Source organism: Poecilia mexicana, unplaced genomic scaffold, assembly GCF_051168715.1.
Source record: "Poecilia mexicana isolate PSO_F unplaced genomic scaffold, ASM5116871v1 scaffold_8, whole genome shotgun sequence".
NCBI lineage: Eukaryota > Metazoa > Chordata > Actinopteri > Cyprinodontiformes > Poeciliidae > Poecilia > Poecilia mexicana.
The window spans coordinates 6,568,566-6,630,226 of NW_028263377.1; the positions used below are offsets into that span (position 1 = coordinate 6,568,566).

Consider the following 61,661-nt stretch of genomic DNA (forward strand, 5'->3'; position numbering starts at 1 on the left):
TTCTAAAGTTTTGGGGTCCACCCAAGCGTTTTGCACAGCTAAATGGTTGCCATGGAGATTAAAGGATTCCTCAAACATCCATGAAAGAATCAAAGCAAAACTCCAAGTATGTTTTTGATAAGGGAATAACAATATAACATGTAAAGCTCAGAAAAAGTCGGTTTCACTTAACGCCACTACCCCTTTAAAGTGTGAATAAACGTATTAATATGTGATTTTAATTGTGTTTGTAATTTAACGAAAGCACCACAATTGCAAAATTGTGATTTCTTTTTCAATATTAGCAGAATATCAACAAAGTTTTGAGCACATCTGTAATGCAGCTACTGTGGTCGACTGGCCAGCAAACCTTCCTAAACCTTTGAGTAATGTACAGAAGATGAGAGACAACAAAGCCAAAAAAAAACATTTCAAATATCAATTTGTCTGGAATGATTATAAACAATATGAGCTTCCTGTTTTGAATTAAATCACTTAACTAGATTAACTTTTGATGATATTCTGATTCACTGAGATGAACCGATTAAAAAAACCCAAACATCTTACATCATGGTAATACTCCAGCATGCTTTTCAGGACCTTCTTCAAGTTGCTGACCTAGAAAAACAGAAACAGGAGATGGCACTGTGATTTTTTTTAGTTTTAGTCAAAGACAACAAAAACAAAAAGGATGTTCTGCAGCTCTTCAAACGTTACTTTAAGGCGCCAGTTGGCCTCGCTCTCCTCCTTGATCCTGCCAAGCCACGTCTCATTAAACCAAGAGGGGTCTCTGTTAACGAGAACGCAGAGCTGCAGTCACAGTATATCTCTCTGGACATCATAATCCACAGGAAGCAGCAGCAGCAACACAGCCTTTGTTCTTTTAAACACTGTAGCATTCAAGTAAAGATGCTCATTAAAGCTACATGACATGCTAATAATGAGAAGGGGAGAAAAAAAAGTCAAAGTGTCCTAAAGTGGAACAACAGCTTTGATGTTAGAACATTTTTAAGCTAGCTGCTCAGACGTAGACCAAAAAAAACTTTTTCCTACAAGCCGAGGTCTTGATTCAAATGCATACGTGAATGCCAAGTGAAACGGAGACAGCTCCAAAAGCAGGACGCGGACTATAGCACAGGGCATTCTGGGTAAATACAACTAAAACAAACACAATATTCTAATTCTAGCAGGAGAAATGGCTCGTTGTCTTTTACCAACAACTAAAGAGAAGTCCTACAATCAGTAAAATATGACGCCTCTACATTTTAGTTTGCATTTCGTCAAGAAGGAAGTTGTGCTCAGTGTCTTCTTCAGAGAATTATGCGTCACATCCTTGAGCAGATCTTGGTGCAGCGCCACCGCAGGTGAGGAGGGGAACAGGTTTTTCAAAAGGTCTGGCTCGTTTGACACAATGTGGTGTGAAAGAGAACCACACCAGCTGAAAATGTAACAAATGTTGCAACTTTGGTTCCCAATTGAACCGAATCTACTGGACTATCTAGGGGTGAAAACACCTTTAATGATTTTGCCGTTAAAATGAGACAAAAACAAAACAAAAAGATAAAAACAACAATCTGTATCGGCTAAAATCGAAATCAAGCTTTTAAAATATCAGTGATCGAACAGAAATTGGTGCACTCTTAATTAGAACCATTTTTTACCCAGGCTTGAATAATTATACAAGTGTAAATGTATGTAAAAGAAATTCCATCACACACTGGGCCAATATTATATGGACATGTTTCAAATATACACATATGATAGTCATTAAAAACATTCTGATAAAGTTCTGATTGAATATTTGACCTTTAATGAGAAATGGTAGACCTCATTTAGAATGGTTGGTTTTCTGGATTTGGTCCAACCTAATTAAAGCTTATTCCATAAATCTTCCATAGGAATGAGGGAAGCTGAACATTTGAACTCCTGATTGTATCAAAGTTTCAATAATCTAGCTTTTAATTTGAGCAGAAGTTTAAGAATTCAGAGACAGTCATCCATTTGTACTGACAAAGAAGAGGACGCAAACTTCTCAGCAGAACTGTAAATTAGTTGGTTTTTTAAAAAGATTTGATTTAAGTTCTTCCTTTACACGAATCAGAAGAGCATAAAGTCTATAAGTACGTAATGCTTACATTCTGTGGAGTACGTGAGCAATGGCCACTCCACTCGTTAGATCGTGCTTGTTATCACATGACGGGACCTGAAATGTCTGCAACTGAGAATAAAAACATTAAAATGTTAACATGAGTCGCTTTATATAAACTTAACCATACAGCTGCAAACCAGCTGCTTTGAAATTACTACAAAGTCATTTGGGTCCTACAAAATATGAACCAAATCAAACTGTGTATTTTGTTTCAAATACACAGTTTGAAACAAAATTCAGCCAGAAATTACCAGAAAAAAAAGTATTTTAATCTTTGGGCACATTTGATTACTTTATAACAAACAGAGGCAGAAAGAAAGACAAAACAGAACAGTTTGCAAAAGCACTAAGAGGTATGAATCTCAAATCCCCAAATACTCAAACATATTTCTCTTTAAAGCTTAAATATATCAAATTTTATATTAGAACTTCAGTCTGCAACAGAGGTTCAACAAAACAGTAGTTCTTAATGAAAGTAACTCAAACCGGTTCCTTTACATTCATTTTTAATAAAAGATTTTAAAACTCGACTGCAGACTTGCTATTAATACGAAGCCTGGCATTAATAGCAATACCAGACTTAGTATTAATAGTCGATTTAGTCAATTAATACCAACTTGTGCTCAGTGTGTCACGTTACTCTTTGGGGAAGAGCCAAACAACAAGTGGGTTTTCTCTGAGCTTTAAAGGAAAGTTTAGCATGTTGGAAGCTTACGCCAAGTCGTTTGGGTTTGTTTGTCTAGCAGCTAACTTTGCTTTGGTAAGCAGACCTCCAAGACCATATTGCTCAGTTTGTTTACAGCTCGTTAGCTTGACTGAAGAGCACTTAACACCGTTTCCAAGAACTAGTAACTACTTGTATGTTATCACAGAGAGTAAAACAGAACGTTCTGTTTTACCACAGGAATTTATTTACGTGAATTTGCCGAACACCTGCTGTCACCTGTTAGCCCCGGGGCAGGTTAGCCTCGCTCGGAAACCTCGCTAACTTCAGACTTACCCAGGTCAACAGCGAGTCGCACAGCTTTGCTTTATCCAGACTCATGCTGCCGAGTGGCGTGAAGCGACAGGCCGACTGGACCTTCGCCGGTTCTGTTGCTCAGGAGTTTGTTTCTCCGGTCCTGACACCTTCCACGTCAGGCCTCTGAGCGCTGCCTCCCGTCCGCTTCGCGTTTCACTCCCTCCCTCTGTTATCCACGCGAGCTTCCGTATGAGGACCGTTCCCATGGAAACGGCTTGTGCTACGGGGTCAGCGTGTCTGGTCTCAGTAAATGATGGTAATTTGAGAGTGATGCCGTCGGTTCAGTCAGGTTTGAACGCACTAAAAATGAGGTGGATTTAAATGTTATGTCTTATTTTTACCTGCTTAATTTACCGAGATGTTGTCAATTGAAATATATATAGAGAAAAAAAATCTAATGAAAACGAAAAATAAATAGGAGCTTTCATTAAGACATTTCGGGTTTACTCTATTTTAAAAATGTATTCATACCCCTGAACTTTTCTACATTTTGTCTTAATTTGCAATATTATGATGAAGTAGCCTATCGCTACTCTTGAGTAAAATTACTGGCTACTTTATCAAATAATATTTAGGCCCCTAAATCCCTAAATAAAATTTAATAGACGTTTAGAATGTTACAATCCACTGCAGGAAATGGCTGAAGAGAGAGGAGATGCACAAAATACTGAAAAAACAACCACATTTCTATTCAGTCAGCAAAAACGAAATTTCAAGAAAATCTGGATGAGATGGGGATGTTAAAAGACAAAAACATACTCTTTTCATATTCAGATACACGTTCTTATTGCCAAATCCAAAGTGTTTAATTCTTTCCATGTTTTTTTAATTCCCTTAAAGCACCACTGGATGGCTCTAGTCGACAGTGGGTTTATACAGCTGCATGTTGCACATCTATCTATCTATCTATCTATCTATCTATCTATCTATCTATCTATCTATCTATCTATCTATCTATCTATCTATCTATCTATCTATCTATCTATCTATCTATCTATCTATATATCTATCTATCTATCTATCTATCTATCTATCTATCTATCTATCACATTCAGGATGATGTACAGAGTTTTTTTCTTTTCTTTTTTTTTTTTTTTTTTTTACCAAACTTGACATTTTAGTTTCCCCAGTTGGGCGGTTAGCTGCATCTGTTTCCCCAGTTTTCCTGCTGTCCCTGCGTGAGAACTGATCCCCACAGCATGATGCTACCTCCACCTGTCCTGTGTGTTCCTCGGTCTTCATGATGCTGTTTGAGGCTGAATTCACAATGAGGTTTAATAACACTCTGGTGAAAGCTGCATGCTAAATTAGTCACTCTCTTTTCATTGTGGGATTATCACAATTTGGACTCTGAATACACATCTGACACACAATTTTATTTTTTTATTTTTTTGAAAAACAAATAAAAAAGGAAACATGCATCATTTTCCGTCCACTTCACTCTCTTCTGCTACATTGTGTGGGTCTATTCCAGAAAGTTCTGATGTAATACACATTAAAGCTTGTGGCTTTTGGAAGGAGCATGTGTTATAGATAAACTTAAAATGTTTTCATTTTGAAATTCCTGACTGTTTCACAACACTTTGTGATTTCCAGCGTGGCAGACTTTTCACAGGTTTCTGTCAGATTCCTCCCCTCCTGTAATACTAACATGCCGTTCCACACGTACACCCTTTCCACTCCGGTCTCTGTGTCTCACGGTCCACTCCTGCCTCCTTCCTGCAGTCTGAAGTTCCTGTCACAAATCAAACTGCAGTAGCCAATCTTGCTGAAACTCTGCCCACTTCTTTCCTGTTTGCTTTTGCCAAACCCAAAAACCGCAGGTTTGCGCCAAGTCCACCGTGTGATGTGAACACCTGCATGAGGTGAACTGTCGACCTTGCTTCCTGTCCTTCGCCATCCAAACCGGTCGGGTCAGTTTGTGGCCTCAGATCTGGCTTTACCATATTTGTGTGGCCAGAGTTCCTGTTTTTCCAGAAGGTTCTGTAACCCGAGGAATGCAAAGGTTTACCCGATGCGTTTCACCGGATCCAGCTGCAGTGTCTTCAATCTGTCTCTCTAGGTTTGGTGTACTAAAAATGCCCCAAAATTCTTTGGTTTTATTGTTTGCACACGTTTGGTTATTTTCAGCCAACGACATGTTGGCTGAGTCTCTCACAAACACACACACGCACGCACGCACGCACGCACGCACGCACGCACGCACGCACGCACGCACGCACGCACACACACACATGTTTTTGTTGCTATCTTTGTGGGGACTTTCCATTAACTTCCATTCATTTCTACAGCCTAAACCTTACCTTTACCCTTTTCCTAACCCTAACCATCACATACCTAACCCTAACCCTAACCAAAACTCAATTCATACCTTAGTCCTAACTCTGACCCCTGACCCAAAAACAGGGTTTCCCCTTGTGGGGACCAGGCTCCGGTCCCCACACGGAGCAATTGGTCCCCACAACGTAGTATATGTCAGGAAAATCGTCCCCACAAGGTATTACAAACAAACGCACACACACACACACACACACACACACACACACACACACACACACACACACACACACACACACACACACACACACACACACACACACACACACACACACACACAAAAGTGGGGTCCAGAAAGAGCAGTGTCAAAAGAGTGACGGTTCTCAAGTTGGAGCACCCTGAAGGAAGTGAGGTTCATGATTCCAGGTGGGGGTGGAGGAGTGCAGTGGAGAACTTAGTCACTCACTAAGGAGCAGGTCAAGGCTGACTAAGTCCTAAGTGGCGGGAGGTGTGGGAGGGCCACTGGCAAGGCAGAGGCTCACTATTTTTGGCCGGCTACCCCTTCCTCCGGTCTAATTCCTCTTTTCACCCGTTCTCTCTTTCCTTATTCTCCAGATGCGTTTCCTTCCTGAAAGTCGAAAAGCTGCACTTCTCCTCTTTTCCAACCCCTCTCTGACGCACTTGCTTCCCTCTGGGGGGGAACCAGAAGGGTGGAGGTAGCAGGGCCGGCAGCTAAGATTGAGCAATTATTTCTTATTTCGAAGTTTGCGGTTTTGTAGTGTGGGGGGAAAAAATGAGGATGGTTCCGCTTTTCTTTTTCTTCTTCTAAAGAAAAAAAAAAGAAGAAATCAATTCTTTAAGAGCAAGCTGCAAAGAATCGTTTTTCACATCATGATAATGACACCTAAGCCACTTGTTTAAGAGATCAATATCTCTCAGTGTGTAGAACGAGGGGTGAGTGTTATGAACTCAAAGCTTTGTCACAATATTTTGTGATGCTGTTTTGATAACGGTAAAGATGATGATAAGAACTATTTATTGCTTTTATTTTTTTAGGTTACTGTATTTGAGACTACATTGCACAACAACAACCACAACCTGGCAAACACAAGTACTAGTCTTGAATAACATAAAGAAGTGTGATTTTTATCACTAATCTGTTCACAATATCTGTATTTTATCACATTTTCAAATTCATTGATATTTATTAATGATTAGTGAATAAACATCAGAGAAAATAGTGAAAATAATCTCGACAGTGCAGGTAGTTTTTTGGGGGAGATGTAAACAGCACTTGATTTGTTGTGACAATAACAAATCAAATTTTTTTATCATGATAAGAAATGTATCACGATACGATAAATGGTATCGTATCAAGGTTCTCCCAGCAAGATGTCGTCTGCTAAGTAGAAACAACAGCTTCTAAATGTAAAAAATGTGGCTTTTGTGTCTGTTAATCAATTTCTCTGATGATTTTGACCATAGGTTATGGATCAATATCCTGCTAACTGACCCCGACAGTGACTCGTTCTCAGTTTACCGGTAGAGGAAAGTCTCACAGCACCCGGCACTTTATCAAAGTCCCATCGACCTTTGGGACGGAAATGCTGGTGGCATCACAGGTCCTCCACCGTGCTTCAAAGTGGTGCTTTCCAACATATTCATATTTAGTTTCACACCAAACCCAAGTGGAGCAACGGTTACCTTAAAGTTCAGCCAGATTAGTCTCATCTGACCAAAGCACCTGGTTATAGTCCCAGGAACATTTAGTAACTCCTGGTTTATTGCTCAATAACATGACAGGAAATTGAGGAGTTGCAGCAAATAACCTTGGACTTGAAGTCAAACCTATGATGACTGTGTTACGGAAAACGTTCTTGGAACATGGAGCGCCTGGTTTGCCCACTAAGCCTCTTGTGCTCCGGAAACTCCACATACTTACACTTGTGTTGGTGGGACAGAAAAGATTCTTTGGCATCGCCCACAAATAGCTGGTTGCCGTTAATAAAGTGACTAATGGTTGTTGAGGAGACTTTGGTGATTCGTTAAGTCCACTCTTTTCTAGTACCGCCGTATAGGTTTCCAGAGAGAATCTTCATACTGCAAGGCAACAGTAGCTGCGTTTCCACTGATCATATATTTGCAATATTGAAAAATACATTTGCTAAATGGAAACACTCCAATTCCAAAAATATAAAATTTTGTACGCTAAATTCAAGTGATTATTATTATTTTTTTTTTTTGTTTGGCTGTGTTGAAATTGGTTTATTTCCACAAAATTAAAATGGAAACACTTTTTCCCCGCATCACACGAGTCACATGATCAACAACCAGATGTTGCCACGAAGCAGAAGACGACAGGAGGCAGCTGAAGCACGATAGCGCCGCAAGTTTCTTAATGACTTATCGCGTGAACATTTTAGTTGCTTTTCTTATTTGATGGAAACACAGCAATTGTGAAATTGTGTTTTTTGTGTGTTTGTTTTACATTAGCAGAATAGCGACAAAGAAACAAAGCTAGCTCTGCGCCATGCAGACCCTCAGTTGGCTTGCAGAAAATGTCTAATAGTTATAGCTTTGGTGACCCCTGGTGGTCACTCTTTACTAGTTCTGAGCTTTGGAGCGTTTGTTTCCCTGTGTGTGTGGCTAAGGATAAACTGGGTCTTCCCCCAGATAAGACTCTGTGTCATGTCATATTCTGTATAAACCCAGTCAAACATAATTTTTTTTTCAATAAATGTATTGAAATTAAAGGATAAAGTTTGAGATGATGCTGTTGCAATTAAATATTAAGTTATTTTAAAGCTTTTTCCATATTTTTACCAAGGTTGCAGATAAATGCACCTTACACCTTAAGAAATGCACCTTACAACAGAAAATTCCCATAAATTTTACATTATTTTCTTCATTAAATGTGCGAACAAACACTTAAGTTACTGTATTTGGAAAATTTCATTTTAAAGTATGTTCAGTTGTGTGTCCAGAAGCACCTGTTTGCGAACTATATAAACATTTTTAAATAGAAGCAAAACTCTTGAAGGTTTTTTAAGATAAGTCTTATACTAAAAGCGTTATTAGAGTAGTGGTTCACATGACCCCTAACGTGTTTTTGCAGATCCTTACGGCCTGTTCGGGATCCTCGGCTCATCCTTAGACCATTGTTATAAGCATGGCTGATCCCAGACACTTGGAGCTGGAATGTGTTGGCATGCAATTTGTTTCCCAGGTGTCACTGGGAAAAAAAAAAGGAAAAACAACAAACCCACAGAACAGAGATGGATAGACCACAAAAATAAGCAAGGGCACGCAGCAGGAGGTGAGAAACACCCAGCAGTCTGACTCTAGAGCTCCTTTTCCAGACATGAGGTCACGCATGCAACTACGCTCTGTTCGAACATGCAAAACAAGACGCAAAAAAAAAAAAAAAGCAGGAGATTTACGACCGTTCCTGCTTTATCAGCTGTGTTCCTCCTCCCACTCAAACCAAAGATTTATGTCTCCAGTGACAACCGTGCCTCTTGCTAACCTGGCAGGGAGTGTACGTGTAATAATCCGCGCATGCAAACAGCTACTTGGCTGTTAATCCATTAACAGGGTGTTTACTTTGTTAAAAAAAAAAAAAAAAAAAAAAAACAGTTCTGGAGTCTCACTCGCGTTAGACATGACGGCGTGCGTTAGAGTAGGAATGTGCAACCAGTTAGCTGCTTTGTGACTCCCAGTTGTTGTGTCTGTGCCTCTAGAGCTACAACATGAGCAACGCCAAATAACCTAGATACCCACAAGAGGCCAGGAGGAGGAGAGATCAGCTGTGTTGTGTCAGCAGATGTCACGCGTTAACAGTTTGTAAAAAATAAAAAATAAAAAAATCAGTGTGTTCTCACTCTCACTCAGGGTTTCGGTTTACCCCCTCTGTTTGTGTTTTTGATAAACCCCTCTCTCAGTATCGCTTTCTGTTTCAGGACCTCACCCCTCTCTCTCTGTCTAACTCACCAAAACAGGCAGCACATGGCCAGCACGAGTGAGTCACAGCAGACGGGTAAAAAGTGTTCTCAGGGAGAGTCCCTCAATGTCTCCCCTGGAGTGTATCAGGTGTACAGGTCCTCTGGGGAACGCGAGGCTTGGTTCCAATGTCGGCAAACCAGTAGAAAGTCGATGCCCTGTCAGACATTAGAGGTTCTGGAGATTCAAAAATGGACACAGCAGATAAAAGAGGCTGATAGAATTTTCACTAATAAAAATGGAGAACCAGTTTACTTCATTTTTATCTGGGTACATTTTACCTGCTTGCCTCAGCACAGTCTTGTGGTTCCAGAACTATCTTTTTGGGCTCCATCTTGGAAAAGAGGTCAACAGTTTTGGACAGGCAGCAGCTGAGATGGCCAAATTCTTCAATAGGAACTCCGCTAGCCTTTCTGTTGCGTGACGTTACTAACTTGATTTTTGTTGGGGTAGCAACTTTCATATAGAACATGCTACGGCACACTGTGTAGACGTTGTGTGTATCTGTCTCCAGTTGAAATAATCCCTAAGCTTTGCAGTGATATGGGAGTGAGCCATAGCTGACTGCTTCACCAGACATGCCGAACATCTTTCTAATTTTCTCAAGGTCACAGTAGGAACCGCAAGAAAATGGCCTTTCATCTTGTTATCCATTACCAACCACTGATCTGATGTGTGCTCAATTTTAGACTTGGATAAATAATTGTTGCAATAGGTTAGCTATGCTAATGCTAAACCAGTTAGTTGGTTTTTTGACTCTCAACTGAACTTAGCTTTGCAAACCTACTGGCGTAGGTTTTTCTGCTAACCTACTGCCATGGCTGGTTAGCATGGCAGTAGGTTAGCTATGCTAAACTCAGTTGGGATTTATATTAGCCATGCTAAGCTACTGCAAGAAAAACAAGCACAAAAAACTCTTAAAGAGAGCAACAAAACTCAGCTCCAATCAGTTTACTTGCATCTAATGTACTAGGTTAACGCAGATGCTAAACTAGCTTAAGCTATAATTAAAATCTTTCTTAACCACAAATCTTCCGACAGTTCATTTTTGTAGCTGAATTAATTTCTATTACAATGGATCCTTGCCAATTTGCAGTTCAGTATTCCCGGATTCACCTATCCGACATTCCTCAGTAGATCAAAACCTTATGTCGGAAACCTTACCCGGCCTTAAAATAGACATTTACAGTCCGTTGTTTTGTTTTCATGGCAGAATCTTAACAAGCACTTGTGGCTTGAAAATGACTTGATAATAGTTTTTCAGAAAGGTTCTTAAAGCACAGCATTTGTCTGCACTTTTTTTTTCCTCCCCTAAATTGATTTACTTAAACTGCTGGAGCTGTCAAGACATTCAGAGGCAAACAGCTTGTCATGGATGTGTCATCAGGAGTTGAATTAAGGAAGCCACACATTTCAGTGTGTTTATCCTTTAAGGAGAAGCTTTTAACTTTCACAGCGGCTACATGAAAACACCTACAGTGGCATGAAATTAAGCGGGGCTTTTTTTTGTTTGTTTTTTTGGTTTAATTTTTTCACTTTTTTTCTCCCTCTCAACAAAGTCCTGGGTGGCCTCTGATGGAGGATTGTGGATGTTGTGGAGTGGGGGCTGATTCAGCAGGATAAGAGTAGTCAGATTAAATAAGGAGGCTGGGCAGAACGGTTGTAAACCTGTCACTCATGTTTGTTCATTAAAAGATTATAATGAGTCACAGATGCAGCTTGACATTATGCTTCATACAATTATTTTTAAAAGATTTTTCAACAACTTTATTCATAATGTAATTATTTTTTGTAACTGTCTCAATTCTACGTGTTGTTTACTGTAAGAAAATGTAGCTATATGACTAATACATGTTATCTACCAGCACGACTCTCCTTTGATTGATCTGGTTTATGATTTGTTCTCATTCCCCCCCAGCCCCCCTCCCCAGGAGATCTAAGCATTTCTATTAACATTTAGCTCCATAATTTACAAAAGCATTTTTTTTGTCACAGCAAGGAAAAAGTAAAGGGAGAAAATGTCACCTAACATAGGACAAATCGATGAGCAGACCTTAAGCCATGCAGTAAACACACCTGCAGGTACAAGACTGCAGTATCTTTGTTTTTGATTATCTCCATAGCAACTTTTCCGAATCTAACCGGATGGCCTAATATCTCTGTCCAGACAACAAAATGATGAGTTTGTTGCAAAACGCCTCTCCTTTATGCTGTGGTGAAGCTTTGACTAGACCTTAATAAACCAAAATGCTATTTTTGTCCTCAGAAATAAAAAAACAATACATGTCTATAGGAAGTTTGCTGTTATTATATTTCTATTTCTACAGTGGATTGATACATTTAGGATGTTGATATTTGTGTAAAATGAAATAATAATAATCTGGAAAAAAGCAAAACTTTCCATTTTAATCTAAACATCTGTTGGTTCTTTATCATTTTTTAGCTAAAGTTATTACAAACCTTGGACTACAAACTGGTGGAAACCATCAGTCAAAGAGTTGGTCGCCATGGTGACTGAAAGTGAGCGGGAGAACAAGACTTTGCAGACCATGAAGTTTTGAGTCCCACTTGCTTGTCAAACTTTAACTGCAAGCTGTCATTTTCCCTCAGGAACAAACCACAAACATGCCAATAATGTGGCTACTGTTTACAGAGTTAGCATGACTCTAGATTACACCTAATTAAAAAAAAAAAAAAAAAAAAGAAAAATACTAAATAAAACAAGTCTTTAGTAAAATCTGATAGCTGCTAGTTTTGGTACTGGTGAGAATTAAACACAGAACTAAATATAGCATTTTGTGTAAGAAAATAAATAAATAAAAACAATGTGAAAAGCAAACAGCTTTTGCTTCTCACTTTTGCATGTGACTCCTTGCTTACAGACACTTTGATGCGTGCAAGTGCGTGTTTGTTTATCTTAAGGCCACAAAGGGAGCTGATCGGATCGCTGTCATCAGGTATGTGTTAGACAACACCTGCTGATATAAACTCCTAACGAGAGGCTAAAAGGCTCTCGAACACAGTGTCACTTAGTGGTTATGAATCCAATAATTACCGCTGAGGGCTAATAACAGGTTGGAGGAGCACATTTAAGCCCGCTCCGCCCAGCACATGTTCGCAAACGCACCTTTCAAACACACACACACACACACACACCCGCACACACACACACACACGCACACACACACACACACACACACACACACACACACACACACACACACACACACACACTGTCAGCAGGAACAATAGCAGAGCGCAGCCAGTCATATAACCTCCACCTTGTGTGCTTGTTTTTTTTTTTTTTTAAATCGAGTGCACACACAGGCCCACGCCCTGCTTTCAGTATGCTCCAGTATGTCCTGTATGCACGCTGCATGTGCAGAACACGGTGGCCTGGTCCTGCAGGTTAACAGGCAGGACTGAAAAATGACAGGGTGTGGGATTTTTTTTGCAAGACTGGGCCTGCAGGAGGTTCTGTTTTCCCTGCAAAGCCGGCAGTCAAAGCCAGAAATGAAGAGAGATGTGGTTCCCGGTGTGTGTACGCGTGTGTAGGTGTGTGTGCGTGCGTGTGAGTGCGTGTGCATGTGTGTGTGTGTGTGTGTGTGTGTGTGTGTGTGTGTGGTTGCAGGTCAAATTTGCGTATACTTAACTGTCAGAGCGGTTGAAACCAAATGTTCACATGTAAAATGAGATGTTTCCTCTTCTATGTCGCTAAGATTTGCCAAAACTACTTATTATTCTGCCATTTCCTAAACATCAAAGTAATAAAAGACAGATTTTGTTACGTTCTGCCTTCAAACCCAACAGTTTACACACACTAAGTACACACACTAAAAGTGTAAGTCATTAGACTGCTAGGATAATGATGATGTCATGGCTTTGCAAGCTTCTAAAAAGATTAATTTACAAAGTTAGAGTTGACTAGACACACACGTGGATCTATTTTAAGATGGTATACCTCAAACTTTTTTGCGTGGCATCATGGGAAAAGAAATCAGGTAGGATATCAGGAAAACACTGTGGACCTCCATTTGTTTCATTCTTTGGCTCCATTCTCCAAATGTTGGTTGAAGCAGCTAGCAAAGAGCTAGCAACTGTAGACAAACTCCTAAAAAGCCATTCAGCAAGGAAGAAGTCATCGCTCCAAAAGCGACATAAGCTGTAGTTTCCAAGCTTCAGTCTCACATAGCAGCCTTTCCCCACTCAGCTCCTTCAGACTAGCCAGCAGCAATTAGCAAACACCTGGTGGAACTGAGCAATCTGCTGAACTCATTATAAGCTATTGTCATAAGTTGTGGTGGTTGGTGGTGAGGAGAGACGCAGGTAGACTCAAGATGTTGATGAAAACAATGAATTTAATGAAAATGCTCAACAGTCCAAATTACAGGCAGCAAGGCAGAGCGGAACACAGAGGCTCAGGACCGGTAGCAACCGACAAAAACGAGCAAATGCCGACACAGGACTTCACAGTACTACTGTGCCGGCAGACGAACTAACAGACATTAGACAAGGACCCGACAAGAGACAGAAACAACAGGTGGATATAAATACACACGGGGTAATCAAGGGAATGAGACACACCTGGGAACAATCAAGGGCTAACATGACAACACAGAGACTCAGGGGAACAGGACTAAACACAGAAAATCTCAAAATAACTATACAGAAAAACACGGATCATGACAGCTATAAGCTATTCTCAGTACAAGGCTGGTAAAACTTTGAAGGTTAAATAGAGCAGCCATGTTGTGATGACTTCCTGAAGGCGGAGTTTCAGAAAGAGCAGGAGCTTCTTAAAGAGACAGAGGCCCAATTTCAAGGCTTTAAGTTACTTTTAAGTCATATTTGACATTTACAACATTTTTGTAAAAGCCAAACGTAACAGTTACTTGATTGTGCTATAAAATGTCAATATGTTGCTGGAAAACACATAATACCGCCCCTTTAAGTGCAGGAGGGTTTGGTCCGCTTCATAAAATTGATGCCGTCACAAGAAAAGAAGATTATGTGAAAATATTAAAAGGAGCATCTGAAATCACCAGCCAGGAAATTAATGCTTGGACAAACTCAGCTCAATGTATTGGAGTGGCTATCGAAAAACCCTGATCTCAGCTTCATTGACAGTTATTGCCAGACCTGAAAAGGTGTGTGAGCAAACTCAGCTCCACCGGTTCTGTCAAAAGGAATGGGGCAAAAGTCCAGCATATAGTGAGAATCTTATTGTTTTGTCTTTTTTTTTCTTCTTTTGCAGTCCATGTATCTGGAATCAGGAAAAGTTGCCACTGCAATTAAGCGCTGCAGTAACATTCCCAACAGCTTCGGTTTAGGCCGGAGGAGTGGGAAACGCTCCAGTCAGCGTCCCGGCACCGCATTGCCTACTCCTTCTAGCTGCAAAGCCACAAATCTTGACCGTTTGATGGGCGTGTGCGTCCAGGTCCTTTCTAGGCAGCATGTGCCAAGAAATGTGAACCACACCTTCAGTCTTACACAACTTCCCCGGCCCTCTCAGCGCGCACGCGCTCCGCAAACACAGCCGAGCGTTTCGGTCTCGGCGCTCTGCTGCCAGCCCGCTTTTAATTGGCGCCCATCCCTAACGGCCTTAATTACACAGCCGGGCTTCTGAGGGCGCAGAGTGGGCTGTCAACAAGCGAAGCCCTGACCCTTTATGCCGAGTGACAGTTTGCTTGACTCAGCATCACGCGGGCAGTGTTTACTGGATCTGTCCGCCGCAATCAACACTCCTACATCTGGCCTTGCAGTGAGCGGCCTGCTGTTCGCCCTTATCGCAGCACAGAGGGGAGAGCGGACCGGCTGATGGGAAACAGAGAACGAAGGGAGGCTTTTGTCTGTCCTCATCCACATCAGAATGTGCTCATTTAGACAAACTCAGCAGAAATTTCACAGAGACACACAGAAGACTTTAAAAAAAAAGTTTTTATAACTCTTGAATTTTCTACAACTAGAGACGCAGTGATCCAGTATTAATATCTGTACCTGAAAAAAAAATAAAAATCCAGATCGGGTATCTATTCAGATCTATTCAATCTGATTCTATGCTTCTATGCTTTGCACTCTGAGTGAAGTCATTCTTTATTTATTTGACATGTAGAATTTCTAATTTCACTTTCTGAATCATTTGAAAGACAGTTTGTTTTTACATATTTCACCAAGGTTAATAAATTAAATGTCATTTTTTTAATTATTCGTTTTACATTGGCTGTTGTACTCCTAATTGCACTGACTGAATAACTGAAAGTTGTTTTTACATATTTGACCGAGCTTGTGAAGCTATTGGTATACTTAAATGTGCTGTACTGATGCAGCGCTAAATAAATTAGCATTTCAGTACATTTATGTCTGCGCTTAGCCTTCAAAGTGAATTCAACGCTGTTTCTCCATATCAGATCGGTATCAGACGATACTAAACCTCAGATATCTGTATCAATATCAGAAGTGGTAAAAGCAGATCGGCGGATCAGCGAGTTTGAAAAGTCAAAAGTCTTCAACTTTTGAAGTTCAGAAATTGTTTAGAAATGTTAAGAAAAAAATTTGCAAAAAAATTTCTGCAATTAATATCAACATTTCTAGCAAACATTTTGTCAAGCAAATTTTCGACTTTTTAAACTCAAAAATTTTTGAGTTTTCTGGCAGAAAGTTACTCCTTTTTCTCTATCTACAGACTCCATAATAATAACTGAACGTTGCCACTGGCGCTAACCACAAAGAAGAAAACAGGAAGTAGTCCTGAGTGAGGCATGTCTCTTATAACATGGTGAGAACAAACTTATTTATGAGCGATTTTAATTGCACTTCTTATTTAATGGAAATGCCGCAATTACAAAATATATTTTTACATACACATCAGCAAAATATTAACAAAATTCTGTGTATATTTGTAATAGAAATTGAAGTTATTCCCTCTTCTATTATGCTAAATCTGAAATATTTGCAGGCATAAATTCAAATATTTTAAGGACACATTTTAATGACAAAAAAAACCCAGTAAGGAAATATTTAAATGTGAATATATGATATGGCATTTAGCATGGAATAAAAGCGACCTCCTACTGGATGACTGTATCTCACTCTTAATTTGCACAATCAGCACAAAGTTTGAGAGAAGCCCCTGAGTTGAAGCTGATCCCTTCAGACAAGCCCTCAAAAGAAAGTGAGGTGGATGCAGGCGCAGCAACTGCCTCCAAACAACCAAACACAGACACAGACACAGACGGGCCGATGACTTCAGTGGGACAAAGCTGCTGACCCCACATGACGTCTCACTTCTTCCACATCCGTCATCCAGGGTGAACTTGAACTTCAGTGTCTCTGATCTGTGCAGTGAGGAGAAGTTCTCCGAGAAGTCCTCTGAAGTGTCGACGATATTTCTTGGTAAACACGGTAAAATTAAAAAAAAAATAAAATAGGTAATGCTATGCGGTTGTCGCATACCTGTCTACAAAGAGCGACAGGAGCTGTGGTTTTGGGAGATAATTACAGGAGAGGGAATAAAAGGTTGCCTTCGAGAGGCGCTTGAAAACGGCGCTGTCATGGAGGATTAGAGCCTCGTTGAAGCGGTGACTCTCGTGACCTTTCAACTCCTTCTGTGTGGGGTCAGCACGGATTCAGGATGGTCTCACTCCCGCTCTCAGCTGCAGAGTTTGTCTGCAGGTAAAGTCAGCTGTCGTCCTGATTCAACCTGGCTTTGATGTACCAAGTTTTTAACTGGAGTCTAAATTTGTACACGTTAAAATGGTCTTCAGTGGGTGCTGTGGTGGCGCAGGGGCTTGGCACAACCCATGTATTGAGGCCTTAGTGTTCATGCCGGTGGTCACAGGTTCGAATCCCAGCCTGGTGACATTTGCTGCATGTCTTCCCCCTCTCTCATAACCCTCCTTCCTGTCAAACTACTTTCAAATAAAGGCCACTAGAGCCAACAAAACCTTTAAAAAATAAAATGGTCTTCAGTGCAAATTCACACTAAATTTTACTTTGTATATGCACCATTATGCGAGACGCACGGCATGGTTTCATACCTAAAAGTAAGAACAGGCCCGCCTAAAATACGAAACGCAAACGACATCAGACAGACAGATGCCAGAGGCTGCAGTCATCATGGGAGGCGCTGCCCTTTGACTAGATGCGAAAAAAGAACATTAGGAAAGTGGGGGGAAAAAAAATCAAAAGCCTCGACACAAACAGCAACAGACACACAACACTATAACAACATCGTACATGTGGGATGGGGCTTCCAGCACAGGCCGCCCAAGCTAGTAGTGATCTGCCGCCTGGCGCGTCACATCTAACCAGGTGGCTGGATGACGCTGCTAACTGTCAGCTAGTATCCTAACAACTAGGATCCACCGACTTTGTTTGGCGTCAGGCTCAAAGCGCAGACAGTTGCCTCGCACGTAACAATCCGACGAAATGATTCGATTTAAACGCGGAACATTTTGGTCCTGTTACCACGTAACGGATCGCAGAGCTCACCATCGGACGTGACAAGGCAATCAGAAGACCTCTGAGTCAGGACCTGAGACTTTCTAGGATCTATCATTATATTACTGAGCAACAAAAAGAAAAAAAAAAAAGAAAAAACACATAAAATTTAATTAAGCTAACATTAACCACCCGAGCCGATTTATTAGTGTGACTCATCATTGTTTGTGTAGGTTTAAATATCGAGGTCGAAATTAGACCTTGTTGAAGCACTGCTATAATTTTCAGCCCACGTGTTTTTACCCCCTGTAATTTCTCTCTATTTTGTTGGATCCGGGGATTCTGAGAAGTTACTATAAGCCATTAACATGATGCAGAGGTGAGGATATGAAGGTCCTGATTTTTTATTTATTTATTTATTTTTTCAGTTTTATTTAACAAAATCAGACTTCCATTATGAATTCAGGGCACCTCTTGAATTCCATACATAATTCCATGCATTACTACAACCAAAGCAGCACTTGTGTCACAATCTCCAGGCTTGCAATTAAAAACCGGCCCCAGTGTTGCTTCTGCCTGTCTTTAAAATGTTGCTGAAAGTGTGCAGTTATGCTACATATGCCCACATAATGTTTGGGTGATGCTCTGTGGTAGTGTTGTATCACAGCATATTTTACCTTTAATTTCTTTGCTCCCTTCAGAGGATGCAGACAGAAAGCAGGTAAACAATCCATTAAAAACGGAGGAGGACATATTGGCAAACGGCCAGGAATCCTCAGCAGGCAGGTTTGCTTTCTAGGAACGGTTGCACTGTGACCCACTTTGTGTTTGGTGCGAGGTGTTTCAGGTCGCTTGACTCAAGTCCAAGTGAAGTATAAAAGACAAGCCCCAGGTTTTTTTTGTGTGATTTCAATCAAATAGAGTTTAATGTCATCACATCTGCATCTCAAGTTTTTTACTCGACTCCATGTCAAACGAATCAAGTGTAACCAGCACAAGTTATGTGTAGTGTTGGTTTCTTTGTGTTGGCCTGTTCAGTATAAAATATACTGAAGTTGATGGTTGCAGCAACATGTAAAAAAATTAGACATTCTGCAAGTTGCTGTGAAACTTTTCATTAAATTTCCTTCGATGTTTTAGTATTATGTACTTTTTAGCCACATAGTGCCATTTTATTGCATAATCAAGTAACTATGTTACCTTAAATTGTTATAAAAATGATATTTATGTATCAAATATGACTTAATAGAAAATGGACTTCTTAATTTTATGCCTTGAAATTGGGCCTCTGTCTCTTTAAGAAGCTCCTGCTCTTTCTGAAACTCCGCCTTCAGGAAGTCATCACAACGTGACTCCTGTATTAAGCCTTTAACGATTTTACCAGCGTTGCACTGAGAAGCAGCTTGTATAATGAGCTCAGCTGATGTTCAGGTCCACCAGGTATTTGCTAATTGTTGTTGGCTAGTCTGAAGGAGCTAAATGAGGGAGAGCAGGGCTGCTCTGTGAGGCGGTGCTAGGTCCAACCAGGTGTTTTGCACAGCTGAATGGTTGCCACGAGAGATTAGGGGATTTCTCAAACATGCATGAAAGAGCCAAAACAACACTCCAGGTATGTTTTTATAAAGCTCAAAAAAGTCAATTTTACATAATACTGGCCCTTTAAGTGAGATAATACCAGAGAGGTGTTTTCAATCAATCACCTATGAACTAATCTCAACCAGACCAGTATACTGATATCTTAACCGTCTTATTTATGCTGCACAACAAATGTTCATCTGTTGCACAAGCAATTTCCCATCAATTTACACCCTCTCCCCGTTTTCCCTCCTCTTTCCCCACCAAGGCTTATAGACGTCCAACTGTCTGACTGACATAATTAGTCCCGTTCGGCAGCTCGGCCCCTATGGAGGAGGATGAAACGATTCCTGAGTCAAACATTAACCCTGGCCCTGACCCTGCAGCCTGTCAAGAAGATGAACGTCTACGACAGGAGTGGAGTGGGAGAGGATGGGGGTGGCGAGGGTAGGGGGGGTAAAAAAAACAACACAGCATTCAATTTCCAGTAAGCCAGGAAGGTGGAGGAGGGAGGGGGGATTTTGGGAAGTTTGGTGACTCATCACTTTTTCTTTTCTACCAGCTCTCGGCATCAAACGCCGGAGCTGGAATACCTCCACGGTGGATCTCAATGGCCCCCTCAATGGCCCTGCAGCCGGGGTCACAGCTGTCTGCGCCGGCTGTGACCCCGACATGCTGCTGGGAGACGTGTCGCTTCAATACCTGAGCAGATAAGACAACGGTAAAAAAACAAAACAAAACAACAACAAAAAGAAGCATGCAACGACTTGAACCCCGCCTGCTCACTCACACCCTTCACTTCGCCACTCAGGTTCGTTCTTGCAGGTGTGACTGTTTTTTTTTTTTTTCTTTTTCGGGTCGAACGGGAGTGAGTCAATGGATGCATGCGCAAGGAGTTCAGAACTCACCCGCTGCATCTCGTGCCACAACAACATGCTGACGAACGCCTCGTAAAGTGATGACGCGACTCGAATGCAGGAGCTTTTACAGCAGTTTTCTCGGGGGGAAGCGAGCGACCCATAATGGAAAGTGCTTAAATTCTCATTGAGCAGACCACAGGCTGTATAGTTTGACTTTTATTTCTCCTATTTTTGTGCCAGCTTCTTTTGGTGTGACTGTATTACACTCTGCTGCACTGACTGATTTGTGGTCAGGTACTTTCCCCCAGCAGCCCCTCTCCACCCCCACACAGACCTCCTATTAGGGGCCTCTGGGAGCTTTTCTCCCCGCTGCTTCATCTGTCCCTCTCAAACACACACTCAGGATATTTATCACTCTTTAATGACAGACTCCACAAAGGGGTGATGTCACCAACCGCGGCATAACAAGGTCCAACAACAGGGCAGCCAGTCCCACACTTCTCCCAGCTGGACCGCAGCAAACCACAAGCGACTGATGGACCTCGGTCTCACTGGGCCCCTCTGTGCCAGCGTGGATATTTGGCACAAGGGGCCTTAATGCTGCTGGTGACTAACACTGAGTAATCAAAACAGTCGTAGAAACTTAGCTGCTTTCACAATGATGCTCGCCGCCGTTGAAATGTCTTTCAGCACTCGGCTGCGCCATCGACAGCAGCTGCGGGACGTAATCTGTGTGTGTTGTGTCAGAGCAGGAGGACAAATCAAAACGCAGCAGATGTGAGTGTTCAGGACAGAAAGGCAGCATTTTATCACACTTGTTCAATTCAATCCAAATATAATCAAAGACAGCACATTACACGCATATGTAGGTCTGTCACAATAACACATTTTGCTGGATGACAAATTGTCCCAGAAGTTATTGTGATGAACGATATTATTGATGTCTTCAGACCATTTTCAAGTAACTTAATGGTAATGGCATGATAATACAAGAACACATTCTCAAAGATAAATAAACTTTAAATTCTATTGAATGCTTAACTCCGGAAGACATTTTAACTACCCAAAATAAATAAACAAAACCAAAGGGAATTGCAAATAAAATGAAATATGAAGACTCTAAACAAAACGGTCCTTCAAGAGAAGGGACTAGTTGAGCCCAAAGCACCAGACTAAAGACTTTTGTCATCCGGTTTTTGGTAGAAAGAAAGAGAATCGAGAAAAACAATAAATTGTGCGAAAGGAAATTATTGAGCTTGTTTTAATTCACCTGAGAATTAAAATCTCTAAGATCTGTTACCATTTTTATTGCTAACAATATGAGGGCCTCTGAATGAGAAGGAACATACAACGTATGCTTGTTGACCTGCACAGTGTTTGTCGATCAGCAGTCTAACTCAGTATCAGTTGGTCACCCGACTGATAATTGAAGAAGTGAGGGTTTAAATGCAATTAAAAATACACTCATCATTGTTATTGACACACTGACTTAGTGACTGCAGTCACATGGAAATATAGGGTTTTGCATCATCATCTTAAAAATACAGTACTAAGATAATTTATCACTTCATAATCTGAGCTAGTGGGAGCATACAGACACTGAATAAACAGTAAACTGAGAACGGAGCCTTGATGAACCCCACGTTTAAGTGTAGTTTACTTAGATCAGTAGTCGCCATATTGCGATGACTAAATCTTGCGCTACAAGATTTTGTTACGACCCTGCTGACTGCTTATCACGCAGTACGAGACTCAACTTCAAACTATCACTTTATTGATTTGTGTGTGTGTGTGTGTGTGTGTTTGTGTGTTGGGGGTGAAGGGTGTATTTATTCACACAAATACCTCCAAATATGGAGCAATTTATTGTCACAAAGGTTAAATTCACATTTATTTTTAGCGTATAATACTCTAATAGAGTTTCTTATACCACAAAGCTAATTCATCCAGTGAGCCAGCATCGGGTTGAAACCATAAATCCAATCCTTCCCCTACAACAAACATTCTTCCAATAAATGTAAACAGCTCCGGCTCCTCTGAATGCTTGCCTTCTGCGTATAAACACACATATTTCACTAATACACTCATCAAAAGCCTTCCGTTCGAAACTCCCCGAGCAGGCCCTGATGAAAACCAGCGTCTATACCGCTGCTCTAAGACCTTGTTGGTTGTTTTGATTTCAAACGGGTGCCTCGCGAGTTGACTCACTGGAGCCCGCCGGATTTCCACTTCCGCTTTGGCCCGCTCATCTGAGAACAACCGGCGGACGAGCAAGGAGATGGAGCGAGTGGCGGGGGGAAAAAAGGAGTAAATGGTGGGAGGAAGAGATGTGGAGAGATCTGGAAGCCATTAAAAAAGGCTGGCAGCTGCAGCCTCGAGTGGCTGATTCAGAGGATTTGAGAAAGGAGGAAAACGAGAAGGAGGGTTAGCCACATGATTGCTGTAATGATTTTAATATCTCTGCATGTGAAGGTCATTATAGATTCTTGTGATTTACCAGCAGGGAAGGAGAAGTGTGTAAAAAAAAAAAACTAGAGACTTTTACTAAAGACATTCTTCCTCCAACAACTTCTAAGACTGCCTGCGTTTCCTCCGGGGAGTTGTAACGTCTTATCTGCTTCATCATCCATGAGCCCCCAATCAGCTATCTTATTTTATTACTTCCTTCCTGTCTGGATGGTGTTGCGAAACCACCCAAACCTACACACACACACACACACACACACACGCACACACACACACACACACACCCAAAAAAGAAGACATTGAGACACAATGTTAATATTAACCTTCAAATATAGCTTCTTGTGTCGAACTGGTTGATCTCGTAACAGATTAGAAAACCTCACACTGTGCTGTTGAAAACATTTTCTGCCTTATAGTTTCCCCTCTTTGAATAAAGATAGATTTTGCATTTACAAATCATGCTTTCATTTATTAATGTAAAAAAAAAAACAGTTAACAACTGTTGATTTTATTATTTAAAGATAAATTCTCGGAATTTAGTTGTAAAATAGCGTGTCCTGTCCCAGAAGAAGTAAGATGCCATTGGAAAATGGACAAATAATACACCAAAAAAACTGAAAAACAACTGAATGTTTCTTTATTTTTGGCTCTAGTGGCTTTTATTTGAAAGTGCTAAGACAGGAAAGTAGGTAAAGAGAGAGGGAAGACATACAGGCTGGGAATCGAACCTGTGACTGCTACATTAAGAACTAAGGCCTCCTTATGAGGGTCGTGTTTAACTCCTGCGCCACCACAGCAACCCTGGCACTTCCTTTAAATCAAGGCTAAAACCTCGTCTGTTTAGAGTCACTATTGATTAGTAGTAACAGGAACATTGAGAACATTGATCAATATTTGATGTATTGGTGATTTTGATGCTGAAATCTGAGAAAAAATTATTTTTTTTGCTTGTTTCATAATTGGTGACTGTATGATGTTTTTAAAATGTAAAGCACTTTGAACTGCTTTAATAATGGAAAGTGCTATACAAATAAACCTAACTTTTTTTTTTAAATGATCTGCATTTGCATGTATATCAACAGTGAACATTTTAGAAAAAAGTAATCTGACTTAGATAAACCTCACAGATCCCACTGATTAAAACTGATTAGTCAAAATCAGTGATTTAATTTAACATAAATCTGCAAAATTAAGATTAAGTCTTTTATTACAGTCTTGGTCTAATCTCTGGAGCTTCCATGTGAGTCAGGTGTTACATTATTGCCTGGAAAAGATGGTATGGAGATTCCACAGGAGTTATTCCAACTCAGCTATATCCTGTTCACACAGAGCCTGGAAGTTCAAGACAGGGACAAAACTCTGTTGTTTTTTTTACTTGACTCATCGCAGCGAATCACGTAGCGGCACCTTACGACTCATCAGCGACTCAAATTCATGTTCTCACAGACGTAGTACGTAGTGTGTGTGTGTGTGTCATCAATAAGAGTGTTTGTATAATCACTGTTTACATACACTGTTTTGCAATAAAGTATATTAGTGTTTATGTTAACTTCATGTTAAAAATTTTCACTTTTATTTTCTTTGGACGACACCAGCTTCGTTTCCACTGACCGTATAATTGCGTGATTTGATATTTCGGAAATAAATTCGCTCAATGGAATCACGGCAGTTTCGGAAAAAGAAAAAAAAAATCTCTTTTGTCGGTAAAAAGATTTGGCGCCAGGATGAGTCGAGAACCGGATGTTTCCGCTGACACAAACCACGAAGACGAAGACGACAGGAAGAGTTAGGAGGAGGATGGCTCCGTGGCTTGTTTTTTAATAACTTATTGCGTGAACAAACTTATTCACATCTGATTTAAAATGCGTTTCTTATTCAGTGGAAACTTCAATTTAAAAAATGTGCAGGTTTTACATACTTTTTCTTTTAAAGGTTAGGGTAGTTTAAAAAAACCCTCTAATTTTGTGATATAAAGTTTTTGCACAAGGATGAGGTGATTTTTTTATTTTTTAGCCGTATTGAAATTGATGTATTTTGCAAAACTGCAATAGAAAAAACTTTTTTTTCTATTGCATGACCAACATCATCAACAAACGGATGTTACCACCGGCGCAAACCACGAAGAAGAAGACGACAGGAAGTGGCAGGAGGATGATGGCACTGTGTGTTTTTTAATGATTTACTGTGTGAACAATAAATCATTAAAGTCATTAACAATAAGTTGTGGCAGAAACTTATTCACCTGTGACTTTAATTGCAATTCTTATTTTAACAGAAACGCCACAATTGCGAGACTGTATTTTTTTTGTGTAAATATGGACAAAGTTCTGCACACATTTGTAAAGGAAACATGTCCAGCGACTGCAAAAAAAAAAAAAAAAAATACAGAAACCTATAAATTATGCAGCAACTTTCTCTTACTCAGGGCAGCTACATAATTCACATCCATCCTCAGATGACTGTATTACACAAGCTTGGTAAACCACTTCATTCACGGTGGGTTTTTCCCTTTGACTCTATCTAGATTTGATGTCTGCACTCTGCTGTTCCACCTTCTGCATGGCTGGCTTTCATTTCCTTTCACTGGCTGTACTCCTGTCTCCCTCTGACTCCTCTGGTGGTCCGGCGTTATCACAGCGGTGGCCTGACAGCTGTGTGGTCTTCTGGGTCAATTATGAACAACACACAGACACTGACTTTGGTCAGCAAGCGCTGGGAAAAAAGAGAGAGGAGTTTTCTTTCTTCTGGCTTGAGACGCGACGGCATGTTGGCCAAGACAAACTGAAATGCTTGAAAGGCCACACGCAGCTCACAACTACAACGCTGTTAGGGCTGCAGCGTGTTGGAAGGATAAACAACAACTCATTACTTACAATATTGTCACCTTCTGAAAATAATGGCCTTTTTCTTTCTTTTTTGGCAAAAGTGATTTTAGAAAAATAAAAATCATCCATTTTTATTGACAGGAAAGAGAAAAAGAAGCAAAAAAAGTCACTTTTGGCAAAAAAAAGGACTTTTCGGTCAATTACAATGCTGTAATATTAACATACTCGTATTAATGTGTTCATGTCAGCTATTCAATTCAGTAATCGAAACCGCTTTACACAGTCATCACACACAAAAAGACAAATATTTAAATAACTTCTTTATCATTTCGTTTCATCTCTTCCAAATTAACTTTCTCAGAACTTTCGACTAAACAACAGAAACCGAAATATTTTGCTGTGGCCTGTAAAATCAAAAGGTCTCTGCTAACGAAGCCAGCTGCTCACAGACCGCTGTACTCAGTGGAAAGTTCGGTGGAGAGAAAATAGCAAGAAGAAAAACAACACAATCCCAGCCACTTCAGCAGCAGTGTCAAACTCGTGTTCATCATCAAGATCATCAAAGTTTTAGTTGTGGCAGAAAATACAGACAAAACTGTTTATGTTATGGCTTCCTTTGTGTTGGATTTGTACTTCTTAAAGTGAAATCATGTCTAAGATCTTATCGCACTTTTGTCATTTGGCCCAAAAACCAATAAAAACTGATTTGATTTGAGTGACAAAGGAATATTTAAGCACACGGTTGTTCACTTGAAGTTCTATTTCGGTCGTCAAATCGTGGTTTTGATCAAATTTTCTCTCTTCAAGAGAACAGGAAGTGAGTTAGACAAACATCCTGGTGTCGGTTGAATTTTGAGGAAAGCAGAACAGTTAAACAGCTAAAAACTAGAAATCTAAAGGTGCAGCGTGAGTCACAACTTTCACATCGGTCTGAAAGGCAATTAGTCTGCTTAATCAGTCACTTCCGAATCACTTATTAAACTTTTCAGAGCGAGGAGCAGATATGAAAACCTCTGCCTCTCCTCCTTAATGTGAAACGGAGGCGTGCTCCGTTCACTCAAGTGAGTTGCGCAAAGCTTGTAAAGATCGACGAGGGAGCCGGCTATCGTCACAGGAACAGGGAACAACGCTGAGTCATCCTCGTAAACGGGAAATTAGATATTGACAGATTTGACATTTAATAAATTGGCAAATGAATTCAGAAGGCAAGAAGCCAGAAGGTTGGCAGTTCAAAAACCCCCAGTTGTTGTTCGTCCTGCTGGTGGGTTTGTTCCAACAGTGACAATGACACGGACATTTGGGCAAACTGGTGACTCTGATCAGCTCGTATTCACGGTTTGTGACATCGGACAGCACACCGTTTAGCTGGAACGTGTCCGGGAAAAAGAAGTAAAAAATCCTCAAATTTGAGAAAATCCCCCTTTGCAGCAGCCCAGACATTTGGAACACGTCTCTACAAGCTCGGAATGTCAAGAGACGGACATTTTAGCCAAAGTTTGCCTTGGTAAGGTAGCCGGAGCTGGGCAAGCTTGGCTGGAGGATGTCTGTGAGCAGTTCTGATAAAGATCTGAACTTTGACTAGACCATTCCAACATATGGATATGCTCTCATTTAGGCAGTTCCTCTGCTGGGAAGTGAACTGATGTTCCAGTCTCATGCGTTTTGCTGTTGCTAACAGGTTTTGTGTGCTGCAGTTCAGTTTTGGAACACCTTCTTCCACATGTTTACTTTATCCCAACATGGCTTGTAGTAAATTTTAAGATTTTGTTTTGGTTTTGTACCATGACAATAAAGGCCGATTCTGATTCCTAATCTGATTCTCTCGTTGTCAGATTTTTCTTTTTCTTTTAGGTAGGTATTCACGGTGGCTTCTCTTTTTCAAACGTTTTATGCTACAATCTTATTCCAAATGGCATTAAATCGATTTCTTTCCTCAAAATCCTACACACAAACGCCCCGTTATGAAAATGTGGAGAAAAGTTTTTGAGGAGTTATTAGAAAACCAAGAAATCACATTTACTGAAGTATTCACAGATGTTGCCATGAAGCTCTAAATTGAGCTGTTTCAGTTGATTTGATAGATCTGTAAAGGCACACGCCTGCCTTTGTAAGGTCACGCAGCTGACAGAGCAGGTCAGAGGTCAAACACCAAGTATGAAATCATAGGAATTGTCTAATTAATACATTTACAGGTTAACTCTTCATTAGACTCCACAGCTTCCTCCCTGACCCGTCTGCTCCTTAGTCTTCATTATGATTTAATTTATGGGTATTAAGCTAAAAAGGGGCCTAATAAATCTGCATCCCACACTGGCTGTACTCCTGTCTCCATCTGACTCCTCTGGTGGTCCGGCGTTATCACAGCGGTGATATTTCTTTTCAAAACGTCTTAAAAGCAGGTATTTTCCGAATTGTGCCCTTTACTTTATGTCGATCAGTCGGATAAATCCCAGAGAATTTACATCGTAGTTGTTTGCGTGATAAAATGTGAAAAATTTCAGAGTATGGATACTTTTGACTTTTGTAGGTATCTGTGTGTGTGTGTGTGCGTGCATGTGTGTGCGCACGCGCGTGCGTGCGTGCGTCTGTGTGACGGAGCTGTTGGCTCACATTGAATGAGGCAACACTCACTCTTTCATCTTGAACCACCATGTTTTTACGTCTTCAAATGCTTGAGCAATATTTTATTATAAACAGCAATTTAAGAAATTCTGCAAAGCTGGTCGCTACAAGTTCCGCAGGCTGTGCAGGTGGATTTGCATAAAGTTTTGTTTGTTTTTGTTGGCATAAACTGAAACCAGCTAGTGAAAAATAGAGATTTGTACGTGGCTGGCCTAGACAGGGGGAAAAAAAGACATTCAAACTTGAGACTCACAACATGACTTTTTTGGTTTTTGTGAAAAAAAAAAGAAAAAAAAGAAAAGAAAAATACAACAGAAAAAGAAAAAAAAGAGGGAAACTGGTTGTGCAGCAGTTTCCCCACACTCATCACTTCATAATGTGGTTTAGAAAAAATCCAAATGTGTAAAATAAAAGGAGAAATGAAACTGCTCACGCTGAAACCACAAAGTCCTCAACGGCACTGTTTGTGCATGCTGGGATTTGTTTTTAAGAAAGTTATTTTTATGTTCAGGTAGAGCCGGTTTCTCACTGTAGCATTCCTCTAAAGATTTAATACTTCTTAAACTTTTTCATATTTTGTCACAATATAACTGCAAACTTCAATGTTTTGTGTGACAAACCAGCAAGAAAAAAGCACAGAATTTTTACATAAAATAAAACAATTATGGCAAATACTGAAAAAAATCTGTCATGTAGTCAAGAGGTCCATTCTACTGTGGGACACGGTGGTGGCAGCATCATGGTATGAGTAGGGGGAAGCTGATATATTTGGCTCTAATGGAATCCCATACCTATAACTTGAACTAAACAGGTTAGGAGCTGCTTTAGACCTTAAACTGGGGTGAAGATTCACCTTCCAGCAAAACATCGAGCAAAATTTATTTTTAAAAACATGAGGAAATGATCTTTAGCATTAAAAAACAAAAATTGCATAACAACTATTGAAAAGGGCATAAAAACAGAACGCAGTAAGTGCCAGGAAGCCCATGACTTGAAACAAAACCGAAAAGCGGCGAACAGAAAGTTACTCATGCGAAGCGCAGTCCCCTAATGTCAGTGCAGTTATTTTTAATGTCAATTTGTGATTCACAATCAGTAACGATGCTCAAGCTTTGTCTATCTAATTGAGCCCGACTGGCAGGAACTCAAAGATTTCCTGCCTGATGGCTGAGTGGGCCGCCGCACAAATAGAACCGCTGACATTTGGATGCTGTTTATATCTGCAGAGAGTCACAGAAGTCATTCTTGTTTACATCCATACTTAAAGAGAGACAGAGAGAGAGTGTTCAGAAAAGTCATTAAAGCCCTGATGTAAATATCTGTTCCGATACTAAGAGGAAAAGTTTGGGTTTTTTTTTAAATTTCAGAGTTTTTTTTGGTTCGATACAAGTTCAAAAATGTGACATCTCTCTCTCTCTGAACTTCTCTTGATACTGACGTCGTGAGCCCAAAACGGAGAGACATCACTTCCCTTTGGCGCTTATTATTAGCACTCTTGGTCATGGATGTTGCCAAAAATAGCCTGCGCTGCGGTCAGATCCACTCATGACCTTTGCGTGTCGGCGAGGCCCCGGCGTTTGTGGAAAACATGCTGGCTGAGATTACAATGCGCTTTCCTCATCAGTCCGCACCGTCGCCTTCCAGAGAAAAAAAAAAAAAAGACAAACGATGTTTGAACAATTTTTTTTTTATTTTGACCAAAAATAATCAGAAAAAATTCTGGTGAGACATCGGCGACTCTCAATCCCACCTTAAAAACAACAAAAACTCACCAACGCCTGTCACTTTACGCAGACTTTTTGTTTTGCTGTTGTCACCTCTGTTGATCATCTGATGGAGAAGCACGTACTGTTTTAGTTTTTTTATTTCTGTATTTCTCTTCCCCTGATAAGTCACACAGAGCAGAAGCTCTGCTGACATCACAGCTTACATCGGTTGTGGTTTGCAGGATGATTGAGCAACGTTGCTCATTGACGTATATAGCTGTAAAATCTAATGAGTCGGCTTGTAAAAAAAAAAACTCCCGGTGTATGTGACAAGAAGGGCGACTCCTTGAAAAGGAAAAATTATTCAAAGGTAACTGGATGAGCCAGTGAGATTAATTTATACAAAGCCGAGGGAAATATTTTTTAAAGTCTTTGACATGTTTGATTGAGAGAAGACGGAGAAAGAAGTTGGGTTTTTTCAGATTCTTTTTGTGTTTTTGCTTCCTTGCCTTAAATGAATCACATCAAACAATTTTTAAGGGTAATTTGTTTTCTAATATAACTAAGCTATACACCCAATCCGGTTTTTTCGGCTCTGGTGTCCTTTTGAGAGAGGAGGGAAGATGTGAGACAAAGGTCAACGGGCTGGGACTCGAGCTTGAGGACTGAGGCCTCCGTGTGCAGGTCGCACGTTTTACCCCTGCGCCACGGCCGCGCCCAACCTGGCACTGTTTGTTTTAAAGTAATTCCTACCTCGTTAAGTTCAATTTCACTCGCCACGCCTAGACCTGGTTACTACCAGACCTGTAGGATCAAGAAATCCATTAAATAAAACCGGTTTTACAACATGAAATAGGCTAAAAGGTCTTGAAAAGTTAACACGCCGTGCCCCGGTCTACAGAAACTTAAGAGCAGACGTGAAACAAAGTATCCAGGAAAAGATTTGAAAGGGGGAAATACAATGTGTTTTCCAGGCACATAGTGCCATTTTATGGCACAATCAAGTAACTATGTTAACTTGAGTTATAAAAATGCTCTATATGTCAAATAAGGACATTAAATCTTTTTGGGAAAAGCCAAAAACGACCTCAAGCGAGAATAAAAACTTTTTTTGAGGAAGTCATTTCAAATTTTGCTGTTTCCATCAAACATTTCTAATGCGACACATCAAACTGAACGTTGATGGAAATAAGACTATTGGTGAAGCTTCTGGAAGTAAAGGGGGGGGGGGGGAAATCACTCAAAAAACACAAAGCACACGTGAAGTACTTTGGACCTTAATTTGACTCGGTTAATAAAGTCAGTGTTGATGATTCAACAAAAAGACTGGATAAAAACGGCAACACTGATGGCAGAAAAGTAAACAAAGCCTGCTAAAAGTCATCTTCATGGAGATTTTGTGAAAATATTCAGTGGACAAATGGATCTAAAGTAGACCTTTTAGAGGGCGATGGTAGTGTTATGGTCTGGGGTTGATCAGCTTCTTCAAGATCAGAACAATTAATCTGGACTCACATTCAATTAAAATACATATAAGCTGTTCTTTCATCCTTAAAATTGCTCAAATGTAGCTGAAATGAGAGAAAAGTAGCTGCTGCATATTTTTTAGATTGTTTCCTCCTATGTCAGCACTTTCATTGGGTCTTTCTAGCAAGTCTTGCAAAAAATTAGAAGTAGTGTAGTAAGACTCTTGCTTTAATCTCCATCTGTGACCTCAGACGTTATGGCTTAAGTTTATGGTTGAGGTGTTGAAATTATGTGATGATTTTTCTTTTTTTCTTTTGAAGAATAACTTCTAGAAAAGTGATGAGGGGAAGAGAAAAATAGGGGAAATGTGCCAAAAAAGAAGGAACATCAGCTGACAGATTTATGTCAAGTTCTGAGCCAAACCAGGGCAACGTAGAGGGCAATTTTTGAGGAACTCTGCCAATAGAATAATAAAAAAAACAAGATTCATTCTGACACGGAAAGTAGAAGAGAAACAGCTCGCCAAAGCCTGCGCTGCAGAGCCATTTTTATCTCTTGACTGTTTATCTTGCACTGTTGAAAACTCTTCCCAGGTTTACCCTCCAAACACTGAAGTCTTCCCCCAGCCGGCTTTGGACACAGACTTTAGCTGCTGTCTTTTCTCTCTGTAGCACTGCTAGTAGTTTGACATCTTTGATCAAATATCAGCGTCAAAACCATCACAATTGGTTTTCTAAGCCCTAAACATAACGACCTTGGGTTCTTTTTAATCACTACCAAATTTAAGTGAGGCACGCAGTGTTTTAGATTTTGTTCTAGGTTGTTTCTTGACCTCCTGATAAGTAGTGGATGTGCCTTTGGAGTCATTTTGGTACATGCTGGCAACTCCTAGTGCGTTTCACCACTCTTTCATGTTTTCTCTATTTGTGGGTCGTGGTTCTTTGGAGTCCCAAAGCCTTATATACGAGACCGCTGTTTGGAAACTGCCAGTGTTTTTGAAAGTTTTACACTTAGACGGGACAACCAAGATACCTTGAATCTGCTGTAGTTGTCATGCCAGGCCACTGTATGGCGCTGTGAAATTAGCATGTCGTCCAAACGCGCACTCGGTTTTGACCCTTGGCTTCCTCCTCATTTAGAAAACAGAGACCCATATCTGACCATTTGTGAAAAGATGAAGGTCCTCTACCTCCTCCCAGTCCTACTATTGCCGTCTGAAGAATTAACCGCTCCCAGTCCAAAACAACCAATCAGAGCTCTGAGTACTGTCTGAGCACAGTCAATCATGCTAGTGTACATGCTGCTAAATGTGCTAATGGTGGAGAAACAACTTACTGTTCCAGGAAAACCATTTTATTCACCATCATTTGTGGCCGTGCTAAGTAGCTAGCTGTGTTATGGCAGGGAGCAGAGGCAGGTGTGAAAGTGAAAGACAGTGCTTAGGCCCTCCTCCTCTGATTGGTTGTTTCTGACCAAGCTTCATACTTAGCACTGGGAGAAGGTCGAGAAGCTTTCCACAGATGATCTATCTCATTCTGTACCGTCACAATATAGCAACAGGTTTAAATATGTAAAAAAAAAACAAAAAAAAAAAAAACCTTTTTCAATAAAAGTTACACACAGCACTATGCTACCTGCCATTGTTTGTCTTGTTTTCTGACAGTTCATGTCTAAAACATTGGCTGCACATGTGCACTTTTCACACCTGCGGAGTACTTGGCACCTCGGCGGGGGGTGCTACCAAAGAGTTTCACTCTGAGACCGGGTTTCAAGAAATGTCGGTGTGAGAGACTCCCATCACTGACATGTAAATGCGCGGCCGGACCGCAACATAAACGCTACAGCTTCCCTGAAAACCGTCTTCCTGTAACCGGGCCCTTAAGATGCTTTCTGGACCGATAGATGCCAGTCACTTTGTTTTCTACATCTACTTGAATTTATTTAAATTGGGGCATGAGGTGTGTCAGCACATTCAATTGAATTGGTTTCTTACGCTTGAATAGACAGTTTCTCTTAACAAATCGAGACATTATTTGAAAAACGTGAAAGTGTAAAAAGAAGAAATTTAGGAGGAGTCCTTTTTTTGTTTTACCTGTGAAAACATTCTGAAAACCCAACATACTTTTCCAGTTTAGCTTGTGATGTTTGTTGTTTAAAGATGACAAAATGTAAAAGACAAAGATGATGGTAGTTATTATTATGAAAAGCATTCACTTTGTGACAATTTCACATTACGAGTCAAGCAAAGGAATTTTCATAAGCTGCTGGTTTTGTTTCCAACCTTTTACAAATAGAAATTCTGATCTTCAGGCATAAATCCAGAGATTATGCTTTTTTTTTGCTGTTGTTGTTGTCAATGCCATGTTTTGCCAAGAAAATATGTTGATGTGTGAGATGACTCAGGATATTTGATCCATTCTTGTGCAGAACTCTGAACTCGGAGAATTGCAGCTGCCTCCGTGAAAGTGTTGGTGCACTCGGCATCGTACCCCCTAGGGGGGAGTGGGGGGGGGAGGAGAACTGCTCCTTTCTGGGATTTTCCTGCTAATCTGTTGTGAAAGCTTCAGAGAGTCCGATGAGACAATGGAGAGCGAAAAGAAACGAGCAAATGATGAACTGCTGTTTGGTGGTGGTGGGGGGACGGAGATTCACAAAGGCAGGAAACAGCAATCTGCCAAGCTGAAATTTTGGGAGCTTTGTCCCCCATTTGCTGGAACAAAAATGTAATCTGCTTCAGAGTTAAAACACAAATACATTTGATGAAAAAACTGTATTACGAAGCCGTTCAGTTGGCCATACTTCCATACATTGGATTAACATGAACAGCCATCTTGATCAGTTCGGCATTTCTCTCTTTGCACTGGAGGGAGGCTTTTTACAGCGCAGGCAATCTTCTGTAAGCTACTTAGCTTCAAACTAGCGCATTACATACGACACGGGGAAATGTTAGCAACTGGGTAAAATTTAAAACCTCAACAGAGTCCACGCCTCCAGGAAGCATTCGTTTCTAAAGAGCCCAGACAGTCTGGATGAAGTGTAGTATAAGGGGCTGGTTTAACGATTGTAGTCTAGAGCGATTTTGATGCTCGATATCATGTTTGGCTTCAAACCTAACCCTGTTTTAAACTTCTCTACACCTTTATCCTTGACTTTGGTGTGTTCTTTGGTTTTCATGGTGAGACAGAAGCTTGGAAATTTGGAAACTGCAGGTCAGAGGAGGAGTTGTGTCCCAAAGGCGGAGCTAGGTCCACTCAGGCGTTTTGGACAGCTGAATGGTTGCCATGGGAGATTAAATGATTTTTCAAACATGGATGAAAGAATCAAGGCAACACTCCAGGTATGTTTTTGATGAGGGAACAACATTATAACACGATGTAAAGCTAAAAAAAGTCGATTTTCCATAATACCGCCACTTTAAAATACATTGTTTTTGGTTGTAATATAACAAAAATGTGAAAAAATGTAACGACTGTGAAGACCTTTTGCAAGGCGCTGCCTGTGGGCAAACTGAAGCTCATGCCATTCGATGGATTCCTGTTTGTTTTCTGGGCACCAGATCAAAGTCAGGTGGACTTAAAATTACTTCTGAGGGGCTTGCATTGTGTGTGTGTGTGTGTGTGTGTCATCGCTGAGCAAAGACCCCAGAAGGAGAGAACGAGTCCTTTAAAGCCCATCCAAAAGCCAGACTTTCCACTTTGTAACTCCATTTCACAGGTGAAAGCCGTGGCGGCTCCCATTAAAACTAATTCCTCGCTGAGCCTCCGCCGTCTCCGTGAATGTTAATGTAACCGTTTCGCAGCTCGTGCTGTTAATTCGTATGGATAAGTGATCCAAATCCCCCCGTCCTGGCTGCGGGGGGGAAACGAGAGAGGAGCCCCCGCGGAGGCGAAGCTATTCTCAGTGACAGAATCGGATTATGTGACAATCCATATGCAATCACTCTATGCCAAGGGACAAGACAGACGCGGAGAAGAGATGGCAGAGTGGATACAGAGCGACGTGAGATGAGAAGGAGGCGTGGGGGCGCGCGACGAGAGGAGGGGGCGGCGGGAGAGAGAAATAGCAGGGTTGCCAGGACTCCAAAGCTTGTCTGTCATTCTGTGCGTCAGTCGGCCTATTCCCAGGCTTTAGACGCAGGTAGCCTACGGTATTTGCGCAAATTGGAGTATTTATATATATACTCACACACACACACACACACACACACACACACACACACACACACACACACACACACACACACACACACACACACAGGGACACATTTCCTAATTCAGCCTGCTGGAAAATGGAAATGTCCCGCTTTATTCCTCTGTCACCGTCTAATTAGATTCCACCACCACGCCGTTGCTTTCCTCTCTTTTCTTACCTCGCTCACACTTTGCCGCTGTGTAGCACCGCAGACCTTCTGGCTGTTTCCCTGGCAACAGCTGCTTCCTGTTTGTCTGTCTTTGTTGCTATGGAGGAAGGGTTGGGGAGCGGAGAAGGTCGGTGAAAACGGGCAGCTTGCTAACGACATTAAAAGTGGGCCCTGAAGTGGACGCGAGGCTCTCGTGATAAACGTTTTCCCGGAACAGTAGCCGCACGCGAGCCCTTAGCTCCAATTAAACGTTGTTATCCTTCCTTTCTGAAGTACAATTAACACGTTCATGTTGGAGGCTGTCGTACACAGACGTTTATTTCTTTGCTTTTTGTTTACCCCAGATAACATCCTCTTCTCTGAGTAATAATGCAGCTTGTATTTTCTTATCTTTATTGTGTTCCTTATTACTGTTTATGAACCCACAGTGGAACTCCACTCTGCCATGGCCCATTATGTCCTTTCTAGGTATTTCTGTTCTGACACACTACATTGAGGACAAGGTCACCCAAGTCAATGATGCGAAAGTAGAAATCTAGAGTGGTTACTTTGGGTTTTCTGAGGAAGCAAGCTTCCTTGAAAATTCATCACAAGGACTTTGGGTGCATTCCCATCAGCTTTTTAATCAAACTAGTTGATTAAACTCTGGTTTGCTTTGAGATGTGTGAATGAATCAAATCAATCAAACTCTGATGTGGACCAAAAAAGCTAAAAAATATACGTCCAGGTTTGATTAAAGTGAACTACGGTGCAGTTCGAATGCTTATGTGAATGCCAAGAGGGCCGGAAACACCTTCAAAAGCAGGAAGTGGACTGTAGCACAGGGGATTCTGGGTAAATACAACTGAAACAAACGTGCAAGTCTAGCGCTAGCATGAGAAATGGCTTGTGGTTTTTAGCAACAACAAAAGAGAAATCCTACAATCGCCTCTCAGTTTTCCTTTGTGAAGTTGAAAATAGTGCAAATCTTCTTCAGAGGTTTTCATGTTGTTTCCTTCAGTAGTTCTTGGTGCCGTAAATTGTAACATGACAAACGTAAAAAGTTTAAGTATTTTTCCAAGGTGTTGCATACTTCATAGCAACATAGTGGATGTTAGTATTTGTTTCCAAGGAGACTAAAGCTTAAAAGGTTGCAATGTCATGAACAATCATTTTCTAGACTCTTCCCTGCTGTAATTGTTGTTTTTCTTCACTTCAGAATCTGAACAAAGACCTGGGAATTATGTCACACCCAGCATTAATCACGTTCCAGCAGCAAGAAAACCACTGGCAATTGTTAGTTATGCTAACTAGGATTAGCGACGCAAGCTAGCAATCAGTTTCTCTGCGTTCCATCACTGCAGCGACGCTACATGTGAGCTGAGATGCAAATTGGCAGTAGTGCATGCAACAGGTTCACTGCTGTTATTGCCATCTTTTATGCTAGTGGCAGCCATCTTGGATTAAAAGGACCTGGGATTCTGACTTCAGAGGAATCAGTTTTATGATTCTTGAAAAAAATCACATCTAAACTTAGCCACTTTATTACCACTCTGTCACATTTGTTCTAGTTACTGTTGTTAAAGCTACAGAAATATCAAAATAAAAGCTGTTTGACAAACAGTAAAACAGTGGTAAAAGATAGTATTTTACTACTAGCTACGTCATTTCTAAGTGAATTTTTCCTGCTTTCTACAGAGATAACCCTGATATCGAACTTGTGCAGACTATTTAAGACAAAAAATTCTTGTTTTATTAAAATATTGGATGTTTAATTTATTGCTGAGCAGATTTTCTTTTAAAAATCACAACACAATTATTTGAAAATAAATAAATAAATAAATAAATAAATAAATAAATAAATGCAATATGGCCCCCGAGTACTTTCAACTCCAAGGATTTAGGCCCATGTTGCAAAAATGTGTGGACACTGCTTCTTAAGAGACTTTTAAAAAACCCTCAATGGAATGTGTTAGATCAAAGCATAGCAAAGTGTCAGAATGGCCCAGTCAAAGTCGGAACCTAAAATCCCAAATGAAAGGTTTGCCGTTGTAGCATCAACCTGAAAACAGCATTGGCAGCTGACTGTGCAGCTGAACTCCGCCGGCTGAGAGTAAATGCGCACAACATTTTCATTCGGCCACACCCCTGTACCCCCCACCAAAACATAAAAAGAAATCGTTGCAACATCTGCTTCAACATGATGCATTCAATTTCTCGCCAAGAAAAGCATCTGTGTCATCACTCTGGCCTCTGAAAAAGGGCACGTCCACATTAGCAGGCGGAGTAGTGTTTTCCACTCTGTTCTGTCATCCTCACTTGTCAGTTTTCTTTTTCTTCATCTTTTTTTTTCCGCACGAGTGAAGCTGGGAGTCATTAGCCACAAATGAAAGCTTTGAAGTAAGTGGCTCTTTGTGTCGCGATGACACCTGGCATATCTGTTTGAGCATACCAGACATACCAAAAAATGAGGCGTTTCTCGCACGCGCTCTTTGAGAAGTGTCTGGGGTATTTGTCTTTTTTTTTCTTCTTTTTTTAAAGAGCTCTTTGTGTTGTTTCGGTGCTTTTGGTGGGAGGAGAGGATGCGAGAAACAAATCATTTTCTGGTACCACACACGGTAAATCGAGAACTCGGGGTAGATAAAAGAGGAAACAGCGCAGGAAGAGAGAGGAAACACGGCGCAACTTCAAAGTTGGAGAAGAATGTCTTTAAACATTGTTCTCCAAAGACCACATCAAACATCAGGGGGCTGGAGGGAGCGAACACACACACACACACACACACACACACACACACACACACACACACACACACACACACACACACCCACACACACACCTACACACACACACGCACTGATGCCCGCACGCACTCTCACATCCATATGTGTACGCATCCACATGGCGTAAAGTTGCAGGGATGCAGAAAGGCTGCGGAGAAGAAATAGATGCTGTCAGCTCTGATAAGGAGGTTATAATGTGTGCGTGTGTGTGCGTGTGCGTGTGTTTCTTGTTCTGGGAAGCCTCTTCGGCGCAGTGGCTGCCAGGGAGACGATCAGAGGGTGGCCCCCGCAGCCCACACACACGCTCACGCACTCTCACCCCGCCGCCGCCGCCGCCGCACCAGGGCTCTTTTTTTTTTCTCCCGCGCACGGATAAAACATGCGTGCACGCCAAAAGAAAAAAAAGGGAAAGAAAAAGAAAAAAAAGCAAACCCAAGCAAAACAAAAAAAAAAAACCACTTTTATTGTGTGTAAAAATCAAGAGTTGGATATCGATTGTTTTAAACACCGTGTTTACGGCCCCCGAACCGCGCTATTCCGGGGGGCCTATATGCGGTCCCGCCCACGCACAATCAGGACGAGCGCAGATTCGACCGGAGTGGTTTACCGAGGCACCAGCAGCTGGGATTAGGCTGCGTTGCAGCGGGCGCTTTTGACATTCCTCGTGGAGAAGCCTGTGGTGTCGCGTCGCCGTCACCTCTGACTGAATGGTGTTGTTGTCAGAGAAAACGCATGACCCCGCTGCTGTTTTTCACTCAATCTGCCCGTGCCGTTCAGGCATCCCCCCCAGTAACAATGAGGCCGTTTGGGCAGAGGGGGAAAAAACGCTGTTGATTTAAATGGGAAGTTATGTCAAACATTCCAATCTGAGGTCGGCGTGCCATCCTTTCTTTTCATAACCTCTTTCCTATTTATCCTTCGCTCAGGCACCTTGACGGAAGAATTACTGTTTCCTTCCTGTCCGGCTGTGGCGCATTAGGCCGCTGCGTCCCTGTAACTACTCCTGCCCATCTGTGTGTTTTGCTTTTGTGTTTGATTCTTCCTGATTTCTTATAGGGACTGAAGTGTCTCTTAAGTTATTTATCCCATCTACAGGTGTGGAAAGCAAGCTTTGACGACAACTGTATCACGTGTCTGCCTTTAAAGGGGCGTTGTTTTGTGTTTACAAGGCACACTGTTCCATTTTACATCACAATCAAGTAACTATGTTAACTTCAGTTGTAAAAATATGACTTAAAGGAAATACCATTTCCTAATTTAAGGCCTCAAAATTGGGTCTATGTTTCTTTAAGAAGCTCCTGTTCTTCCTGAAACTCTGCCTTCAGAAAGCCATCACAACATGGCTCCTCTATTAACTCTTTAACAATGTTCTTACCAGCATTGCACTGAGAAGTAACTCCTATAATGAGCTCAGCAGATGCGCAGATCCACCAGGTGTTTGCTAATTGCTGCTGGCTAGTCTGAAGGAGCTTACTAGGGGAAAAACTTACTAGGGGAAAATGCAGCTCAGAGGAGGAGCTTTGTCTTTGAGGGCGGAGCTAAGTCAACCCATGTTTTTCACAGCTGAATGGTTGCTGTGGAAAATTGAAGGATTTGTCAAAGATTCATGAAGGAGTCAAAGCGACACTCCAGGTATGTTTTTGATGAGGAAATAACATTATCACATGAGCTAAAGCTAAAAATAAAGTCAATTTTACATGACACTAGCCTTTTATTGATTAAGTAAGCTATAAACTTCACGTTTAAATTAGCAAAAGAACAGTAAGCAGATATTTACATGACTGATGAGGTACTAGTTATTTAACATCCCAGGGGAGAGATCGCTACAGAGACATCAATAAGACTGAAAATGACCTGGGTTGCTGGATCTATGACAGCCAATGACATACGTTGAAGTTCTTTTCTGATTTCACCAGCCTTCAATAATGTTCTGACAGGATGCTGAGATTTGTTTTTCAACAATGAAAAAAAAAAGTAGTGCTAATAATTGGAGCCGTGGGAGTCGGAGCTCCCATCTGACGACGTCTTCAAGATTGATATGTGGCTGGTAAAGCAAGGCAACAATAACCTCATCTTATAAAATCAATAAGCAATCACAACCATCTAACAATAGCACGCAACCTGGTGTTGATGGATGGCCTGCAAACAATAGCAAAATTCATGGGCGTAGGTTTGGGTAGGGACGGTAGGGACATGTCCCGACCAATATTCACGGGATATGAAAAAGTCCCGACCAATTTTTGCCATATTGGCTCAAAGAACGTGGATCTACCCAGATAGCACAGAATGATTGAAACAACATTGAATCAATGTCAGCCAGAAACATTGAATCAACGTTGAACGCTGACATTGAAACAACATTGAAAGTGGTCGGTGACTTGTATGTTGAATCAACGTTAGGGTTTCAACCATAACTGACATTATATCAATGTTGATTCAACCATCATCTGTATGTCAACTTGTATGCATATTTGTGTTGATAGTACATTGAATCAGTTATGAATCAATGTTGATTCTACATTATATCAATGTTGAGTCAACCATCATCTGAACGTGGATCTGCATCCGGATTTCGGTTGATTCTACATTGAATCAATGTTGATTCAACACTCATTTGACTGTGGATCTGCATGCAGATTTGTGTTGATTCTACATTGAATAAGTTAGGAATCAATGGTGATTCAACCATCATCTGAACGTGGATCTGCATGCAGATTTGTGTTGATTCTACATTGAATAAGTTAGGAATCAATGGTGATTCAACCATCATCTGAACGTGGATCTGCATGCAGATTTGTGTTGATTCTACCTTGAATCAATGTTGATTCAACACTCATTTGACTGTGGATCTGCATGCATATTTGTGTTGATTCTACATTGAATCAATGTTGATTCAACACTCATTTGACTGTGGATCTGCATGCAGATTTGTGTTGATTCTACATTGAATAAGTTAGGAATCAATGGTGATTCAACCATCATCTGAACGTGGATCTGCATGCATATTTGTGTTGATTCTACATTGAATCAGTTAGGAATCAACGTTCATTCAACCATCAGCTGAACGTGGATCTGCATGCAGATTTGTGTTAATTCTACATTGAATCAATGTTGATTCAACCATCATTTGACTGTGGATGTACATGCAGATTTGGGTTGTTTTTATATTGAATGAAAGCTAAGGATTTATGTACATTTTACGTCTGATAGGTCTACATCATAACATGCCACTAAAAGTTTCTTCACTGGTGTTAAACACTGTATTATTGGCAGATGATGCGTAAACTGTGTACAAAAGTTTATAAATGACAACATGGGTTTGATTTAACATTTTATTTAAGAAAAGAGGGACAGATCTTTAAACATATTTGATTCCTTTTTGACTGTCAAAACAACAGTATGTTGTCCACAGAAGAACAGAGTCCATGAAGTTAAGCTTTGTACTGTATGAAGTAGGGAAACAGTACAAGTCGTGGTAACCCCAGTTTGACTCTGGTTGGCGTCACTTTGATTCCTTGTGATGTTTTCCTCTCATTCTGGCGCATAATGAAGCCACTTCTTGACAATTTTGCTGCAGTCCTCAAGAGTCAGCTTTCGGTCAAACTGCAGAGCAACAGCTGAAAAAAATAAAAGTGAGGAAGGTCCAGTTGGAAATATGATAAACATTTGAAAAGTTCTGAAACACAATGAAAGATTAAACACTGTACTGGTTACAGGTCTGAGAACAAATACAAACCATATAGTTCCCCATGTACACTCACTGTTAAATTAATATCTTAATCTTTCATTAATATTTATCTTAATGTTTACATATACAACTGCATTTACCCATCAAGCTGCAGTATAGTGTAGGATTTATGATATTGATATTAAATCAATATTTAAAATAAAGGGCTGTTTATCAGAAAACCTAACAATAAAACTCAGGGAGGATCAGGTTTATTTAACACACCAGAGACAAATAAATCGAACAAAAGGTGATTTATAGTGTAGTTGGAAAAATTATAATTTATACAGAATAAACTTCCATCAAATAGCTGGTTCAATCTTCCAACTACAAATATTTCCAAATAAGTTGATTAAATTCCTTAAAAAGTGTCTATATGCTAATAAAGATCCCACACAAGTAACAATAGTCCAGTTCAATTTAACCAGTTACCAATCCAAGGATCAACAGACTGAATCAGTCATTAGCAGGTTTAGTTCAGTGTTTCACCTGCCTTACATGTTAAGTGTTTCCCTTCTGCCTCACCTGGATTGAATCTGTGGATGATTAACAACCTTCTGCACTTCTTGATGGCTGCAGCCGGTCATGTAATCATCCAACTCAGCTGTTCTGGTACAGAGGCTCATTTAAGCACGTCCCTAAGCACATCATAATAAAAAGTTAAAAACAAGTGATTACTATCACAACAATTTAAAGCCCACCTGGACCAGCCAGCCTTACACTTCCTTGTCCACCACATGTTCTCCCAGACCAAACAATAGGCCCCACCCTATTTTAAAAACTCAAATCCCACAAAATCTCGCAGGATTTCATACTTAGGCGTGGAGTGGTGGGTAGGATGAAAATAATACAAAAGGAGACATGACCTCAATTATTAAAAATATCCGTTTTGCCCCAAAATAACCAGGATTACTATGGGCACAAAACAATGCCCTTATTTTTCAATAAACACATTTAAGATCAAAGTAATATTGAAAAACTTACCATAAAAGTGCTCAGCGGAGAATTCAATTCAGAAGCCGGTAGCAAACAAGCCAGCAGCAAAGTGGCTTTTTGGTTGGGACAAACCACAAGTGTAAAATTGGGGAGGTGGACTGTACAACTCCTAGTACAGACTTGTAGATGTTTTTGTGTCAACACATTATGCACAGTCAGTAATAATATTTACAGACAAGTAAGAAAATGTACAGAAAGGAATCACAACCCACTGTTCTCAACATGTAGTGCTTAATTTGAAACATGATTAACCCCCACCTAGTAATAAAATGTTCTGACCCAGAGCTCAAGGAGGGGGAGGGAAGAAGGGATGAGAGGGGGTAAAGAGGAGAAGGTTGGGAGGAGCAGCTGGGTGGGGGGAGGCTTGGGAGGGAGTAGGGGGAAATGAGGAGGTGATGAGGGCTGCAACAAACTGCCCAGATTGCACACAACGGTAAATAAACGTTGAATTATAGTCAGAATGGTTGATTTTTGGTTGAGGTCAACAACTGATGGTTGATCAACCATCAAACAACCATCCACCTCCAGCCAAGTAACCAATGTTGAAACTGTCATTGAGTCAATGTTGTTTTGTGGTTGAAATCTAATGAATGAAATGCTAATGTCTGATCAACGACTGACCAATGTTGAATCAATGTCAGCTCTTTTGCCACACCCCTTCCCCTCCTCTCCTCCTCATCAGAGCTCTGGGTCAGAGCATTTTATTAGTGAGTGGGGGGTATTACATTCTAAATTAACCTCTGTAAAGGATAGTGGGTGAAGATTCATTTCTGTACATTTTCTTTCTTTTTCATAAAAAAGTCCTACTGACCATTTGTGTGTGATATATTGACACAAAAACATCTACAACTTACTACAAGGAGTAAGGAGTGGAGCGGTCCACCCCCACCGTTTACATGAGTGGGGGTGGCGGGTGGAGGGAAGGGGGTTGGGCGTTTGAATGGCAGGCGGTGGTGAGGGGTGCAAAAAACACCTGAACACTTTGATTACTAGTTTTTCCCCAAACCTTATCCTCAAGGCAAACTGACCTGCATGCTTTCAGTTCAGCAAAACCTTGTTAATCAAATGTTAATTAAAATCATGTGTGCTGAATTAGGGAAATGGCTAAAACTTGCAGGGCAGTGTGCCTGGTGCCGGTGCTGAAAAACACTGGATTCGATGTGGCATTTCAATCAATGAATGTTAATTGGCTAGAATTGAATGGTTGTTTGATGGTTGATCCAGCTTCTGTCGTTGACCTGAACCATACATGCAGCCTTTGTGATCATAATTCAACATTAAATTAACATCGTGTGCTATCTGGGTAGTTCTTCCCCAAACCTTGACGTCAATCAAACTGACCTGCGTTTTTTCAGTTCAGCAAAACCCCGTTAATCAGACTTCAATTAATATCATGTGTGTTGAATTAGGGAAATGCCTAAAACTTGTAGGGCCTGGAGGACCGGTGGTGAAACACACTGGATTCGACGTTGGCATTTCATTTATGTGATGTCAACCACAAAACAACATTGATTCAATGACACAGTTTCAACATTAGTTAATTGGCTAGAATTGAATGGTTGTTTTATAGTTGATCCACCATCAGTTGTCGACCTCAACCAAACATGCAACCTTTGTGATGATAATTCAACATTGAATTAACATATTTTCCAACAAGCCAACAGCGAAGCAGCTGTGTGTTTGGGACATCCCACTCATGTAAACGGTGGGGGTGGACCCCTCCACTCCTTGTAGTAAGTTGTAGATGTTTTTGTGTCAATATATCACACACACACAGTCAGTGAGAATTGTTATGAACAAGTAAGAAAATGTACAGAAAGGAATCACCACCGACTATCCTCTACAGTGGTTAATTTAAATGTGATAACCCCCGCTCAGTAATAAAATGCTCTGACCCAGAGCGCTGATGAGGAGGAGAGGAGGGGAAGGGGTGCGGCAATACATCTGACATTGATTCAATATTGATCAGATGTTGATCCGACATCAGCATTTCAGTCATTAGATTTCAACCACAAAACAACATTGATTCAATGTCACAGTTTCAACATTGGTTACTTGGCTAGAGGTGGATGGTTGTTTGATGGTTGATCCACCGTCATTTGTCATCTTCAACCAAAAATCAACCATTAATCAGACTTCGGCATTTCAGTGATCAGATTTCAACCACAAAACAACATTGATTCAATGTCACAGTTTCAACGGTTTGATTGGATGGTTGTTTGATGGTTGATCCACCGTCATTTGTCGACTTCAACCAAAAATCAACGATTCTAACTATTTTTCAACGTTGATTTAACATCATGTGCTATCTGGGTACGATCTTTGATTAGCAGCAACAGGCGGTGCGCGGAACGGAAGCTTCTTAGTTTGACATTTATTATGAGCCTCCGAGACCGTGTCGGAACGGTGCTGTCGGGGAGGTGGGGGGAGGGGGAGTCAGTTGAATCGTCGGACGTTCTTTGATTAGCTGCAAAAGGCGGCGGCTAGCTGGGCACACGCGTCTCCTTCTGAGTCTCCGAGACCATGTCGCCACCAAAAAAGAAAAGGACAGACATTAGAAGTTATTTCGCTACGTCGGCTGTAAGTACAGTGAGTGGACCCATAAGTTAGATATCACGCAACGCATTTGTTGTAAAGTCCGGTGTTTAGTAAGGTCAGCACTGAATGTGAGGTAGAATAGGTCTGTTAATGATGTAATATTTTTTCACATAGGATGCTCAGACAGCAGAGCAAGGGGCAGAGCAGAACGATGGAGAGGTGGCTGGAGCTTCAGGGCTCCAGGTGAGGTGTTAGTTCTCAGATATGAAATATACTGTGAAATTATCTCAGTAAATATGGCATTTGAAGTGTTAGTCTTAAATTAAGTTAAGCTAGTGTGAATACAAACCAGGTTACGCTTTGTTTGCTCTATAGGAGGCAGTCAGTGTGAGTGCCAGTGACCAGGGAGTATCCAGAGGATATTTCTTTTGATCTTACTTGTAACGTTTGCTGAATTTTGTAAAGGAAAAAGTAAAGTGTTCTTGAACTGATCTGCTGAGTATGACTGTATCTGGTTGTATACACAAGATGTATGACATGGTTATGGTTGGTTATTAAGCCAATGTGGTTTCCCCCCCCTTCTCAAAAATGTTCGGTGCTCTTGGGCATTTCACTGTGGGGGGGGGGGGGGGGGTGTCAAGGTCCCCACCAAAACTTAGACCGAACCTACGCCCTTGGCAAAATTACTCTTTAACCGCCTAACAACGGGGTCGAAACAAATGCTTCACCGGGTTCAAGTGACCGAAAGATCTCGACGTAAACAGATCAGGAGAGTCAGAGAAATCTGTCTTTGTTTCTATTAGGAAGAAGATGTCGTTGCCTTTTATGAATTGTAGCATAACCCCAAATCAAACCAAACCAACATAGAGGTCAATATTGTTTGTCAGAGTTGTAGAACCCAATGTTCTCTGAGTGAAATATATGAAAGTACTTTGAAACATAAAAAAGTACAAAGTGTCCTGTGGTAGGATGTGGTACTAAAAAGTTGGTGTGAAACTACCAGAAATGCTCAGGTGGGAGATGGCAAAGGGCTTCAATGAACAGCAGTGTAGAAATATTCAGCTTACGTTTGATCAGTCTACAAGTAATTTAGATTGTGAATTCAGAATTATTAAAATAGGTTAAACAGCCTTTACATTTAGCAGCCAGAGGAAACTCCATAGCGAATGTTAACGTTAGCAGGTTTCACCAATTTAAACACATTTTGAATTACAGGTAACTAAATATGGTTCTGATTAGAACAGCAAAATAACTATTTATATAGGCAATAGCTAACCTCTAACTCATGGATTAGGTGTTTGATCCTGACATTTTAGCAAACGTGAGAACCCAATGGGACGTTGACAATGGTTATTCTGCTCATTTATTTCCCAGCATTGCTGATTCTAATGACAAAACTAACCTATCCAAGTTCCTTTATCTGTTCAGTCTCGCTGACCGTCTAACATTTCTCACAATTCCATCAAATCTGTTGTCATCTGTCACCCTGTCACTAACTAACATCTTCCCACATGAGCCATTTAAATGCAGGTCAGCCAAACCAGATATCAGCCAACGGAAACTAAAACAAAGAAAAGATCTACTTCCTTTTTTGTACTCCAAAAAACAAGAGCCTTCCACGTTAAAGCAGTCGGTTTAAAAACATCCACCTCCATCTCTGAGGCTTATCTTAAATTTAGTTTTCCAGAATTTGGGGAAGCTTCCCTTTCATGAGAAATATTACAGCGTTTTAACCGTCCAGCATCTTGTACAATTAGTTCTCATTACACTCCTTGTTGTCAATGTGAGGCCCAAAAGATGGAGGGTGTTTTCACACCTGAGAGTCCGGTAGACTCGGTTCCATTGGGGACCAAGATTGCAATATTTGTTCCATTTTCAGCTGGTGTGGTTCTCTTTCACACTGCACTGTGACAACCGAACCAAACCCTATGAAAAACCTGTTCTCCTAATAACCAAGAACTAGTGAAGAAAAACAACAAAAAAAACACAGAAGAAGACATGAGTTCAACTTTCTCCTTTCCAAAATGTATGTGACATCAGATTCTAGCAGTTGTAGAATTTCTCTTTTGTCTTTTGTAAAAGACTACAAACCACTACTCTTGCTAGCGCCGTTTTGGTTGGATTTACCCAGAATGCCCTGTGCTATAGTCCGCTTCCTGCTTTAGGAGCGATCTTCGGTCCACTTGCATCCACATATGCAATCGAACCGCACCAGAGTTCACTTCAATCGAACTGAAACCTAGATTTGTTTTTGGTCAGCATCAGAATTTGCATTGCACATTCATGACTCCTACGAATATGGAACAGAAATGGAGGAAGGTGGGGAACGTGTGTAAAGGGAAAGAATGATTAATGTGTAGAGGAGAGAAAAGGAGCATGGAGAGAGCACAAGTCAACATCCTAGAAGTCTACCTCTAAACCTGCAGAAAGAGAGAAAAGAAAGAGAAACTACATCAACAAATAATATGCATATAAAATACCTGTTATATAAAAGCACTGAACAATACATGATACAAGTTAGGCTGGAAACTGCAGCCTGATGTTGAGTGAATAAGAAAAACACCTGAATCTATAATGTTACATAATTGTTAATCTTACAGAAATCAATGCTCAAGATGGGATCTAGACTTGAGAGCTGATTCTGGGCTCTGTGGTATTACTGTCCTGGGACTTCTGAGGAGATACTTGAGTTACTGCAACTTCAAGCAAAGTATTTAATCTATTACTACCCTAATATAATTTACACTAACCACATTTTTTTTCTTCTTTTTTTTTGTTTTGTCAGGGCAAAATCAACTGGATACGTCTTGGAAAGAAAAAGTGAACTCTTAACTGTCGGTACAGAAAATAAACGGTCTTCTTCCTACAGACAACACACCCTCACATAACACCTATTTGGATGTGATGAACCGTTTCATGTTCACCATCAGCTGTCTGACATCAAGGTCTGACAACTTTAGCGCTATCTCTTGACAAAATCACAATTTACGTTTGTCGCCTAGCACGTCTGTCTTCCAGTGAAAAACGGCAAGAGGCAGGCATCAAAAGACACACACACACACACACACACACACACACGCACGCACGCACGCACGCACGCACACACTCCCTCACCACCACCACCGGATGTGATCAGAGTTCAACATCCTCTCTGCCCCCTCAACATCCTGTGTGAAAACCTTACTATCGCAGAAGCACAGGATGTCACGTCTGCGATGAAGGACTGCGGGTCGAGGGTGGGACAACGCAGCCAGCCGAGCTAAATAAGAAGTTGCTGGTAATATCGCTGCTGAGGTTATTAGCATTTAATATGACGTCGTATTTTCCATCCAACCAATTAGGGAGCTGTGAAGTGACCTTGCATGCATTACTGCTTGACTTTTACCGGGTCGAACAAGCGTGCTAACTTACAGTATGTGTCTGTGGTTCAGTCTGAAGCTGCAGATGATTGGCCTCGGGCCGTTGTTCTGCTCTGTGATCTTTATTAATTGATACACACATGTGGGCAGATGGCCAATGCGTGCTTGTGAAAGGAGGGGCGGGCAGAGAGATGAAGGAAGAAAGAGGTTTTTGGTTTATGCAGAGAAAAAGCACCTGCTGGCTGCATGTGGCTTTTTTTTCTTCTTTTCTTTATTTAAAGGCCTGGTTTAAGGGTCGGCAGTCACGCACGCATGGGGCCAACGCGCTGCCCCTGCTGTGAGCGTGCACGGTTCAAAGCACATGGCGCCTCTGATCAAGGCCATCGGTGAGTAGGTTTGTCACATCCGTGGGATGGATCAGAGATACAAAGGCCTAGCTGTTGGTTTGGAGAGGGGAAGCACAGGTGCGTGTTGTAAAGATGTCTAACTATGCCAGACATGTGGGAAGGGGAAAAAAAAAAGAAGAGGAAGCACCAAAAAGAAGCAGTGTGGGATTCAGATATGGCTATACACAAAAATCCCTTTCTAAAATTGGAATGGAAATAATAAGTATGCATGTTCAGAGCTTGTGGCCTTCAGTTCTTGTAAAGTATTAAGGTTTCCAACTCATCAGGTCAGAGCAAATCACTTCTTATGTCTGCTAATAAATGCCTAGAGTGTTTCTTTAAGATCCAGTTCTGGTGTTCATGTAGATTTTCCTTTGCAACAAATTAGAACATCTCAAACTTCATTGGTTATCAGCAATGGAAAGCCGTCCCTGTTGGGACCCCGATCTATAAAACTGACACCAACATGGATCATTGTCATTAGTTTCTACATTCAATCTTTTAGTTTCTTTAAACTAAATTTATAAAATTTTACTGGTCTTTTTGTGCTTTTTTGAACAATTACAGTGTTTCCATAAAATAGGAAATCCGATTAAAATAACATGTCAATGAATACTAGCTACTGTTGATGGAAAGCCATAAGAAGACCATTTACCGGAGAGACAGAAAACACATGCAAGAAGAAGGTACATTTTCAGAAGAGCCGAAAATGTACCTTTGTAGCCTACAGATAGAAAACAAAGCCCACAACATGTGAAAGATCATCCATCCTCTAAAAATGATGAGAATGACCCAACTGGGAGCCTGCAAAGATATGGGAACCCACTTTAACTAGTAAGATCAAGCAGAGAGATCAAGAAGCATGAATACTCTTACAAGGAATTGTAGACGCAAAAGTGTAACCGTCCTTTGAGAAACCGTCAACGCTGAGCTGATGTACCGGTTATCGAATGTCTGTGGCTGAATCAATCAAGACAAAACAACAACTGATTACGCTGATGACGTTCTGGTTTCCTCCAAAAAGTTGACACGGGACACGATTTCCTCGTTTGTCTCCTGGAGGGCCGCCGCATTTCAAGCGGATGAATGGAGACGCTCTGAACCAGTCATTCAAACCGCATTGTCGTTTCAGAACGTCAGTGGGACGGGAGTGCAGCTCTCGCTATTAGTCACAGCAGAGGAGAAAGCTGATAGTGCCTGAAAGATGCTGCCTTTGGACTGAGATGCAGGAATAAATTGTCCACAGTTAGCTAAACCAAGAGTGTCCTGGACCGTATCGGGATTAAAGACGTTGGGGGCATCAGACAAAAATGGAGAAATAAAAAGAGAACAGCAGATTTCCTCAGATCAAATCAATGTTAGCAGAGGCAAAGAGCGAAGCAGCAGTACATAAAACCAGCAGCGTTCCTGTGTGTGTGCGTACTCTGTGTGAGGAGAGCGCTGGGGGGAGACCACCTACACTCCCACCTGCTCTGCCTTTTTAGAGGGGCCTCTTCAATCACAAGGCCGGGGTCGTTATGGATGTGAGCCTCTCGCCTCCAGGCATCGTTCGGCTATTTCTGTCCTCGCGCTTTACAGTAAAACGCAGAGCAAAGCCCCATTAGGACCAGGACCTGTGCTTCAAAACACAAGAAACATCAGACTCTTCCCTTTTTCTCATGTGGAAAAAAAAGAAGAAGAAAGGAGAAGAGAAAAAAAACGGTTGCAGTGAACAAGGTTCCACTGACGACTAAGTGCCGCTCTCGTTCGCAGCGGCAGAAGACGACGTGCTTCTAGATCTGATAGAAAAAATAAAAAAATTCGCCATAACAAACTTTTCTTTGTTTTGGACGTAGATGTGATAATAAATGACTCTGTTCTCAGGCTGACACTGTGATGAGGAATGACAAAGCAGTGAACTGTTTGACAGGCACTGTGAAGATGACTAAGTCCAGGCTTTCAGAGTCACAAATGAAAGAGGGGAAAATGGAGTTTTTCTTGACATGAGGATAAACTATCAAAGACTTCAAATGTTGCAGATGTGTGTGTGTGTGGTTTTTTTTTGGTTAATGTTTTTCCTGCGTTGTGGTGGGTGTGTACCACTAGTTTTCTGGAAGTTGAATGCTTTTAGTGTTACTCAGGTTTGTTTGTGTTGCAAATCTTGACAGGGAATTTTCTAAAGAAAATCAGATAAGAGGAGTGACAACAGTCTCTCGCAGCGAATGTGTTGCAAGTCGCCCTGCAGCAACGAGGAAACATGTCATGTTGCATCTTGTTTGTTTAGTCTCTCAAAAATATTTCCCTGTGATGCAAAGACCACATAGTTCAATTAATTTCATTAGGATTTTGTGACGTAAATAGGCCTGTCGTAATGATCACATAAAGCAGATTAATCGAACTGGCTATTTCGACCTGAAAGGTGAAAGTTTTCTGCGACAGCACAGAGAGTAACTAAAGTTTAAAATTTTTCAACTTTTCTTTGTGCTGCTAGTCCACCTGTCAAGAAACTGGCGCCTCATTGCACAAGATCCATAGATGAATAGAGAGAGGCATTTCTAAATTAAATGGCTTCCTTTAAACCTTCCTGATTATAAAAACCTGGAAAACAGAGAATCTTCAGACATGTTTGGTTTGAGAAAACATTTTCTTAAACATTTTATGAAAACTTGCATAGATTGGCCGTTTTTGATTTGGACTATATATGGGCAGTTGCCCAGGGTGGAGTCAGAAATAGGTGTGGCGCCCAAGAACTAGAAAATAAAATATATTTTATCTGTCACTTATTCCCTGAACAAGTTCACAACTTAGTTTCTATTGAGCTCTGAGAGACTACATTATAGGCTTTCTGCTAAAACAATACAGCCAGGTAATTGTTTGCATTTTAATTGGCTGAAGTGTGGCAGAAGGAGGAGCTTGTCAATTCCTGCAAGAAGTACAACTGCGTTCATACGTATATTTCAAGCTTACAAAGTTAGGCATAGTGATTAATAATGATTAAACAGCGCTACAGTGTGCTTGATCTGATTAAAACATTGAATCGATTGACAGCCCCATTTATAACTCAACACAAAGGAGTGATTATAAATGACACTGTGTGCTCTACAAATATGGCTTACATCTTATAACACGGAAAAACTTACAAGAAGTTCCATTTGCAGATTAGTTCAAGGCATGTAGGGGAACACCAGATCAAAGCTGAGCATTTTTCTGCCTTACTGCAAAATAGTATGAAAACAATCCTACAACCATCCTGAAAACACTATCCCTATGATGAAACATGGCGGTGGGAGCATCATGGAAGGAGCTAAAGATTAGGGTGATTTACTTGGTTGATTTACTCAGGTGTGGCATGAAAGCTTATTAAATTTTCAGGTGAGTTTTAGAGGAAAAGAGAGTAAAAGAGGGAAAATTATTCTGACCTTGTGATTTTTTCGTTTTCTTGTCGCACTTCAGCATCACCTGATCAGGCTTTGTGGACTCTTTTTTTCTTTTCTAAGCAATACAAGCGCAAACAGTTTTTATCAGGGTCATTTGCTTCCATGGAAATATTTAAAGTTTTGAGTGATTTCACTAGGGTGGCTAATGATGCTGACCTTACATTCGTGTGGGTCAAACAATCCCCAGTAGGACATAATGATCAATAACAGGTATTTTTCAGGGGATTCAGGTTTGTTTAGGTCAGAGTCTCCAAAGACGAGACGACTTCCTGGGAATCTACCTCTGTTGGGTATTCCGGCACTTCCTGTTTCCTGTTTGTTTTGCCGGTCGTTCACCTTCCTGTCTGACCAGAAAGCCAATCCCAAGAAGAAATTATCAACCGTCTCATACACTTTGATATTTGTTAACACAACTCATATAACCTCTCTTGGGTTGTGATCTGAGTTCCAACTGATAAATAAGTCATTACACTTATTCCCAAAGATAATTCATTCAAGAAAAATAGTAGACATAAAAAAATTATTGACACTCCTTTTTAAATAGTTTTACTATGTTTTGAGAGATGCCTTGCTCATTTCCTATGAGAAGCAAACGTCATAGTTGAATGAAATGTTTAAAACAGTTGGCGTTCAAATCATTTTGAACTTAAGAAAACCTGCTAGAGATGTCCAATACTGCATATTTTGATATCAATCTGATGCATGGATTGTATCACTGATACTGATACCGATACTTTTTATTCAAGTCTGAATGTGAAACTGATGCTATTAGGTATTTCTGATTTATAGTTTATATTATTCTGAATTTGAACAAATTTTATCTACAAAATACTTTAATAGCATGTTGACACACAAACACACACACACACATATATATATATATATTGGATATTTAACAAAGTGTGAAATACTATGAGAACAAATCAGAACAAAAAAATTGAGGCAGAGTTGAGAAACTACAATACAAACATAAAATTTCAAGATGGAATCTGAAAGTAAAAAGTGTAGATCAACTTGATATTGATTTTATGCTAGTATCAATCAGTATTGATACTGATGTTACTGATATTATCAATATTTCGTCCACCTCTAAAAGTCTCTTGCAAATTACATGAGATTGGATGAACTTTGACCCAAGAATTGCAAACAGATACAATGGAATGGTTTAGATCAAAGTTTAGACCTATATATGTGCTAAGACTTGAAACAAGGGATTTTCACAAATGTTTTACATCTGACTAAGGCTAACTGATCTTGCAGAGACTAAACTCACAAAAAACGCTATTTATAAAAGTGCAAAGCTGGTAGCAAAATACCCCCAAAATACATTCAGTTGTTTTACATTGAAAGGTTGTTCTAAAGTAAAGAGTCTTCACTGCTTTGTGTTGGTCGCTCACATTAAATCCTAATGAAATTCAGTGAAATCTGCGGTTGTGAGGCAACAAGGTTGCAAAGCACCATAAATATCCCATTGCGCTTTCGCATGGCTTAAACACTGGAATTAACTGATCCTTGTTTTTCTAGCCTATTTTTGTCTTTTCTAATATTCAAAGAGTGAATTCCTTATCACTTTCTCAACTCCAGAAATATCAGGTAGCTTAGCTGCTCGAGACACAAGTAAACAACTGCAGTCAAGCAAACAATTACACCATAATTTGTGACCCTACAAGGCTCCTAATTTACCCCAGACGGAGTCTATTTTTGGTGCAGGGCTTCCTAAAAGCAGCAGCAGCTCAGTGTAAACTGCATTAAACGCGAGGTAATTAGTGTGCAGAGAGGAGACCGCAAACTGCTAATTGCGCTGCTCGTGCTCGCAACCTCCAGACTGCTCCAACCCACCTTCACACACGGCGTGGGGCCCGTGTCCGAACACGGAGCTCCAAAACAGTAATTGTCAGCCGGGAAGAGACACAAAAACAAGTCTGATAGCTAGCATAGCAGGCCAAACGGTTCGGACTGTTCACGAGGCGCTGCACCAGCAGAAGCACATTTACATACGTGAGTAAGCGCGTGACTTGACTGAGCGAGAGCGTGTACGTGGGTGAAGTACGTGGGAGCTTGTAGAGGAGTTTGTGAAGCTTCTGTCTGTTTCTACTTCTTTTTTATTTTATTTTTTTACAGGCGCTGATTCACTGCAGGGCAGCCATGTCCGGGCTTGATTAGGACGTGCTGGGTCCCGCGCGTTAGGAATGGAGGCTCAGCTACGGGATCACGCAGAGGCTCCCTGAGGCTTAGCAGGAGTTGCCGACGCAGACAAAGTCAGAGAATCTGCGGTCTCTGAGGTCGACAGTAAAAGCTGCATGTGAGAGTTAGCCCCCAGAAACTGCTGGTGCTGCAGCTTTTCTCTGAGCCGTCACCCATCTGTGAGGATTTAAAAAAAAAAAAAAAAAAAAAATATATATATATATATATATATATATATATGTGCTGGTCATAAAATTAGAATATTGTGATAAAGTTCATTATTTTCCATAATGTCATGATACAAATTAAATTGTCATATATTTTAGATTCATTGCACACCAACTGAAATATTTCAGGTCTTTCATTGTTTTAATTTTGATGATTTTGGCAAACAGCTCATGAAAACCCAAAATCCCTGTCTCAAAAAATTAGAATATGAAAAGGTTCTCTGAACGAGCAATAAAAATAATCATCTGAATCAACAAAGTAACTCTAAACACCTGAAAAAGATTCCTGAGGCCTTTAAAAACTCCCAGCCTGGTTCATTACTCAAAACCGCAATCATGGGTCAGACTGCTGACCTGACTGCTGTCCAGAAGGCCATCACTGACATCCTCAAGCAAGAGGGTGAGAAACAGAAAGAAATTTCTGAACGAATCGGCTGTTTGCAGAGTGTTATATCAAGGCACCTCAGTGGGAAGTCAGTAGGAAGGAAAAAGTGTGGCAGAAAACGCTACACAACGAGAAGAGGTGACCGGACCCTGAGGAAGATTGTGGAGAAGGGCCGATTCCAGACCAAATTAAATTTTCATCTCCATAAAACTTTTCAGCAGATGGAAGCATGAAGTGCTCCAAAATCTTCTGATAGCTGCTGCATTGATCCTGCCCTTGATAAAACCCAGTGGACCAACACCAGCAGCTGACATGGCACCCAGACCATCACTGACTGTGGGTACTTGACACTGGACTTCTGGCATTTTGGCATTTCCTTCTCCCCAGTCTTCCTCCAGAGTCTGGCACTTTGATTTCCGAATGACATGCAAAGTTTGCTTTCATCCGAAAAAAGTACTTTGGACCACTGAACAACAGTGGTCCAAAGTGCTGCTTCTCTGTAGCCCAGGTCAGGCGCTTCTGCCGCTGTTTCTGGTTCAAAAGTGGCTTGACCTTTGACCTGGGGAATGCGGCACCTGTAGCCCATTTCCTGCACACGCCTGTGCACAGTGGCTCTGGATGTTTCTACTCCAGACTCAGTCCACTGCTTCCCCCAAGGTCTGGAATCGGCCCTTCTCCACAATCTTCCTCAGGGTCCGGTCACCTCTTCTCGTTGTGCAGCGTTTTCTGCCACACTTTTTCCTTCCACACTTCTTCCTTCCTACTGACTTCCCACTGAGGTGCCTTGATATAACACTCTGCAAACAGCCGATTCGTTCAGAAATTTCTTTCTGTTTCTCACCCTCTTGCTTGAGGATGTCAGTGATGGCCTTCTGGACAGCAGTCAGGTCAGCAATCTGACCCATGACTGCGGTTTTGAGTAATGAACCAGGCTGGGAGTTTTTAAAGGCCTCAGGAATCTTTTTCAGGTGTTTAGAGTTACTTTGTTGATTCAGATGATTATTTTTATTGCTCGTTCAGAGAACCTTTTCATAATATTCTAATTTTTTGAGACAGGGATTTTGGGTTTTCATGAGCTGTTTGCCAAAATCATCAAAATTAAAACAATAAAAGACCTGAAATATTTCAGTTGGTGTGCAATGAATCTAAAATATATGACAATTTAATTTTTATCATGACATTATGGAAAATAATGAACTTTATCACAATATTCTAATTTTATGACCAGCACCTGTATATATATATTTTATCTCAGCATGAGTGAGACACAAACTCAAACATTTAACATGTTTTCTAATGGATTAGCTTACTTTTCAGGTTGTTTGAGGGCCTCTACAATAACCTTTCTGTTGTATATTTCAAGTGTGCCTGGGTTTCAGTTTCAATAATCATGTTCACACCACACAGGCGTTACCATACCAGCATATATAAACAATATGTTAAATATTTCAATATCACTATATTTTGTGATACTCATTGCAAAAACAATAACTATAATAATTTGAATGTGATGTACGGCTATGACTGTATGTTAATGTTCAAATAGTAGAAGCGCCACAAACTCAGATACGACCCTACAAACCTTAAAAAAGGTGACTTCTGTCCAATTGTGCTACTTGACAGGTTGCAATAAATGCTTTTAATATTTTCTAACAAATAGTCTTGTATAACCAACAATGGGGAAATGATGTCACAAATAACAGTCCTAACTGTATTGTTGTTTTATGGGGTTTGTAACGATTGACGGTTAGAGTTTAACCGTAGATAAAACGTGATAACAAAAATTTCCAGTCACAATGATCGTCTCTATGTCTAAACGTGGAACATTTAAAAAAAATGTAACATCGTGCGTGTCCAAACTTGGAAATCATTAGTAGCCAATAGGATCCAAAACAAAACCAAAGAGCAAAAATTAAACAGAAAAAATAAAAACACCACAAAAAATAATACTGCACATAAAAGTAGAAATATGTATATTAAAAAACATGGGAGAACATGTTTCCAATGTAACCATCACATAAAACGAGGGTACAAGTGTTAGAGTGTCACAGTGCTTATAGTATCAAGTATTAAAAGTCAATTTCACTGGCAAAGAATTCGTACTTCTATGAGGTGTTGATCTGAAGACTTCAGTCTCATACAAAACGTCACAATTTTTGAGAAATAACATGGAGCAAGACTGTTTATGGCATTAAAAACCAGCATTCGGATATTAAACTGAATCCTAAATGAACTGGAAGCCTGCGGAGACATAAAAGCACCGGGATGATGCGGACGTGTCTGTCAAAACAACAGCTGCAGGATTTCCAACTAGCTGAAGGAAAGCAAAAGATGTTACAGCGACTGATAAAACACTTTAGCCAGGAGACGAAGCTGGAATAAACTTAATCTGACAACAGAATCAATCTGTTTGTCAAAACTACAGCAGTTGTCATCACACTGGGCACGCTGGAGATGGGAAAGGAGACACATTCAGTCCATAGCTTCTGATGCTAGTCGTCACACTCCCATTAGCTAATGTCCACTTCAACTCTAAACGGGAATATTGTTTTACAAAAATATGCTGCAGTAAAGAGGACCTAAAATTTTTAAAAGTTGTTTATTTTTCATAAATATTGTTCAGTGTAGCATTTTTATGCACTTGGAGTGCTTTGATGAGGCCAGGCTTGTAAAGTAAATGCTTGTATTCCCAGAAGACATGGTGGTCGTAGCATCACACTTTGGGGATGGATCGGTCATGATGGGAGGTAGTTTCCTGGCCCACATGAAGAATGTGGGCCGGCTGGTAAAAGCAACAAGTTTATTTACAATATTTACAGAAATCTTTTACTGATGAGGTTCTGTTTAGTTTCCAGCGAGTGGATACCTGAACATCCAATGGAGGAGAAGTTATTTGGGGTTTGAGGTTGAACAGTGAAATAGAAATTGATCTCGACACAGGGAGACCACTAACTGTGGTTTGAGGCACTGTGACACAATTTGAGAAGTAGGTCAGGTTCTGATGTGGAGCCGGGAGAACGTGGATCAGCTCAGAGGTGGTTTGAGGTGAGATCAGGCCGGCTGGAGGGAAGTTTGTTTAGTTGAGAGGTTTGTGAAGACGGGTCTAGAGCCGCGAGCCGAAATGGGCTTGAGTCAAGGTACGTAAAGATGAAACTTTCATAAAAATTATAAGTAGTTCTCAACAAGAAACTCAAGAGGACAAGAGTCTACCAGTCAGTAATCATCCGGTAGACAGTGGAGGTCCACAGTTCAAAACTGTTCAGTTCAACAGGTGTAATCCTGGATGTAAACCTGTTGCAAATTTAGCCTCCTCGTGTCTTCGGCATAATATGACCAATGGCTGCACTATATATCACAAATATATAGTCATCGCAATATCAATGGGTGCAGAATTCATACTGTTTGGATGGCACTATCTGTTGGCTGATAGATTTCATTTGTTAATAATATGCATTTTTCCAGCTAATATAATATCTAGCCAGTTGGACAGTCTCACAGCACAACACAAATTACGTAGCCCAGGATGCTAAAGGCCACAGAGCAATGAAAATACTTATGACAAAGAGTAAAGAAAGAAACAGATATATATTTTGGGACTGACATTGTTTAATCCGCTTCAGTCAAACTCCAATTTGTCTAGAAAGTCCAGTTCGTTTGGGGAGGTGTGAACGCGTAATCAAACTCTGATGCGGACCATAAAGGTGAACTCTAGTCGGACTAAAATCTCAGTTTGGTTGAAATGAACTCTGTCACAGATTGAATGTGTATGTGAACACTAAGATCACCAGAGACCGCTCCAAAAGCAGGAATCAAAACATAGCACAGGGCATTCTGGGTAAATACAAGTAAAAATAAAAGGGCAAGTTTAGTTTTAGCTGAAGAAATGGCTTGTTCTCTTTAATAAGGACAAAAGTGAAATCTTCCAACCACTAAAGTCTGATGCTACTCCATTTTTATTTACATTTTGTGAAGAAGCCAAGAAGGAAGATGTTCTCATGTCTTCTTCTGAGGTTTTTGTGTCTTTCCCTTGAGTGGTCGTTGGTGCAGCGCCACCACAGGTGAGGAGGAGAACAGGTTTTTCAAATAGTTTGGACTGTTTGACCGTGCAGTGTGAAAGTGAACCACAACAGCTGAAGATGTAACAAATGTTGCAGCTTTGGTCCCTAATCAAAACCAGTCTACTATCAGCTGTGAAAACACCGTTGAACTCAGGCCGGCCATTCTTTAAATAAATGGAAGCTTCAGTCTGGACTTATATACACAGTCTTGCGTCTGACTTTGGCTTTGTGTCTAACAACGCTCCTTGGCCCCACCTTTATCCCCACAGAAGGGATTCCCTGGTCTGACTTCAGCGCAGCTATGACGTCTTGGTGTCTGGATCCTAAACATTTCCTCTGTTTTTATTTGGTTTCAGACAATGGAGGGACACCAGGAAGCGGAGCAGACACCCAGGATGAGACTCAACACAGACTAGAAACAAACGCTGACAGGCGAATGTGGAAAGCAAACATGATTATTCCCACACAGACTTTTTTATGATAAAAATGACAGCAGCTGTTTTCCAGTATGCTGGCACTTAAATAAAACCAGTAAAAGAGAACTCCTGCTTGGGTTGATGATTTATATACAACAAAATTGAAACAGATCATGAGCTCTTCGGAGGCCGCCCTGGATGCTTTTACTTTTTGTTTTGTTTTGAGAAAAAGCCAAAAATGTTTGGACCATGTGGCAGATGAAGAGGCAAAGGCAAACACGCACTTCTGAGCCGGGCGGCTGCAGCTGTCTGACTGAGCCAAACCGCAGCTGAGGAGACCCACTCGAAGAAACGATCTGATGCAGTCTGGCAAGAAGGCGAGCTCATCGAGTTCAAAATGTGCCGGAGACTTTGTTGGTAGAGGAGGATTTTGAGCAGCGCCACTTCAAGACTCTAAAGAGAAAATGTCAGCGGTCCTAAATCTCCAGAGACACATAGATGCACCCGCAACCCCGCGTTTCTCTTACAGTAAATGTCTTCCTGCGCTACAGGCGCTCTGTCTTTTAACATCATTAAGAACTCATTCTACTGTCATTGCCGTGGTTGTAAACTATCTGCTATAAACTAAAGAAGAGGCAAAATAGGGGGGCAGAACAATGCAAAAGTATCAAAAATGGAGTTGACCTCTGAGCCTCAAATCAATGAACCCTACTTTTGATTGACTAGAAGGCGTCCAGATTGCCCCAAAGTCAGGAACATGACTCAGAAGTCCTGCAGGCTGCTTCGGGTTCACCGAACCAATAGTAAGGGGCAGGAGCTGGTCGAGGAAATCTCAGAGGCCTTTTGGTGAAACATGCAAGTAGATGAGGCCCGTAAGGTTTTAACATCCCTCAGGTTTGGAGGCTGTGACATTCTGCATATCATTTTCAGTCGATGTTTAGCTATGAGTTTGAGGAGAAACCTCACTGCTTGCCTGAGATGTCGCCTTGCTAGTAGCGCAGGTTTGATTGCCAGGATTCATCCGAGTTTCTGTTGAGACATCTGGCAAAGACCGGAGAGTTCAAACGTTTCAGCGAGATATGGCGAACAGAACAGGTTTGGAACTCTTTCACAGTCATTTTCCCTCCAACTATCTCCACGTGTGCCATCAGCTTCATCTCTTTTCATCCTCCTTTGCCTGTGGAGTAATTCTTACAGGCATCCAGTCACATTTACAGTGCCTCTGCCTTGGTACAGTATTTGCTTTGTTACCGCACTCAAATGTTCCAGATCTTAAAAGAACAAAGGGCCAGACGAAGATGGTTTTCAAATAATGACTTCAATTGTGAAGGAATAATAGCTGTCCATGCCCACACCTAGTCCTGTGTGAAAATATAATTGCTGTCCTTGTTGAATCTCAATTTTTGGCTCAATTACACGGTCCACACCCAGGCCTGATTACTTACCAAAACTGTAGAATTAA

General features: G+C 40.9%; 1 protein-coding gene and 3 long non-coding RNA genes across 6 annotated transcripts in view; 1 reads left to right on the forward strand and 3 right to left on the reverse strand.

Moving 5' to 3' along the window:
* The window catches only part of hook2 (hook microtubule-tethering protein 2), a 16,528-nt gene extending 13,198 nt beyond the window's left edge, over window positions 1-3,330 (reverse strand). Inside the window, exons 1-4 of one of the 2 annotated variants that reach the window (XM_088008121.1) lie at window positions 3,129-3,330; window positions 2,115-2,197; window positions 697-769; window positions 547-597 (exon numbers count right to left, since the gene is read on the reverse strand). In XM_088008121.1, coding sequence (XP_087864247.1) covers window positions 547-597; window positions 697-769; window positions 2,115-2,197; window positions 3,129-3,173 — 252 coding nt within the window. In that variant the 5' untranslated portion in view covers window positions 3,174-3,330. The remainder of the gene's footprint in view (window positions 1-546; window positions 598-696; window positions 770-2,114; window positions 2,198-3,128) is intronic. The other variant, XM_014978693.2, reaches the window with a different exon arrangement.
* Window positions 3,331-28,454: 25,124 nt separating this feature from the next.
* On the reverse strand, window positions 28,455-30,068 carry LOC148157939 (uncharacterized). Its single transcript, XR_015764016.1, has 2 exons — window positions 29,985-30,068; window positions 28,455-29,849 (listed from the first exon to the last, which is right to left on the reverse strand). It is a non-coding gene; the product is annotated as an uncharacterized LOC148157939 (long non-coding RNA).
* An 11,757-nt stretch (window positions 30,069-41,825) lies between these two features.
* LOC148157940 (uncharacterized) lies at window positions 41,826-43,728 on the reverse strand. The gene is made up of 3 exons (XR_015764074.1): window positions 43,219-43,728; window positions 42,760-42,872; window positions 41,826-42,124 (listed from the first exon to the last, which is right to left on the reverse strand). It is a non-coding gene; the product is annotated as an uncharacterized LOC148157940 (long non-coding RNA).
* A 10,713-nt stretch (window positions 43,729-54,441) lies between these two features.
* LOC106927642 (uncharacterized) lies at window positions 54,442-60,325 on the forward strand. Of its 2 annotated transcripts, none has more exons than XR_001420341.2 (3): window positions 54,442-54,927; window positions 55,051-55,292; window positions 60,140-60,325. It is a non-coding gene; the product is annotated as an uncharacterized LOC106927642 (long non-coding RNA). The 2 variants fall into 2 exon arrangements; XR_001420340.2 differs by having other exon boundaries at window positions 54,451-54,927; window positions 55,051-55,231.
* Window positions 60,326-61,661: the final 1,336 nt, after the last annotated feature.